The 71860-nt window shown below is 39.7% G+C and overlaps 1 protein-coding gene and 1 pseudogene across 4 annotated transcripts; one reads left to right on the forward strand and one right to left on the reverse strand.

Moving 5' to 3' along the window:
- Positions 1–1919: 1919 nt before the first annotated feature.
- Gpcpd1 (glycerophosphocholine phosphodiesterase 1) lies at positions 1920–58493 on the forward strand. 4 transcript variants are annotated; one of them, XM_070006811.1, is made up of 20 exons: positions 1920–2104; positions 9357–9432; positions 12147–12243; positions 17969–18053; positions 25472–25547; positions 27780–27821; positions 30861–30984; positions 32887–33118; positions 34509–34671; positions 34952–35084; positions 36721–36775; positions 39510–39602; positions 42493–42570; positions 43287–43326; positions 45348–45409; positions 47464–47529; positions 49027–49163; positions 49590–49725; positions 50099–50259; positions 55310–58493. In XM_070006811.1, the coding sequence occupies exons 2-20, from the start codon at positions 9384–9386 to the stop codon at positions 55497–55499; spliced, it is 2019 nt and encodes a 672-aa protein (XP_069862912.1). In that variant the 5' UTR covers positions 1920–2104; positions 9357–9383; the 3' UTR covers positions 55500–58493. The 4 variants fall into 4 exon arrangements, with proteins under 4 accessions (XP_069862912.1, XP_069862914.1, XP_069862913.1 ...); XM_070006813.1 differs by having other exon boundaries at positions 9361–9432; XM_070006812.1 differs by lacking the exon at positions 1920–2104 and adding an exon at positions 2156–2349.
- Positions 43865–44501, reverse strand: LOC138816772 (large ribosomal subunit protein eL30 pseudogene; annotated as a pseudogene).
- Positions 58494–71860: the final 13367 nt, after the last annotated feature.

A 71860-nucleotide genomic window follows, 5' to 3' on the forward strand; every position in this document is an offset into this window, starting at 1 on the left:
CACATCCCCAGCCCTATTTTTCCTTTCATCCTTTAATATGGCATTGTTGCCTCTAGCAGGTCTGGGCCTAGATCTCCAACCTATTCCTCCAGCTCAATTGGAAAAGGCTTCCATGCTCCTCTCCTATCTTTCAATTTTTGATCCATCATTTGTTGACTCTGCAGATACAGAACCATAGAATACATAGAGGTAACCATAATTCTGTTATTTAAAGAATATTTAGGGAAGAAACTTGGGTTAGGGATATCATCTTGAATATTAAGCAATAGACATATAATAGCTTGATTAAATGGTGATTACAGGAAAATAATGATCTACTATTAACATTTCAAAGAAGCAAACTCCTGAAAAACATCACTGAAGTATGACTTACAGCGGAAGAATGAAATGAACTCCAAGCTATTAGCAATATACAACAATAGATTTTAACAGATAATGGTATATAACTAGGAGGAACCTTTAATTTTTAAATAAATTTGGAGCCAAGTGCTGGTGACTTACATTTGTAATACTAGCTACTCAGGAGGCTGAGATGTAAGGATAGAAAGGTCCATTGGGTAAGAAGGTTCATGAGGCTTATCTCCCATTACCATTAAAAAAAAAAAAAGCCAGAAGTGGAGCTGTGGCTCAAGTGGTAGAGCACAGGACTTGAAAAAAGCTAAAGGACAGGGCCCAGTCCCTGAGTCCGTGCCTAACCTAAAGCAGCACTTTTAACTGAATGGATGATATTGTCAGAAATTCCCTGGTTCAAATCCAAGTTCAAATATCCAATGTAGCCACAATCTGATTTGTAGAAGTTCTGTTTAAAACAAGAGTTCATTAAGACAAATCTCTTTATCAAAGGCCCACTCCAAGCAATTCACAGCTCTAGGCTTGCCTCTGTGTGTGTGTGTGTGTGTGTGTGTGTGTGTGTCTGTGTGTGTCTGTGTGTCTGTGTCTGTGCTTGAACTCAGAGCCTCGGTGCTGTCATTGGGCTTTTTTGCTCAAGGCTAGGGCTCTATCACAAGAGCCACTGCTCTCTCTATTTCCGTCTTCTTGATGGTTAACTAGAGTCTGGGCGTTTCAAGGAGTTTCAAGCCCACTGGCTTCAAAGCTCCGCCATAGTCAGATTTAGCCTGCTCAGTAACTAGGATTACAGGTGTGAACACGAGTGAGCGGGAGACTCAGGAGACCTTTTTCAAAATCTGATTAACAGAATTTTGTTGCTGGTTCACCAAGTGGCAAATGCTAAAGGGGACCATAAAAGGAGAGGCAAAGTAAATTAAACCGTGTGTGTGTGTGTGTGTGTGTGTGTGTGTAAATAAAGGCCTGTAACTTGTCTAGAGAGGGGGCAGTTTTGGAATAATTCCTTCAGACCTCCATTTGCATAGGAACAACCTATCTTCAGGCAGATTTGATTAGGCAAATCTAGGATTTGTATTCAGAAAAATTCCTACGAAGTCTCGTTTGCTCTGGGATCCGCTGGAGACTGATTCGGTGAGGCTCGTCTGGGATTAGGGGGTTGGGGTTGGGGATGGCCGAGCGTGACCCGCTGGCAGGTCGTCGGAGGGTACTCTGCACAGCACAAGTATCGACTCTCAGCCTCGGCAGGTTTCCCCTAAGGCTCCTCCCTACGGACCGGTAAAGATCTCAGAAAAGTTCTCGGAAAACATCCGACCAGCTAATCGCTCTCATTTTCCAAAATGCCAACACGAGACACTCCCCAAGGCCCCAGGTCCCAGTTTAAAAGAAAAAGCCCCGCGGCGAGAAACCCGGGGATACCCGGGGCCACTGTCGGCCGCCGTCCGGAGCCCTTTTCAAGAACCTGAAGGCCCGCCCTCCCCGCGCGGCCTCTGATTGGCCCTGGTGGCGCCGGGCGTGACGTCAGGCACTGCCCCGTCTCTCTTCGGCCCCGCCCCACGGGGTGGCCCGGCAGTTTGGTCTAGAGCAGCTGAAACCGGTTTGAGCGGAGGCGCTTTCCCGGGGCTGGGCGCTGCTGCGGGCGGCCTGGAGGAGCGCTGGCGAGGCGCGGGCGGCCGGCGCTCGGCTTGTCGGACCGCAGCCCTCGCTCTCCGGCGCGGCGTGGCACGGAGCGGCCCCACTGACCCGGGGGGGGGTCCGGCAGGTGAGGCGGGCGGGGCCCGGTGCGGGGCGGCCACAGCGGCCACTCACGTGGCAGGCCGAGGTGTCAGGACGCCCCAGGGCCGGGGTGCGGAGAGCGCGGAGGCCGGGGCGGCCGGGGCGGCCGGGGTCCTCCCCCGCCCCGCCGGAGCCCGGCCGTTCGCTCGGGGCGTCGTGTGTGGAGCCGGCTGGTGGTCTCCCGCCTGTATTGTTCTTGTCATCCCCGACTCCCTGGGACTTGGCGGTGAGGTTCGTGTCCTTCGGGGGTGTGTGTGTGTGTGGGGGGGATCGTGTGTGGGTTGGGGACCGGGTGAGGGAGGGCCTAGGACCGTCACGAAATAGTCAATTAGGAACAAAGAGGGGGGGATGCCTCTGAAGTTCTAGGGTCCCCACTCGCGCACAGCATCCCCCCCCCCCCCCCCGTCGTCCGGCGATACTCGGTCCTCAGCAGCTCGCGGGGCTTTGACAACTTGCTTGTTTTCTGTTGTTACCTAAAAAAAAATAGTGGCCAGAAAAGAAAAACAGACAGAAAGGAAAAGGCTGGTGGGGGGGGGTTGGTGGGGGGGAGATGGGGGGTGGGGGGGCAGCTCCAGGGAGCAGCCGGGTGAAATTTCGACCGGGTGCCAGTCGAGAGTTGGGCTTGGGTAAACTCTCCAGTCATCGCCGGGACCCGCCGCGCCCGCCACCCTAGTCATCCCCACCAGTGCCCTGGAGAAGAACTGAAGACGGCTGGCTACCCAGTTCCGTTGGCTCCGCGGAGCCTTCTCCAAGTGTCTGGCCGATTCGGGGCGGATGGGGCGGGAGGAGGGGGGAATGGGGAGGGAAGAAGGTCCCCCCTCCCCCCACCTGCCCCCACCCCCACCTTCTCCTGCTGCATCGCCTGCTTGCAAAGAGAACTGGGTGGCATGATTTTTCTGTCCCGAAAGGGGAGAGGATTCTTACACGTTGAGGCAGTTGTTGAATCTGCTCTGTTAAAAAAAAAAAAAAAAAATTTGCTGAGCTAAACGAGCAAGATGTTAGGGTCTGGGGATCGTTTCTTCTTTCTTTATATCCCCCCCCCCCCTTTCCATCCATTTAGCTCTTACCCATTTGATCTACTGTTTTATACTTTTTCTACATGCTACATTTCCTGGTCTACCCTTCCCATACGTCTTTCTGCTTGCTGCTTTTTTTTTTAAACCCATTTTAAGTAGTTGTACAAAGGGATTTCAGTTCAGATTATGAGTAAAGTGAATGCATCTTGTTCAGTGTCATGTCTTCCATAGTTCTCCCCTCTTGACAGTTGTTATATGACTAAGAAATAAATACAAGCTGTCAGTTCTCACCCGCCCCCCATCTGTATTTTGGGTTCACTGAACAAAATTAAGCAGACATCAAGATGCACATGACTTAGTCCATTCCTGATTCAAGTACTAGGGAAAACCAAGGAGGGCACCAATAATTTAGATAAAATTTAAATCTTCCAAGTTAGATACAGGAAAGTTGGGCTCAGAGACTAGGAGCACACACACACAAAAGATTCAGTGAGGAAATTTTGATATGTAAAAAAGCAGGTTTGATAAATCATTGTGTATAATTTCACTAGGAAAAGTTTGTGAAATATATATGAAATATATCAGAATAAGATGAAGTGGAAAATATTTGGAAAAACATTATTACATTGTTTAGAAAGTTAGTCAAGGAATGAATTTGGCTTAATGAGATCTCCAGAAATGCATAATTAAAAAATCCATTACTGTCTACAGGTCTGATTAAAATAATGGTTTAAAAGTATACAGAGGTGGAGCCAGGTGCTGCTGGCTCACGGCCTGTAATCCTAGCTATTTAGAAAGCTGAGATCTGAGGATCACAGTTCCAAGCAGGAGAGTCTGTGAGACACTTATTCCCACTAAAAACTACCCAGAAAGACAGAAGTAGAGCTCTGGCTCAAATGGTAGAGCACTACCCTTGAGCAAAAAGAAGCTCAGGCACAGTGCCCAGACCCTGAGTTGAAGCCCAGAACTGGTACCAAAAATAAAAAGTATACAGAAGTGAGAAGAATGATCATAATGATCCTCTGCCAAAATGAAGATAAATTAGTGTAAGCATTTCATATGTTTATAGCTAGTTGGGAAGACCAAAGCTGCTGGTCTAGGAAAGAGCAAGAATTGGAAACAGCTTTTTCTCTTGAAAAACTTAGAACAGATTTTTTGTTGTTGTTAGAAATACATATACGTTAGCTAAAAAGACCTTGACTGCAGTTCAGCTTTTTAAATGTTCCTGTATCTTCCTTGCTTAAATCTCCCTTTTGTTTCCCAAGCAGGTAAGGCTTTGTGCTGGAAAAGTGTTGTTTGATAAAAGAATAGATTGAAATTTATTTTATCAGGTATTGGGAGCTCTAAAAATGTGTAAATAAACAAATTACAATATCAATTTGCAAACTTGATCTTTTAAAATATTAAAATGCTAAAAATCTTGGATGAGAGTACTTAGTATTCTTAAAAATCTCATGATGGAGGAGGCTGTACTGAAAAGCGAAAACAAAACGTGTCAGGAAGTGTAGTCTATACTAGATTGGGTAAATTGTACCATCAGCTCTTGTGCATACAACCACTAGCATTTTTCATCTTACCCTTGTTTTTTGTTTATGAGGAAGACCATCCGCATCCAAGTTGGGATGGTTTTGCTTATTTAGAAGTAGAGGAAGTACAGATTTTCAGTTAGTTTCATGATAAAAACAGTTTTTTTACTTCACTGCTGTTTGGGGTTTGGTGGTAGCTAAGTGCCAAACTATGCTTCAGTCCTGCTTGTGTTCACAGGCAAGTGCACTGCCTTCAAGGCAGCTCCCCACACTTTTATTTGGTGTTGTAGTATATATTTTGAAGGGTAGAAATTGAACTAAATTGTTTAACTTTTGGCAAATCAAGTGGAAGATGATGCCTTGTTGAATTTTGGGGGATGATTTTGTGTTTTTGCATATAGCTTTGGATAATACTGCAGCTGTTTACTTCCAGGTTACCATGGCCACTTGATAAACAACTTTAGGGATGAAAAATTCAATAATCAATTTCCTTTTTCTTCAGAATTTTTACATTTCTTGTTTGTAGTAGAAATGAGATATTTGTACCAGCTTGGTCTTTTGTTCTTGTTGGTTTTCATACATAGGAATAATTACATCTGATTTCCCTTAAATTGGTTAGTTATTTAAGATTGATTAACAAAGAGCTGAGTGCCAACTATGTAATCATGTATATGAGACTGCTCCCTTGTTGAGAATTGTGCCAGAAAACACTGGATGAGAAAGTACACATTATGTTTAAGATTGAGCTTGGCTGTTCAGCCATTTTGCTGGGTGGTTGGAGTTTAGGGTCTTTTCCAAGTATTGTTAGCTTAAGGTATCTTTTTTTTGGGGGGGGGTCCGGTTGTGGGGCCTGAACTCTGGGCCTGGGCGCTGTCCCTCAGCTCTTCAGCTCAAGGCTAGCGCTCTACCACTTGAGCCACAGCGCCACTTCCGGCTTTTTTCTTTTTGTTTATGTGGTGCTGAGGAATCGAACCCAGGGCCTCAGGCATGCAAGGCAAGTGCTCTACCACTGAGCCACCTTCCCAGCCTTAAGGTATCTTTTTAATGTGAAGGAAATAGTTAAATATAAGATTGTAGTGTACCAATAAACCACTGTATTTGTTGGAAAGCACTTATACTCTTAGGATTATAGTATACCCAGATAATATCAGGTATCGTTTCAAACAACTATTCACGTATTCAGACAACAGGTTAATGAGGGGGTAACAATCTGGAGCTGTTTTTATATTGAGAACATTGTTTGGTACTTGGAGAACTGGCTGTGTAGATACTTTAAATAGCTCATGTTTACTCTTTGACACAGGAAGCCAAATACAGTATCATGGAAATTGTTTCTACCAAGTTTTTCTTTAGTGTAGACTTAAATCTTTCTTTATCTCCATACCTCATGACGCTGTGGTGGCTATATTGAAATGAGTCAGTGATGTTGCCACAAACATATACCTAATATATTTGACATACATTAATTGATGAAATATACTTTCAGCATTACATTTTATAATTGACGTAAATGTGATGATACATAGCTCATTGCTAATATTGAAATTGGATTCTTGATCTTATTTAAAAGCTCCATGTGGACACTAGATCAGATTTCTGAGCATTGGCTCTATTGATATTTGGAACTGGACATTATTTGTGGAAGGCTGTTCAGTACATTGTATGGTACTTGGCAGCACTGGCTGCTTCCTGCTAGATACTGGGAGCATCCTTCCTTCCCAGTGTGACAACCACAAATGATGTGACATTTACCAAATATCCCCCAGTGGGCAAAATGGCCATCAGTGAGAACTGCTAATACAGATTTACTTGTCTTGACTTAGAAATATGATTGTTGGGTAGCAGTATTTATTTATTTATTTATTTATTGGGTCCGGTCGTGGGGCCTGAACTCTGGGCCTGGGCACTGTCCCTCAGCTCTTCAGCTCAAGGCTAGCGCTCTACCACTTGAGCCACAGCTCCACTTCCGGCTTTTTTCTTTTTGCTTATGTGGTGCTGAGGAATCGAACCCAGGGCCTCAGGCATGCAAGGCAAGCGCTCTACCACTGAGCCACCTCCCTAGCCCCAGTATTTATTTTTTTTATTGGTTGTGGGGCTTGAACTCTGAGCCTGAGCACTGTCCCTGAGCTTCTCAGCCCAAGGCAAGTGCTCCACTACTTGAGCCACAGTGCCACTTCTAGTTTTCTGGTGGTTAATTGGAGATGAGTCTCACAGATTTTCCTTTTCGGGCTGGATTTGAACTACAATCCTCAGATCTCAGCCTCCTGAGTAGCTTGGATTATAGGTGTGAGCCATTGGCGCCTGGCTGGTAGCAGTATTTATTAAATGGCCATTGCAGAGTTAATGAATTTGTTCAAGAAGAGGGAAGAAAACAAAGGAGAAATAGAAAAAGGAATAACCATGAAAAGTACTTGAAGGTTTTATAATGTGTAAATGCAAATTAAATTTTAAGTGAATAAAGACTTGATAGGAACCTTGATGATTAGGACATGTTGGAACTTTCAGGCATATGTGACATCAATGTGGGTGTTATTTTTTTTTTTTTAATTTTTAAAGTGATCTTTAATTGTACGAAGAGGTTCTTTTTTCTTGTAGAGTATATGTTCTTTATTTAAACTATATAAGTATCTTGATCAGTGTATCTGTATTTTAAATCCTCAGTTGCTTATGTGATGTAAACAGATGTGTTAGGCTGAAAAAACAGGAAGAAAGAAAAACATTAGTAGAGAGGAAAATAGATAAAGCAGTAAAGGAGTTAAAGCAGTAAATTCTAAACTAAAACTTAGGAGTTTCAACTTCTGTAAATAACCAAAGTTTTTCCAAGTCACAATGTAAGGAGAAATACTCTCACTGATAAAATATTGGAAAGAGATTTGGAAGCTTAAATTAGGATTATAGTATATCCAGGTTATAGTTATATCCAGGTAGATGATTAAATGAACTTGATAACTGGGAAGAGTGGCAAGCCTGCAAGATCAAGAACCAGTAAAATTTGGTAACATTGTGCTTTGAAATGTGCAGATCTTTAATGATGGCTCTATGAAGAGAAAATCTGAGAGGATTTTTTTTTGCGGGAGTTGGGGGGGGGCTGTTGTGTGTATGCTTTGCTACACTGTGTTAGAATTAGAGCCTTTTTTTTTGGAGGGGGGTGCTGGTCCTTGGTCTTGACCTCAGGACCTGGATGCCGAGGCTCTTTGTGCTCAAAGCTAGTGCTCTACCACTTGAGCTACAGTGCCACTTCTGGCTTTTTTGAATAGTTTATTTTTTAAGTAGTTTACTGGAGTCTCTTGGGGACTTTTCTTAATCCTCAAACCTTAATCCTCAGATCTCAGCTTCCTGAGTAGCTAGGATTACAGGCGTAAACCATCAGTACCTGGCCTAGAAACAGATTCTTAAACTTGAAAAAAATATCTGATTTGTTTCGGTGATTGTTTCCTTGTGTTAAAATACTATACTAATTAAAGCAGAAATCGTCTTTTGAATCAAGCATTTTTTTCTGTTTTTTTGTTGTTGTTGTTTGTCCATCATCATAACATCAGCCTGCCCAGAAAAGATAGGTTGAATTCAGAGCAGCTGCTTATCAGAAGAGAAAAGTATGTGGCTAGAGAATCTTATCTATCCCCTTAAAATTTAAATAAAAAACTGTTGACACTTCACTGTTTTGCACTATTTCTGGTTCATATACTTCTAGTGAACAGGTCTGTAACTTAAAGCCTTAAGTGTTTCTGTATGCCTCTCAGGTATATGGTCAGTTTACATAGAAGGATCTTGAAATGAGTCTTTTCCTCATAGTTGAGGCATTTTCATTTTGTCTGTTTGATTTTGCCCAGAAAAAAATGAGGGAAACTGTGCTAACTCAAGAAGTTGGTGAAATATTTGGCTAATATAACTGTTCACTATCTGTGAATTTTTTTTAAAAATCTCACTGTTTTTTGGGTTATCTTTTGAAGCACTGTGGAATAATTTTAGTGTAATATAACATTAAAACGACTACACCTAGGTTATGTTTTACCTTGTAAAATAAACTCTGGCTATAGTGGACCACATTTGTTTCCCATTCTTTCCTTCTTCTTTTGAGCAGTTTCTCAAATTCTGTGTTCTGCTTTTCAAACAATTTTCCCTCTTCAACATTTTTTTTCTTTTTTAAAATTGTTATTATAAAGGTGATATACAGAAAGATCACAGTTAAGTAATAAGTAATATTTTTAATTAAGTAATAGGTAATAAGCATATTTCTTTTTGGACAATGTCACCCTTTCCTTTGCTTTCACCTAGTTTCCCCCTCCTGTTCCTGCCCACAGGTTTCATAGTTTATTTCCATGTAGTGTCTATTGAGTACCATGCCTGCATTTCACTTGTTTCTTGATTGTAACAATCTAATGTATTTTCTTTTCTTTTGTCTTTTGTCGGCTGTGGGGCTTGAACTCTGGGCCTGGGTGCTGTCTGCTATCCCTGAGCTCTTCAGCTCAAGGCTAGCACTCGAGCCACAGTGCCACTTCTGGTTTTTGTGGTGGTTAATTGGGGATAAGAGTCTCACGGACTTTCCTGAGCTTTCCTGTCCAGGCTAGCTTTGAGCCGTGATCCTCAGATCTCAGCTTCCTGAGTAGCTAGAATTATAGGCGTGAGCCACCGGTGCCCAGCTTACTGTTAGTATTTTCATGTCCTATGAATGACAAATTTTTCTTTTTCTTCCTAGCAAGAATTGTAAAGTAAATCCATCAGAATGACTCCTTCTCAGGTTACCTTTGAAATAAGAGGAACTCTTTTACCAGGTATTGTAAAGCTTTACTTTAAAACAAATTTTAAAATTATATATTTTTCTTATCTGGGCTATTTTAAATATCAAATATTTACATTAGAGTGGGTTTAAATTTTAGATGAGAGGAGTTGGGAATGTGCCTCAGTGGTAGAGAGTGCTTGCCTAGCATGTATGAAGCCCTGGGTTCTATTTCTACACATAAACAGAAAAAGCCAGAAATGAAGCTGTGGCTCAAGTGGTAGAATGCTAGCCTTGAGCAAAAGCAGCTCAGGGTCAGTGCCCAAGCCCTGAGGTCAAGCCTCAGGACTGACAAAGAATAAATAAGTTAATAAATAAATACATAAATTTTAGATAAGAATATCTTTAGGTCTCATCTATCAGGAATATGCTTAAAATATAGTAAACATGAGGGCAAAAAGAATCTCAAATAATATCCTATTGCTTTGTAATAAATCTATTTGATTTTGCCCAGAAAAAAATGAGGGAAACTGAGTTAGTTCAAGATGTTGGTGAAATATTTGACTAATATAACCATTCACTACTTGTGAATTTTTTTTTAGTCTCACTGCTTTTTTTATGTTATCTTTTGAGGCACTGTGAACTAATTTTAGTGTAATATAACATTAAAATGGGTTATATATCACCTTGTGAAATAAACTCTGGCTATAGTGGGGCACATTTAGTTTCCCATTCCTTCCTTCTTTCTTTTGAGCAGTTTCTCCAGTTCTGTTTGCATCTGCTTATATCTGTGCCCACTTTCTCCCCTAACTCCCACATTCTACAAGGTAAGGGGCTCTGAAATGTTCAGGGTTTCTATTTTCTAATATCTTGTAGAGATTTTACAGGATTACTTGAATGATTTAATATGTGGATAGAATTTTATGAAAACAGATCTTGACCACCTGAGTTGCAAGAATTACAGGTAGCTAAGTCAGGGCCTTATCTTTATAATTTATGAGCCTAGCATAGTGATAGACACAGACAAAGAATGGGGTAAACATGTTCAAAGAATAAATGCCTCATTCTATATATAATATTTTTGTTCTAGTGACCATCGCAGAAGTTTTTATTCGTTTTGTTTCAGTTTTTGCAGGAGGAGGGGTTGGTAATGGTGAGATAGTCTTAATTATATAGCACAGGCTGGCCTTGAACTTATAACCACTTGCCTAAGCCTCCATAGTGATATGATTACATGTGTATGCCACCATGCCTAGCTCCCCATTAAAGCAATTGCCAGAGGGGATGAAGGGAGAGTCTGTATATCTGTGTCCCTGTCTGTCCAAGTTCACATTTTTTTTTTTTTTGGCCAAGTTCACATTCTTAACCAAGATAGGTTGGTACACTCTTCTAGATCCTCATTTTTAGGGACAAGAATGTGTTCTTTAGTTAGCCTTCAAGTCCTTATAGTCTTATAAACTAGGGCTAATTAAAGACAGGTCTGTTCTAGTAAAAAGATTCTTTTTTTCAGAAGTCCTGTTCATAGGGAAGCAGTAAGAAAGCCATTTACCAGGATGTTGTTAAGGTGCAGAAAGCATACCTCTGATGCAAGTTTCATACTGTCCATTTGGGATGTTTTTTCAGAGCGAAAAGTAGAAATACATCTTGAGCCAAATTAGAATTTGCACTCAATTTCATTGTCATGGACTTTGTGTATTTTAATTATATTAGTTCAGAATGTGGTGATATGTGTCAAGAGCTTCAGAGTACAGAAAATTTAGCAAGTAAAGGTGGTTTTATTGGTGAAAAATGTTCAGGTGGAATGATAAGCCATTTTAGTAAGGAGTGCTAGGTTTCTCATGAGTTGTTTTAGGGTATAAAAATTGCATTGTTAGCTGGGCTCAAGTGGCTCACACCTGTAAAGATGTAAAGATAGATGTTCAGAGCCATTCCAGGCGAGAGAATCCTTGAGATACTTATCTCCAGTTAACCACCAAAATGCTGAAGAGAAGCTGTGGCTTAAGTAGTAGAGTGCTATCTTTGAGCAAAAAGGCTCAACTCAGAGACAGCACCCAGGCCCTGAGTTCAAACCCTAGGATCAGTACTATTAGTACTATCCTAATGATAATGTTACTTTAGCTTTATAGCTACTATTTGAATTCTTGGAAAATACTGGTTTTTTGTTTTTTTTTGTTCTTGTTGTTTGTTTGTTTTGTGGGGGGGTGGTTCCGGTCGTGGGGCCTGAACTCTGGGCCTGGGCGCTGTCCCTCAGCTCATCAGCTCAAGGCTAGAGCTCTACCACTTGAGCCACAGCGCCACTTCTTGCTTTTTTCTTTTTGCTTATGTGGTGCTGAGGAATCGAACCCAGGGCCTCATTACCTGCCAGGCAAGCACTCTACCACTGAGCCACCTTCCCAGCCCAAAATACTGTTTTTTTGCTTGACTACTTTCATGCATTTAATGAATGGTTGCTGCTTTACACTGAAAACTGCCTTGAAGAGACTGTGGCCTGGTCATTCTGTTTCCTGAGAGCTCAATAGGTAGTTGAAGAAATGAAGAAAAAAAGTTCCTATCTGGCCTTCCTCCTTCTGGCTTTGAGTTTGATGAGGTCAGTCAAGTTACTAGGCAGGTGTTAGTGTGATCCCTTGGTCAGCCCCAGATCACCATCAGTCTCTTCCCCTCTTCAATGAGATTCCAAAGTCAGTTGAACTATTGCAACTGACTGTTGTTTTTTATTGCTTTCTGAAATTGAAGTGTGAGTAGGAAACAACTGATAAGGCTTTTCTTTAGGAGAAGTTTTTGCCATATGTGGAAGCTGTGATGCCTTGGGAAACTGGAATCCTCAAAATGCTGTGACTCTTCTTCCAGAGGATGAGACAGCTGAAAGGTAAGCTGAAAGGTGGCTTAGGAGTGAAGTTTTGGAGTAATTTTTCATATTTTTGTCATGAACTGTCAAAGTGCTGTAATATAAGCATCCTTTTGTTTTGTGCTGCTCCTAGGGCTTGAATTCAGGGCCCCTGGACACTTGAGCTTTTTTTGCTTCAGGCTAGAACTCTACCTCTTGAGCCACAATTCCATTTCCAGCTTTATTTTGGTGCTTAATGAGAGATAAAAGTCACAGATTTTCCTGCCCAGGCTTTGAACTGCAAGCCTCCTGAGTTGCTAGGATTATAGGCATGAGCTACCAGTGGCCAGCTATAGTTATTCTTTTAGTTTAATTTTTAAAAAATTTTATTTTCTTGTTGTTATTATAAAGATGATATACAGAAGGTTTACAGTTATACAAGTCTGATCATGAGTACATTTCTTTTTGGACAATGTTACCCCTTCTCCCAGTTTTTCCCTCCCATTCCCCCACATTTTGTATAGTTCATTTTCAACATTGTGTCTAGTGAATACCACTGCTGCATTTTAGTTTAATTTTTATTTATTTTTCTTTTGTTGTAGTGAAGTACTACAAAACTCAGAATCTTATGCTTTACCATTTGAGCCACATCTCCAACCCTACTTTAATTTTTACCAAAGTTAATGTGTGTGTGAAAAAAACCCCCACAAACTCCTCTGTTTCTTAATCACCATTTCTCAAATACTAAAAACTTTTGCCTTTTTTTTTTTTTGGTACTAAGTAGCAGGTGTAGATCATCTTCATACTGAAAACAAAAGTTACACGTTATCTTTGGGCTTTTAAGAATCATTTTTTTTTTTTTTTTTACTCTGGGATTTTTTATTTTAGGTGTTTCTGGGGATAGAACCAACGGTCTCACACATGTTGAGTAAGCCATCTACTCAACAATATATCCCTGGCCTTCAGTAGATATTTTTGAAAAAAATTATTTTCACCTATGATATTTTCTTGAAATGTATGTTATTAATAAAAAGGGCAGAGAGTAGAATACATACATCCTCAGATATAGCTAACTTCAGGAAAAGCATTCACCATCAGCACTCTAAGTTCAGTAGTAAACTTAGTATAGTTGTGTGGACTACGGAAGGGAAGAGCTAGGTGTAATCTGGGGCAGATCTAATGACTCAGCCAGTTCATCTACAATTGAAAAGGTTAGGATACTATCAGTAGTATCCTAACAGAGGTAGTGCGCACGCACACACACACACACACATCTGGGAGTGATTGTCCTAAATATAGTGATTATCCTACATATGACTACCCTAAACAATGTACCAATTCAGTTACTTAGGTGGCCCTACCAGTTTAGGTGATTTCAAATGCAGTTTTCTTGTAGAGGAATGCTTCTGAACTGTGGCTTATGGGCCAGTGCTGTTCTCCAAAAACCTGTAAGTTAGTGATAAGAGAAATAAAAATTTGGGAGCAAGCATTTAGTAGTGTTGATAGCAATTCGACATTGACAGAGCATCCATATATATATATATCATCGTTGCACTACTTTATTGCATATGTAGACCAGAATTATTGGTTGTCAGATGTCATGGATAAAGCAACTGAGCCATCAACCCAGTCTTTGACAGCAGATAGTTTGAGAAGTACTGATAGCAATGCCAAAGAAAACAACAGAGGAACATGAATCCATGCCATAATGTCAGCTAAGGGAAAGAAAACATACACTTCACTTCTCAGTGATGTGAAACCTTGACAATAGGATGTTATTACTTTGCTAGTCTTCAGCTGTACTGGAGATGAACTCAGAGCCTTATGCTCACAGCTCATGCTCAACTACTTGAGCCATGCCTCCAGTTTTGGCTTTTTACTGAGTCTTAGATTTGTTGCCTAAGCTGGCACTAAACCATTGTTCTCAGCCTCCTGAGTAGGTAGGATTATAAATGTGAATCACCAGTGCCTATTAGTAAAATATATACACATGTATTATATATATATATATATTTCCTAGACTGTCATAGTGAGATAACATCTATAACATTCCTCTCAAACAACTTTTATCCCCTGATTTTCATACAATGCTTTCCTATCTGAAATAAAACCTCATTCTACAGATAAATAGTACTTCTTTTTTTTTTGGGGGGGGGGGGTCCGGTCGTGGGGCCTGAACTCTGGGCCTGGGCGCTGTCCCTCAGCTCTTCAGCTCAAGGCTAGCACTCTACCACTTGAGCCATAGCGCCACTTCCGGCTCTTTTCATTTTGCTTATGTGGTGCTGAGGAATCGAACCCAGGGCGTCAGGTATGCACGGCTAGCGCTCTACCACTGAGCCACCTTCCCAGCCCCAGATAAATAGTACTTCATATGAAGAAAGCAAGCACTCTTCAAGAGAAAGGTTGCTTGTAAACAACATCCTTGTATGTTTTAAAATTGTGATTGAGATTTCATGTATTCTACCTGTACTTGTCTTGTTCAAAGCCTTTCTCAGCCCCCTACCAGCTCTCCTTGTGGTGTAGCTACTGCTCTATTGGAATTTTCTTGCTTACAGATGGAAGAGTTGTATTGTTTCCTAATGAGGCTGAGGATATGGATCATTTGTGGTTTATTTGCTCTCTTTGTATATCTTTTGGTAGTTTGGGTGTAATTCAGTATCAGGCAGCTGCACTCAGGCACCTTACTACCTGTCTTTCCTGTTTTTTCCTTTTGGGGTGGGGAGATTTGATCAGATTATGTTCAGCCCTGAATTCACTGACGTTCTTGTCCATTTCTTTTTTGACAGCTCTTTTTTTTCTTCCCATTCCATTTTTATTAGCTTAAGAACTGTTCATTCTTTGCTATACTTCCTTAGAGAAGTTGCGTATAAATACTTTGCATTTTTCATCTCTTTTGTGATTATTATTGAGGGGAACACATTAGAACTTCGAAAAAATATTGGGAATATGGCTCAAGTGGCAGAGCATTTTTCCCTAGCTAGTGTGAAGCTCTGGTTTCAATCCTCAGTACCATAATAACTAGACAAACAAATGACCAATCCAAATCCCATATGCCTAGATTCTGCTTTAGTGAGTGAAGAGAGAAATTCCCCCTCTCCCCCTCCACCCTAACTAATTTTGCGCACCTTTAGTTCTAGTTTTGCATACTCTGGATGACTTTGTGGATAACATAGTACTGGATTTTTATTGTTAGTTTTTTGTCGGTCATGAGACTTGAACTCTGGGCCTGGGCACTGACCTGTCCCTTAACTCTTCAACTCGAGGTTAGCGCTCTACCATTTGAGCCACATTGCCACATTGGTTTTCTGGTCATTTATTGGAAATAGAGAGTCTCACGGCCTTTCCTACCCGGGCTGACTTTGAACCTCCATCCTCAGATCTCAGCCTCCTGAGTAGCTAGGATTACAGGTGTGAGCCACTGGTGTCCAGCTTGAATTTCCTTCCTTCCTTCCTTCCTTCCTTCCTTCCTTCCTTCCTTCCTTCCTTCCTTCCTTCCTTCCTTTCTTCCTTTCTTTAATTTTTTTTTTGCCCGTCCTGGGGCTTGAACTCATGCCTGGGCACTGTCCCTGAACTTCTTTTGCTGAAGTCTAGCACTACCACTTGAGCCACAGCACCACTTCTGGCCTTTTCTGTGTATGTGGTGCTGAGGAACTGAACATAGAGCTTCATGCATGCTAAGCAAGCACCTTACCAATGAACCACATTCCCAGATTTCTTTTTTTTTTTTTTTTGGGTCCAGTCATGGGGCCGGAACTCTGGGCCTGGGCGCTGTCCCTCAGCTCTTCAGCTCAAGGCTAGCACTCTACCACTTGAGCCACAGTGCCACTTCCGGCTTTTTTCTTATGTGGTGCTGAGGAATCGAACCCAGGGCTTCGAGCATGCAAGGCAAGTGCTCTACCACTGAGCCACCTTCCCAGCCCCCATTCCCAGATTTCTTATTTATTAACTTTTTACTATTTTTTAGCAGAAATGAGTATGAGTCTAGAGTCCTATTTGAAAAATGATTTTGAGGCTTATAAGAGAAAAATAGGAACATGTGGTAGGAATTTGCTGTCCCTGACTTCTGTCAGTGAATTGTAACCAATCATATGCCTGTTAACAAGCTGTGAAGTTCTATCAAACTGTATATGACTAGGTACCACTTGAGGCCATGAAAACCATCTCCAAAAGATAGACCTTGGACCATACATATGTTAATATTGACAGATTCATCTGAAGCTACCATCATGGCTGATATCTGGTTGTAGATATTTTTTAGGACCCAGGATTGAATCAGAGTGAATATGTTTTGGCAGAGTCAAGTAAGAAGTAGTATTAACTATCTGGTATCATAAAAAAGTATTTGGAGCTTCTGGTTATTTGCTGAACTACTCATGCTAAAGTAATGATTAGGTAATGGTCTGTGACTATGACTCTTAAACTTAAGTGCTCATCAGTCCACAAGAGGCTTGTTTAAATTTGTACAACTTGGGCCTATAACCCCTGAGTTTCCTTTCTTTTTTCTTTTCTTTTTTTTTTTTTTTTTTTTTTGTGGTCGTGGGGTTTGAACTCAGGGAATAGGAACTGTCTCTGAGCTTTTGCTCAAGGCTAGTGTTCTACCACTTGAACCACAGTGCCACTTCCGATTTTTTCTGAGAGATAAGAGTCTCACAGACTTTTTTTTTGCCTGGGCTAGCTTTGAACTGTGATCCTCAGATCTCAGCCCTCAGCTAGAATTACAGGTGTGAGCCACCAACACCCAGAAACCTTCAGGGTTTCTAAACAGGTAGGACTAGGTGGATCCTGAGCATCTGCATTTTCTTTCTTTCTTCTAGAAAGAAAGGGGTTACAGTTAGGTAAGTCAAAGAATAAGTACATTTCTTTTTGGACAGTGCCACCATTTTCCTCACTCTCTGCTAGTTCTTTCCTGCTGTCTCCCCCAACAAGTTGTATAGTTCATTTTCAACATAGTATCTGGTGAGGACCACTGCTGTATTTGTGCACCTTTGGAAAACCTGAATTTTCAACATGATACTGGTGATCTCAAGACCATACTTTGAATATCATTGTCCTATCTTTTGAAATTAAAAATCAATTAAAAGCATGATTTTAGTGCATTTTTTTCACCTTGATGCAAGCTGTTGAGCCAAAGCATTCGTTTCTATTAGAATAGCATAGTTACTCTATGTCAGAGAAGACATTGAATTGAAAAAAAGTTACAGATACTGATTGGTTGGCTGGGAGAATAGCCAGCGTCTGAGCAACACTGTTAAAGAATAGAGGCATCAGAGTGTAACTTGCCCTCAGTGTTCACTCTTTACTTGTGACCTAGAGGCCTTGTTCCCCAAAGCCTTTTAGTAACCATGTAACTTCCTAGCAGGGTGGGAAGTCTGGAAGATTCTGATATAGGCCTCTACCTTTGCAGTATTTGGATTACTTTGTGTGGCTCTCTGTATAGCTGGTTCCTCTTCATCATTTAGGTCTCAGCTCAGACAGTTCTTCCTCACTCAGGCCTGGGCTCCAACACCTCTTCCGAAACTTGCAAGGTATCATGCTTGCATATTTGTCTGCCCACATGGAAGAGAGAGTATGTAAACATGGGGCTCATTCCTACTCCTTCCTATCCTCCTTCCTACTGCCTATTGTAGAGTAAGCCTGAAGTAACATTATGATAGGAAAATGTGAGTGGTTGGTCACAGACTTTATTTGGGAAGTTATGAATTGTGAAGTCTTTATACACGTTAGTTTTGTACTGATGCTATTGCTTTTGGCTTTTCCTCCCTAACAGCATGTTATGGAAAGCATCTGTTGAACTCAATAGAGGAGTATCAGTTCAGTATCGCTACTTCAAAGGGTGCTTTTTAGAACCAAAGGTATGTTGTCTTTATCTAGATTCCAGTTTGCTTAGTACTTTCAAAAGCAACCAACTTAAATTTGAAAACATAAAATTAAATGAATATCTTTTGGTCAAGTAAGGAAAAGAACTCTCAAAAATATTTTAGTAACAAAACCAAGTAAGTAGCTACTTCAGAGGCAAAAATATATCTGCCGTGAAGTTTTCTAAAGACTGATAGTAAGTATGTTCTGCAGTATCTTTTAAAACACAAAATTGCTTTTAATCCTATGTGGTGTAAGTACATTTTAAGTCTATATCCAGCTTTAAATGAGTTTTTAAAAATTAATTTTGTAGCAGCCAAGAATTTAGTGACTACTGCTTAATTCCTATCACAAATGAACTAATGAAATGATTTAGAGTTTTTAATACATGGTTTTGATTGGCCAGGATCTTTTCTAAAGGCTTTTGGAAGATCTATTCTCAGTCTCCCTGCTTACAGCAACTTACTATTTTGGGATTTTTTTTCATTTTTGGTAAAGGAAAAAAAAAGTTGATTTTTTCCTCAATCTACAGATAATTTATATGCTGAATGGGTTCTTTTCCTTCAGATTTTTACATTTGGCACACTTGGGCTGCATATGACTAAAGATTTAGGCAGAGCTTTAGGAAATGAAACATGAATTAGATCTTTGTAAAAGATGTATTTCCCTTGGGAGTCCTAGAATACTTTTGTTATTTGTGAAAAATGTAAGCAGCCACTTTTAGTTACCTCCTTCTCTTAGTAACCATTATAAAAGAAAAAAGAACTGACAAACCTACTTCAGCTGTCTTTTGCACCTATTACTTTTTATTTCAAGAATATTTTGTAAAAACTCAATAAATGAACTTAAATTACATTATAGTTGATCATCATGTTGGCTTATCTTGACATTAGTCTTACTTTAACAACCTAAGAAAGTAGCATCTATAATTTTTTTGGCACAGGGGTTATATGTCTTGTTAAAGATCAGTGTCAATGGAAGAATTGTGTGTATATACACACATTGATCATAACACTCGTGGCACTGAAAGATTGAGAATTCTGGTTTATGAAACTTCTGTATTGTTTAAAATCCACCAAATCTTACATAGGAAGGGGAATTTGGGCAAGAAAAATTATGGGTCCTTTCAGCACAGTTAAGTAAGACTATTGTCAACATAGGTCAAATTAAGCCAAACCTGTAGTATTTTTCCTCTTCATTGAAAATGTAACCAAAAGCAGCAAATCAGTCTAAAATGCTTTTTGGAAAAATTGGCAAGAAGTCTGCCTAGTAGTAAACAAGTTTTTCCGCTTGTAATACTTGCAAAAGTTTACAGTATGTGTTGGTGAGTGTGTTTCTTTAAGTAGGTGCTTGCTCTGTATCGTGTACACATGTACCGTGTGATGCAGGGGCTGCTACGGTAAGTATGTTTTTCATGGAATAGAGTAAATAGCTAAAAAGCTCATGCATATGGCTCGAGTTTTCCACATCCCAGCTTAGAATGACACTTATCATCTAAAAGTTGGTGGCCCTTTTTAAAAATGAAACATTTTTATTAGGAACATTATGAAACTTTGTTTCAGTTATGCATTGTTAATTGATAGAAATAATGTACAAATAATCTTAAATCACAAAATGATAGGAATTCATGGAGTATGTTAAAGTGAGAGGGAAGCAAAGTAATGACAGAGGCACTAAAATCCTTAACAGGAGGTAAGAATTTTATTAATTCAAAGGTTTGAGGAGGTAGCCTAAGCAGGATTTTTAGAAATCTATACTAAATATCTTGTGATTATTTTGGGCAAGTTACATTATCATTAAGATTTCAATTTCTTCATCTATAAGGAACTTAAACTATATTAGGGCTCTTTCATTACTAAAATTTTTATCATGAGCAAATGATATTCTACCATTTATATTTTTTCTCCTGCCACTTGGCTTTTTCTGGCATATTCTTTTTAGTTAAATCCTGAAATCCTTTCTCAGTTTTTCCTCATGGTTTTTTGTTTCTTTTGGAGTGGTACAGGAGATTGAATTTAGGCTTATGCTTGGTAGGTAACAACTCTTTTCTCTTTGAGAAATTTAAGTAAAGCATTAGTAATATACTGAGTTTTAAAGTAATTTTAGGCCTGAAGATATAGCTTAAGGGTTGGCAGAGTGCTTGCCTCGTGTGTGCATAGTCCTGGGTTTGATCTTCAATGTTGCTGGAGAAGTTGGGGTTTGGAGGGGCAGGCAGTGGAAGGGAAAGGCAGATGATGCACACTTAAAATCCTAGCACTGAGAAGGCTAAGACAAGACAATCATTAGCTCAGTGATAGTCTGGACTACCTAGCAATACTGTCAGAAAAAAACAACAGCAACAGTAACAATAATAATAACTTTTACAGGAGACAAGACATACTATTAACTTACTTAAACATAGCAAAAAATAAGGTAGTATATATTGCTAGAATAAAAATATTAGAATTAGTGTATAGATAGTCAGAGTTCATTAAAATCACATCAAAGACACTTTAGAATTATTTGAACTTGGGCTGGGAAGGTGGCTCAGTGGTAGAGCGCTGCTTTGCATGCCTGAGGCCCTGGGTTCGATTCCTCAGCACCACATAAGCAAAAAGAAAAAAGCCAGAAGTAGCACTGTGGCTCAAGTGGTAGAGCGCTAGCCTTGAGCTGAAGAGCTGAGGGACAGCGCCCAGGCCCAGAGTTCCGGCCCTACGACCAGATCCCAAAAAAAATTAAAAAAAAAAAAAGAATTATTTGAACTTTTAAAAAATCATTTATGCATTTTCAATAATGTCTACCTTGTGGCTGGAAGTAGAAATGCTTTTTTTAATGAAATGTTACATTTTTTGAAAAATTTCTTGATTTTTGTGAAAATAGACCTTTAATTTTCAGTAATATATCTGATTTATTCGTGGTGCTAACATTCATTCATAATTAGATTCTTAGTTTGTAATCAAATTCTTATTTTGAGCATAATGTTCCTTTGTTTTCCTTTAAAACTTTGAACAAAAGAATAAATCATCTGGTAGAGGCAGATAATTTTCATTTTCATTTTCTTCATTTTGAAGAATGATTTTGGTTTCTTACTATAGCAGAGTTTTCCTGGATGCTAAATGGTTTCAGTTGTTAATTTGAAATTTAAACCTTAGTGATATATATCCACTCAATTTCCTTTATTTTGAATCATGACTAGGTGATTATTTTTCTTGGTCATATAGGAAAAATGATTAACACTGGTGCCAGATGCTGATGATTCACATCTAATCCTAGCTACTCAGGAGGTTGAATTCTGAGGATTGAGGTTTGAAACCAGATAGAGCAGAAGAGATTGAGACTTTTTATGAGGTGGGGGGAGGGGGAGGGTAGGAGGAGGGGGCGGGCACGTGATAGTGTTTGAATTCAGGGCTGGGGCATTATCCATAAGCTCTTTTTGCTCAAGGTTAGAGCTCTACCACTTTGAGTCACAACATCACTTCCAGTTTTCTGGTGGTTAATTGGAGATAAGAGTCTATGGACGTTACTGCCCAGACTGGCAGTACACCATGATTTAAACCATGATTCTCAGATCTCAGCCTCCTCAGTAGTTAGAATTACAGGTTCAGCCACCAGTGCCTGGCTTTGTGAGAGTCTTTACCTCCAGTTAACTACGCCTGTAATCCTAGCTACTCAGGAGGCTGAGATCTGAGGATCGCGGTTCAAAGCCAGCCCGGGCAGGAGAGACCGTGAGACTCCTATCTCCAATAAACCACCAGAAAACCGGAAGTGGCGCTGTAGCTCAAGTGGTAGAGCGCTCGCCTTGAGCTGAAGAGCTGAGGGACAGCGCCCAGGCCCAGAGTTCAAGCTCCACGACCGACAAAAAAAAAAAAAAAAAAAAAAAGCTAGAAGTGGAGGTGTGATTCAAGTGGTGGAGTGCCAAAAGCCAAGCTAGAATGCAAGGCCTTGAATTCAAGCCCTCTTATAGGCAGGCACACACACATACATACATTTGGCTCTGTAGTTTAAAATTTCTTAGTCCCTTTTACATGCAGTTTGTTTTTAGAATTGTTCAAAGTAGACAATGAGTTAAAAAGTCTTAAGTTTGTCTGTGAATACTGATAATACTTGCTGATAATTTTGCTTGCTAGTGTGTTAAAAAGCAAAACCCCGGTCTTCATATTGAATAACCTTTTATTTCCATTAGTGCTTAACATGTAATATCCCTAATTACAGTAATAGTTGTTTTTTTTGCAAAAACAATTTTTTTGTTGGTTTGCATATTTAAAAATAGTTTTAGTCATCTGACTTTCTTTTCCCCCAGTAGTGGAGGGAGACAGGTTTTGCCATAAAATGTATCTCAGGCCAGCCTCAAACTTATAATCCTCTTGTCTCTGCCTCTTGAGTGCTAGGGTTATAGATGTCTACCATCACACCTGCCTCAGTCATCTGATTTTATATATGTTAAATTGTAAAATAATTCCTATCAGTATTGTTAGTTGAATATTCTCTATTCTCTTGAATTGTTATTTCTCCAAAGATTAATATTCCAAAAGGCTTAAAATTGTCACATCCTCTTACAAAATGTAATTATTCTAAGATTGAGGGGAATGAGTTATCATACTAGAAAGCAGTGCATGTATCAGAGTCATCACCAAGATAACTGAATTTCCTTTTTTTGTTGTTGGTTGTGGGCTTGGGCGCTCTCTCTCAGCTCTTCAGCTCAAGGCCAGCACTCTACCACTTGAGCCACAGTACCACTTCTGGTTTTCTGGTGGTTTATTAGAGATAAGAGTCTCACAGACTTTCCTGCCTGGGCTGGCTTTGATCTGTGATCCTCAGATCGCATCCTCCTGAGTAGCTAGGATTACAGGCATGAGCCACTGGTGCCCAGCACTGAATTTGTTTTTAAAAGAACTTCAGTAAAGTAAACTTTAAGGTTGCCCTCTAAAGTTTAATAAAATTATCATAATCATAATTTAGGAATTTCAATGTATTTTACAGCTAGAGTTTTTTTCCTCTCTTTTTTTTGTATTCTGTATACCAACCAACATGGTTTTGTTGTGTGAATGTTAGTGTAGAGTTACAAGTCATCTGTTGACATGTCCTTTGACTGCTCCTCACTCTATTCAAGTCAAGGTGATCTTATGATATAGATAGTGGGTTTGTTACTAAAATATGAGTGGGGATTTGAAATACTTATTATAATGTTTATATCAAATATGACTGTTCTTACATAATAGATGGTACAGTGAATTCTTTATGAAGTTTCCCTGAAACTTGATTTAAAACAAAGCAAAATCCTCTCCTTTCCACCTACTTTTTGAAAAATTTGTCAATATTTTCTGTTCGTGGTCCTTATCAACTCACCTTTGCTTAGTACTTTTTATATATCCTACTAGAGAAGAGGATTGGGTTCAGGGGTGCCTGAGAGGTACGAGAGGGGTACAGAAAAGATGTAGGTTCATTCTGTGTTGCTGAGAAACATTGTACTTTCTGTATACATTGCATCTTTTGAAGATTAGAAAAATTAGCTATTAAAAAAGCATTTAAAAAATAGGTCAAGGAAGAAGTTATAAAAAAATCTAGCAAATCTAAGATTAAATGTACATTCTCTTCTCTTAAGGTAGTGGTAATATATTCCAAGATGAGAAATTTGACATACTTCTTTTTAAAAATTGACTTAATCTGGGGCTGGGAAGGTGGCTCAGTGGTAGAGCACTTGCCTTGCATGCATGAGGCCCTGGGTTCGATTCCTCAGCACCACATAAGCAAAAAGAATAAAGCCGGAAGTGGCGCTGTGGCTCAAGTGGTAGAGTGCTAGCCTTGAGCTGAAGAGCTGAGGGACAGCGCCAGGCCCAGAGTTCAGGCTCTATGACCGGACCCCCCCCCAAAAAAAAAATTTGACTTAATCTAATCAATTTATAAGTGAACCCTAGACAAGGAGGTATTCAGTTATAGGAAAAGGATGTTTCATTTAGTATGGCATAATAAATTATTTGAATGAATATCAATGCTATTGTATTTAAGCCTCAGAAAGCTTTGAAATTTTTTTTTTTGGGGGGTCTGGTCATGGGGCCTGAACTCTGGGCCTGGGCACTGTCCCTCAGCTCTTCAGCTCAAGGCTAGTGCTCTACCACTTGAGCCACAGTGCTACTTCTGGCTTTTTTTCTTTTTGCTTATGTGGTGCTGAGGAATCAAACCCAGGGCTTCATGCATGCAAGGCAAGCACTCTACCACTGAGCCACCTTCCCAGCCCCAGCTTTGAAATTTTGAAGAAATATTTAAGTTGTGATAGAATTGAATTTTGCCTCATGTGGCTGATGTGTTACATACTTGTTAGCATCTAGTATACTTATGAAATTAATATTAAAATTCAGAAATACGTATGAGAGTATTGGATGCCATCTAAAGATGTGCTGTAGTTACACAGAAGCTTACATATTCCAGGATATTTAGGTGTGTATAAATTTTTTCTTTGTGCTTTGCTTTATTAAATTTCTCCAGAGAACATGTAAAGAAATTATAATACCTTAGTTAGCAATTTAAAAATGTATCTTAAATTATGTATTTAAGGACTTTGCTTTGGTCAAATTTCTTTAATCAAAGTAAAAGAATACCTTTAGACTGCAGTCTTTTAAGTATATTTAGAGAATTATGGTAGGTCAGTTAATTCTTGTTTTATAATTATGTTGTCAGCAACACCTACAACTTTTTTTTTTTAGTAAGGAAACTTGGTAACGAAAGATAACATTAGGAAATGTCGCACTGTATGAATTTGTAAACTGAAAGGCCAAATATTCAAACTGGATGGTCTTTTTTTTTTTTTAAATCATACTTGTTCTTCAAGTTTAGCATCCAGGTATCCTTTCTTTTAGGATTTCTTGTGCTCTTCAAAACCTTACTATGATAAAAGAAATCTGATACTATTCTTATTTTCCCTTTAGTATTCTTAAGTAAAAAAAAAACTTTGTAATATCTTTTAATTTCTGAAGTAATTTGTGACATTGATCTTCAAGTACTTGCTTGCTTCTGCTATTCCTAGTACTATAGACTTGTTAGGCTTTTTCTGTGTGGAGAGACTTTCTTAAAAAGAGTGGGTACAACTTTATCTGGTAATACCCCTTTGACTGCTGACTTGCCAAAGTACATTCAGTGCTATCATTTCTCTGAAAAAAAAAACTGAGTATTGTAGGTAGATTTGCAATGGAGTTTAAGAGTTTTTGTGTGCCAGCTCATCTCACTTTTCTTTACTGACTCACATTTTCTTCCAGCAATTCCATCATGTTTTATGACATGGGTACATTTCTGATTTGGGGCCTATAATATCAATAATTAGCAAGTCAAATCTCTTGGTCTATTATTTAGTATAAGACTTAGGCTACAAACATCTATTGGAGTCATGGGTAGAAAATAAGATACAAGAAATTATTGCAGACATTTAACTTTTAAATTGCAGACTATCGGTGGTCCATGTCAAGTCATAGTTCACAAGTGGGAGACTCATCTACAACCACGATCAATAACCCCTTTAGGTATGGGCATTAACTGCATCTGTTTGAGGCATATGCATAAAGTTACTAATGCTGCTCAGTGGCTTAGTGGGATTGAGTAAATTTTTATTCTAAAGTTTAAAGGCAATGCATTGCCAGTACTACAAATTTCACTTGCATTTCATGGATCTGACTTTCAAAACTAAACAGTTCTTAATTGCCTTTCTTTATAAACCTTTTTAGAAATGCTTGCTTATTTTTATTTTGGGGGTTAGATTAATTTACAGTGAAATACTCATTTTCAGTGGATGTAGTTAGAAAGATTATAAGATAACATTCTTTCTTGACTGAGCATTCATGGCTTTGATTTCCTTCTCAAATGTAGAGAACATTTGAGGACATAATTAATCCTAAACTAAAACTCTTACTATTTAGCTTTGGGTAGTAATAGAGTAAATTATCTTACTTTTTTTTTTAATAAGTAGTTCCCTAAGTACTGTTTTTATTTTAAAACTAGTAAACTTAAATTTCCTTGTTCTATTTGACATTCTTCCTAATTCATTTAATTCCTTCCTGGCTAGCTATAATTCACACCTTTTTTTTGATGTTTTGTTTTTGGTGCCTATACTGGGGCTTAAACTCAGGGGCTGGGCACTGTCCCTCAGTTTTTTCACTCAAGATTAGTGCTCTATCTCTTGAGCCACATGTCCACTTCCACATTCAAATTTAAAGAAGTTTTTTTTTTTTGGTTTTTGTGTTTTTTTTTGTTTGTTTTTTAGTTTGCTTGTATCTAAAAATGGCAATTTTCCTTTAATTTCTTTTTTTTCTTTTTTTGTTAGTATGTGTGTGTATGTTGGTCCTGGGGCTTGAATGCAGGGCTTGGGTGCTGTCCTGAGCTTTTTGGCTCAAGATTAGCTCTCTACCTCTTGAGCCATAGCTCCACTTCTGGGTTTTTTGGCGGTTAATTGGAGATATGTCTCAGACTTTCCTGCCTGGGCTGGCTTTGAACCATTACCCTCATATCTCAGCCTCCTGAGTAGCTAGGATTACAGGCATGAGCCACTGGTGCCTGGTGATATTTTTGAATTTCCCCTTCCAGATTGAAAATAGAATTTTTAGTTTATTTATATACATTAAATCCCTACTTGTATTCATCTATAAATTGACTCAGTGCTGAAAAATACATATTTTAGTTCTTAGGTTAAGTTAAAATTTGAAAATAATAGTTGACTTGCCTAGTTACTAGCTTAGATTAGAAACAGTGGAAGTTTCTGCTTTACTCTGTATCAACACATTTTATTGAAATAAATGTCTCATTCCACCTTCTATTGGATTTTCTTTGTATATGTTTTAATGCATTTTTATAGTATACATAGAATTTTGTGGGAGTGTACTTAGAATAAAATAGTCCCATCCTGAGGTTGGAATTTAATAGATGTTAAACATTTTAAAAAAGAAATTATAATGTAAAGCATATTGTAGTTAAATATATTCTTGTATTGTGAGAATTTGAATTATTTTATTTCTGTTCTTTAGAATGAAATTTATATTTTTTAGAAATGTAACTGTTAAACTTAAAGCCTTATATAATCCATCCCAGAGAGTCTTTATTAACAACTATGAAAACATCTTGACATTTCAGTCTTGTTTAAAACTAAGCTGCAAAGAATACTAGAAGGAAAGCTAATTAGTGTATTACTTAGGGATGGGGCTTTGCAGCTTTTCTCACTTAATTGAACTGATAGAAGGGAATATGGTAGCACTTATTCTTTGATTGCTAGCTCCTCACAGCTCTGTGTGTACAGGTAAGTTTATCTTGTTTATAGAGCTTTTATCCAGCTATAAAGAGTAGTTGAGGGTGAGGACAATCACATGTTAGATAAGTTCAGGATTGCACTACAAAAGAATAAGCATTTTAATTGTGCCAAGAGCTTTGCATGGAGTTACCATTGTCCAGCAGCTTGTTAGTCTCCAACATTGGTGGGTGTAAATCATGGTCCCTCCCAGTGCCTCAAGAGTATGTCTCTGAGGAGTTCTTTCTCTTCCTTACACTATGAAAAGTCACCAAAAATTGTAAAACTGTACTAGTAGCTTGCTAGCATCTTCAAATGGGAATTCTTCAGTAAGGGCTACAATAAATATGCTTATTCACTTAAGCTGCTTAAAGTTATAGATTTAATATTTGAACATTCCTTAAAGTGAGTAATTTCTCGATTGTTTATTATTTATGCCTCATGAATTTTAACTAGAGTTCCTATTTTCCTTGAATTCTAGAAAGCGAAATTATTATTGATGATGGACAATTTGGAATTCACAGTAAGTAACACTATGCTTTGAAAATGTAATTCTTAAAGCTTTAAATATTTATTTTTGATGTTTAGATATATGTTTATATAATTCAAAAGAGTTTTCTTCTTTTCTCTTCTTTTTGTGCTGGAGTTTAAACTCAGGGCTCTAGTGCAGCCCCTTAGCTGTGATGCTCAGGGTTAACACTTGACCACTTGAGCTACAGTGTCACTTCTGGTTTTTTGTTGATTAACTGGAGATAAGAGTCTCATTGACTTTCCTGTCCACATTGCCTTTGAACTATGATCTTTAGATCTTTGCCTCTTGAGTAGCTAGGATTAAAGGCATGAGCCATTGGTGCCCAACTCAGTACTGTGCTTTTTTAAGGATGTAGAAATGCTAATTATCTGGACTAAATTATTATACATGTACTGTTCCCATAAATAAGCGCAAATATTAAAAATAATGTGAGAGTTTTTAAAGTTATATACTTGGCTATTTTATAGTTGTCTTTGAAAACAACTTTATTTTATATATTTTATAATAAAGTTGTCTTTATTAATGGTTCTAAACATTTAAAGGGTGAAATATTATCATTAGATTAAATTCCTACATTTTGTATTGTTTATGCACTTATGGTATAGCCAAATGTTCAAATGGTTCTGGCAGAGTCTTTAAAAATTAGCTGTGGCTCATGCCTTTTATCCTAACTTCTTTTAAGGAAGCAGGGAGGTGAGTATTAAGAGTGTGAAGCCAGACTAGGCATACAAATTCTCAGAATTCATATTTTCTTCAGCAATTGAAATTCTTAGTGCCCCAGGGTTACCATGCTAACTTGCATTCTCATTTTAGACACCTTAGGAATCAAAAGGTGAAGGGAGAGTTGGTGGAATATGTGCTTATACTAACTCTGAACCACAGATAAATTGCTGATAACCAATGTGCTCTCTTGTCAAGCTCAGGAAGGAATAAGGCCTGAATGTTTGGTTGTGATTTTACTGTGTACATATGCTTATACATATCAGCAACATACATGGTTTTGCAGTATTTAAGGCACCAAACTTTTCCTTGATTTCATTTTGAACTGTTACATCAAAATAAGGTCTACTTGAATAAATTGAGTGTTTTTAAAAAATTCTTGCTCACTTATTTATGAAAGCAATATTTATGCTTCATGGTTTTGGAGTGCTTTCTGGAAGAATGGTTTTCTTTTTAGCTGTAATGCATGTCATGTCCATTGTTACTTATTGTTTGGGGTTAGTATGTACTTCTTTTTCTCTCTCTGAAATCCTAAATTCACCTTTAGTTACCTTTTAGGATGGAAGCTACTTCTCTGACTTTTCCATTTTTTTTTAAAACAGTTGTTTGAAAATGGACAGTTACTAAGTACTTGCCTAGGAAGGACAGAGTAACGAGTTCTGAGTTCAAACCCCAGTTCTATCAAAAAAAAGGATGAAAGGAATGTAATAATTATTTAAATGTTCAGAACTTACACTTAGGGAGCGAAGTTTCTCAATTTTCTTTTGAAGACCTGTTGATGAAAAAGCATAGGTTCGAAACAGTTGATAGCTTCTCTAGTATTCATGAAAAATGTATTATCTGTGTTGATAGGAAGCTTCAAGTTAAACAGTGCTGATACAGTCATCACTTGTTTCATTTGATTTTGGCAGAATGTTAATGTAAGAATATAGAATTGATTTTTTTTTTTTTTTTTTTTTTTTTTGGGTCCGGTCGTGGGGCCTGAACTCTGGGCCTGGGCGCTGTCCCTCAGCTCTTCAGCTCAAGGCTAGCACTCTACCACTTGAGCCATAGCGCCACTTCCGGCTTTTTTCTTTTTGCTTATGTGGTGCTGAGGAATCGAACCCAGGCCTCAGGCATGCAAGGCAAGCGATCTACCACTGAGCCACTTTCCCAGCCCCAATTCTTTAATTTTTTTACCTTCCCATATTTCTCACCTTCAATCATAATGGCATAACAAATTTCTCAGTTGGCTATCTATCTCATGGGGTTCTTTGAAAATATAATGCGTGGGGGTATTTGTTAGGTTCTAGAATCCATCTTGGAACATAGACTCTTTCTGAAATAGATTTGCATGGATTCAAGAAAGGATTCAAATTTCTTTTTCTTTTTTTTTTTTTTTGGAGGGGGAGTACTGGGGTTTGAATTCAAGGCCTTCTACTTACCACGCGAGCACTTATTACTACATGAGCCATGCTCCCAATCCTTTTGCCTTTAGTTTGTTTACAAATAGGAACTTATATTAATTTTGTGTAGGCTAATTTCCCAAGGGCAACATTCCTGTCTCCATATTTTCAGTTTCAGGGATTATAAGCATGTACCATCATCCTAACTGGCTGCGATACGATATTTTAAGTTGTTCAAGCATAATTGTTAGTATTTATTTAGTTTTTTTTTTTTTTTTTTTTTTTGCTTTTTGCTTATGTGGTGCTGAGGAATCAAACCCAGGGCCTCATGCATGCAAGGCAAGCACTCTACCACTGAGCCACCTTCCCAGCCCTTTAGTTTTTTTTTTTTTTTTTTTTTTTTTTTTTTTTAACAACACTAGAGTTTAAACTCATGGCCTTCTACTTGTTAGGTACAAGCTCTACCACCTGAGCTACATAGCCATTTTTGCTTTGGTTATTTTTGAGGTAGGGTCTGGATCTCTCTTTTATGCCTGGACTGTAGTGGATCGCCATCTTCTATTTATACTTCCTACATAGCTGGGATGACAGGTGTGCCACTGTGCCCAGCTGTTGTTTGAGGTAGATTTTACAAATCTGAACTGGCCTCAAACTGTGATCCTTCTGATGATCTTTACTGCCTGAGTGGCTATGATTACATATGTAAGCCACCATGTCCAGTTGTTACTTAACTTTTTTCCTATTTCTATAAAAGTTTTCTTGTTCAATGTCAAATTTAAGACTGCTGTTATATTTGCTTGAGGGAGGGAGTGTCAAGAGTATATATAATTTGGGTATTAAAATGTGAATAAGCTTGAGTTGTCACTGTGTATTTTTATTTCCAAAACATGCATAATAATTACCATTCTTTATATTTACTTGCCAGATGGTATTGAAACTCTGGATTCTGGATGGCTGACATGTCAGACTGAAATAAGATTACGATTGCATTACTCTGAAAAACCTCCAGTCTCAATAACCAAGAAAATATTTAAAAAATCTAGATTTAGGTATGACAATGTGTGCTTGTTACTTAGGCCATTTATTTTTACTAATGCTGTATATTTCTGACCAATTTGGTTTTTAGATATTATGTATATAAACTAAACATAACACGTGCCTGTCATTTTCTAATAGTTACAGGTTCTGTAATAGTGACTTTTTTTCTGTAATAGTGATCTTTTCCAAAAACTATTAGTATACATATTTGTTTTAGTCTTTTTTTTTTGGTACTGGGATTTGAACTCAGGGCTTTGTACTTACTAGACAGGTGTTTTATCACCTAACGGTACCTCCAGCCTACTTGGTTTAGTTTTAATCTCTCATATAGAAACAAAGTTTTTTCTAATAAAGATGTGTAGTTTTACTTTTATAGTTGCTATCATTTAAACCTCCTAGTTAAGTAGTAAACAGTTTGTTTTAAAACTTATAAGTGGAGGCTGGGGACATAGTTCCAAGTGGTAGAACATCTTCCTGGCAGCTGCAAAGCCCTCAGTTCAAACCCACGATCATACCCTCACCTCTGCCCAGAATTTTGTGTTAAGTGACGAGAAAATGACATATGGAAATACCCTTCAAAATTTCAAAGAATAACCAAGAAAATTGGTTATTGGTGAGTTAAAAAATGAAAAATTTTCCAGATATGTTTTGGTTGTTGTTGGTTAGCCTCTTAGTGTCACAAATAGATGTAAAGCTCTTTAACTTTTTTCATATGTAATATTGTACATACTTTTGAAAGACTAAGGTAGTTTATTAGGTCTGAATATACAACTTGTCTGACCAAATGGCAGGGATGATTTTAGTCATTTTCAATAACTAAAAAGACATGATTATACATTCTTTTTAAGATATTATAGTCTGCAAATCAAACATTTTACTGTAACTGTTTAAATATTATAGTTCATACATATACCAAGAATAGGGAGGGATGGAAAAGGTGTTTGGTAGTTCACAGCATTGGCTATGATATAAGAGTATTTAGGCATGTATATACCTTGCCCTTAGCTTCTGAAAAACTGAGATAATTGGATCTGGGAAGTCTATTTGACTTCAAAAATTCAAGTATTTGAAAGTAAATTGCGTGATAGCTGTAATTTTTTTTTTTTTTTTTTTTTTTTTGGTCAGTCGTGGGGCTTGAACTCTGGGCCTGGGAGCTGTCCCTCAGCTCTTCAGCTCAAGGCGAGCGCTCTACCACTTGAGCTACAGCGCCACTTCCGATAGCTGTAATTTTTTATTATTAGAGTAACATCTTGATTGGCTCAGGATTTTTCTGCTCTGGGTTGATATAGGGAGATGGAGATCTGGAGGACTGTAGTTTGAGGCCTGCCTAGGCAAAAAGTTAGCAAGACCTCTGTTTCGCCCAATAAGCTGGGTTTTTTTGGTGGTAAACTATTAATTAATACCAGCCACTTAGATGTTTAGGTAAGAGGATTGTGGTCTTAAGTTCAGCCCCAAGCAAAAATGTAAGATGCTAGCTAAAAACCAACTAAAGCAAAAAAGGCTTCAGACATGTATCAAGTGATATTGCTCTTGCTTAGAAGGGGCAGGACCCTGAATTCAGACCCCAGTGCTTTCTCACACAACACTCCTTAAAAATATTTCTTATTGTCAAAGACTAAGAAACTGAAGTAGGCAGTTACAGTTGAGATAATAGTAAACACCTCTTTGAAATTTGTTGAAAATAATGATGAACTAAAACAACCTTTAATTTTAGTAGGTATAATAGACATTTATCTCATTTTAATATCTTGCTGAAATTTCTGTATATAGGTAAACCTAAACACGCTAATTGTCTAACCTGTATACCTTGTGTAGTCTTTATTCACGTATTATTTTGTTATTAGGCATATTGGGGGAACACTTAAATTTTTCTCCATGTCACTTTCGCATTATTATTTTCCCTTGTTTTGTAGGGTAAAGCTTACACTAGAGGGTCCAGAGGAAGATGATGATGATAGGGTATCTCCCACTGTTCATCACAAAATGTCCAATAGTCTGGAGATATCCTTAATAAGTGACAATGAGTTCAAGTGCAGGCATTCACAGCCAGAGTGTGGGTATGGTTTACAGCCTGATCGTTGGACAGAATACAGCATACAGACAATGGAACCAGATAACCTGGAACTAATCTTTGATTTCTTTGAGGTGAGTCTTTATTTCAGTGAGGAATTTGACAATGTAGACAGTGTATTTTTATATGTAATTTGCTTTATTTTAGTCTAACTTGTGTAATATGATCCATACAGTTTTTTGGATTTTTGCTACTTAAAAAAGCTTGGAGTTGTTAGTACTATTACGAAAAGTGCTAAGGCAGGCGCTGGTGGCTCACAACTGAGATCTGAGGGTTGCAGTTCAAAGCCAGCCCAGGCAGGAAAGTCCGTGAAAATCTTATCTACAATTAACACCAGAAAACTGGAAGTGGCACTGTGGCTCAAGTGGTAGAGCACTCACCTTGAGCTGAAGAGCTGAGGGGCAATGCCCAGGCTCAGAGTTCAAGCCCACGACAGACCAAAAAATAAAATAAAAAAAGAGCAGAGCTACTGCTGCAAGGAGATGAATGGAGGCTGAGCACCTGGTGCATGCCTGGAATCTCAACTTTTCATTTGATAGAGACAGAAGGGTAATGGTTAAAGGCTAAATATGTCAAAATTAGCAATGAAATCCTACATGAAAAACAAAGCAAAGAATAAAATAGAATGGGGACATGGCTCAAATGGTAGAGTTCCAAGTTTTTTTGTTTATTTGCAGACTCCAAATGGAACTCTGAGTCTGCAAACAAATAAAAACAAAATGAAAGTATATAACCAAGGGAACTTCAGTACAATTGGTGTTTTAAATCAAGATTAAATGTCAGTGTCTGCTAAGCAATCTAAATGCAAGTGAATGGTATTGTAGAATTGAGTATTATTATGTTTTGATTTAAACCACCAGTTATATATTAACTCAAAATTCACCAAATAAGCTTCAGATCCAGGGTTTCATGTGATGTTACCTGGACTACTCCTCTTACATTTCAGCTTTATCTGGTAACATAGTGGCTGCCAGCAGCTCAGGCCTGCGTCTTAACACACATAAGTACCTGCAGCCCTGGCCTTTCCAATACTTGGCTCTGGGTATGTCTTAAGCCTGTGCCTCCTATTCCAGGAGGCTTTAGGGCTCTGACTGGCCAGGCAAAGGCAGAGTACTGTGTTTTATAATAACCCATCAAAGCCAAGCCAATAGTTATGTGAGAGAGATAGCTCCCAAAAGGAAATATCACTCACTTATTTAAAGAACAAAGAAGCAATCTAAACTACCTGAATGTACTAGTGTAATACCAGTTAGGGATTTTTCTTTGGGAGGCTGGAGTAGTAGTAGGATCAGAGTGCAGTGAAGTCCAAGTTGGCCTTGTATTCCCAATTCTCCTCTCTCAGCCTCTAGTTGTATTTCTTTTTCAGTAGTGCTTTTGCGTAGATTCTGAGTTGACTTTAAACACATCCTTGATCCTTACATTGACCATGGTTAAGATTTGAGTCTTGTAAACCTACTTTTTTAGGAAGATCTCAGTGAGCCCGTAGTTCAAGGTGATGCCCTTCCTGGACATGTGGGCACAGCATGCCTTTTATCATCTACCATCGCTGAGAGTGGTAGGAGTGCTGGGATCCTTACTCTTCCCATCATGAGCAGGAATTCCAGGAAAACAATTGGCAAAGTAAGAGGTAAGTTGGGAGAAGCAAATAAGCTAAGATTAAGTTAAAATTTTCATTGGCTTTATATTATTTGAAAATAGTAAAAATTAATAGCATGCCTTTAGATTATTAACTAATACAGTAATGATTAAAGGAGCCTGTCTTGAATTTTCTGGAAGCCTTTGTAGTTTTGATGTGATTTTTCTTTTGTATGATAGAAGATGTAACTGGTTTAAATGTCCAGAATTTTATTGAGTTTATAATGACCTTTAAAATCATTTCTTTCTTTTTCTCTTTTTTTCTATGAAAGTTGATTTTATCATCATTAAGCCATTGCCAGGATACAATTGTGACATGAAATCTTCATTTTCCAAGTATTGGAAGCCAAGAATACCACTGGATGTTGGCCATCGGGGTGCAGGGAATTCAACAACAACTGCCCAGTAGGTTGAGTAGATGGAGTCATCATGTAGTAACTAAGGCTTGATTGGGTTAATTAGCTTGATCTACTTGATACCTTTATTATTACTTTGTAAATCAAATATAATTTGGTGATAAGGATCACCATTTCAAAGTACAGGCCAACTCTGTCTTATGGTTCTGGTCAGTCTTTTTTTAAAATTATGCTGTTTTAGTAAGGTGAAATCATTAAAAGTAGGAAGTCAGAAAGGAAAGTTTGATGCAGAAAGCTTTTGTGGCTTCTTTGTATCTGTGTTCTTGCTTTTGCATCTTGCCCTCACTGAGACTGTTTCCTCATCTATAAAATGGAAGGGTTTGGTTCCTAATGTTTTTCTGTTTTGCACATCTATGATTCTAAGAAACTGTAAATAAGCTTAGGGAATATTAGTTCATCCTAGTCCTCATCAGAAGGATGTCCCACCTGTTGTTTTAGTGAATTATTTTTGTGAAGTTTTAAAAATTGTTGCAACTTATTGACATAGGCTTCTTTTTATTTTAGAGCTGTGTCATGATAGCTTTTGGGGGCAGTGCAAAAAATCCATAAAATAAATTTAGTTACCATTTAAATAAGTTGTTGTTTTTTTTCCTTCCCCTTGTTCTTTTTTTTTCTTTTTTTGGTCAGTCATGGGGCTTGAACTCTGGACCTGGGTGCTGTCCCTCAGCTCTTCAGCGCAAGGCGAGCGTTCTACCACTTGAGCTACAGCACCATTTCTGGTTTTCTGATAGTTAATTGGAGATAAGAGTTTCATGGACTTTCCTGCCTGGGCTCACCTTGAACTGCCATCCTCAGATCTCAGCCTCCTCAGTAGCTAGGCTTATAGGCATGAGCCATTGGTGCCTGACTTTTTCCCTTGTTCTTAATAAGATTTTTATTGTTCTAGTTGGGTGCAGTAGCTCCTGCATGTGTGGCATGTGTTAATTATTCCACAGGGATTCAGGCTGCCTTAGGCAGCAAACAAGACCCTGTTTGAAGACTAACAAGAGCAAAAGGTCTAGTATGTGGCTCATATGGTAAAGGGCCTATCTAGGAAGGGCAAGGCAGTTGTCATATTTCCATCCTATTGGTGTATCCGTCTTTTCCACTTCCCCACAGCGTGCCAGTGTTCAGTTATCTAGAGGCTTCATTTCAAGAATTAAGTTTCTATTTCTCTTGCATGTGTGTATGCACATGCATGTGCACACCTGGCCTTTTCCAGTTCATTGGAGATAAGAGCCTTAGGGACTTTTTTTCCCTGGCTGGCTTCAAACTATGACTCTCAGATTCCTGCCTCCTGAGTAGCTAGGTTTACAGGTGTGATCCACTGGCCCTTGGCTCTATTTCTCTATTCTTCATACTTAAAGATGATTGTTTTTGCTTAATCACTCATCTTGTCTATAAGAAAATAAATCCATATGAGTTGGAATGCATCACATACTTGTTTTCAGCTTAGAAACCCTGAACAGTTGTAGTTTGCTTTTCTGGAATAAAGAAACCAGCCAAGTGTTATGGTCATATTTTGGGAATTACAAATTAGTGTCAAAATAAAGAATAGGTACTATTACTTCCATTGTTAAATATTGTAGTTGGCACTTACACATTTGTTTCTTTTCTTTGGTTATAACTATGTTTTTCAATTTCAGATTGGCTAAAGTACAAGAAAATACAATTGCTTCTTTAAGAAATGCTGCTAGCCATGTAAGTGACCTTTGTTAAAAGAACTGTGGATTGTTAAAGTAGAGAAATGGGGCTCCAGGCAGTCTCTCCCAGTTTGCATTAATAGTTGAAAAGGAGAAATATTTATAATTCTTCTTAACATATTTCCAGGTGAAGACAAAACAGCTCTTGACATTTGTGTTTATAGATTCTTGTTGAACATTAGTTTTTAAACATAAAATTATAACCATCCTTTGTTAAAGAAATTTGTTATTGGAAAAGGTAAACATTGCTACTTATCACTGACTTCTAACTGAATATGCTTACTCATTTATTCACTTTGGCAGTGATGCTTAGAAGAGCAGTGGTGATTTTATATTACACTTAAGATTGGTATCTTCCCCTTCCCCCTTCTGTTTTTGTTGTTCTTGCTTTGTTATGTTTTGTTTTAGTGAAGTAAACTTTACTACCAGGCTCTTCAGTTCCTTTGGTTCTAATCTGTGATTAAAGGTGTGCTCCTATCCTAAAATGGGCACATCTTGTATGACTTAGAGACACTGTAGGGGTCAATTGCACATACCCTTTCTTTCCTTTTTTTTGGGTTGGTTTTGGGGCCTGAACTCTGGGCTGGGCTCTGTCCCTCAGCACTTCATCTCAAGGCAAGCGCCCTACCACTTGAGCCACAGCACCACTTCAGCTTTTTCTGCTTATGTGATGCTGAGGAATTGAACCCAGGGCCTCATGCATGCAAGGCAAGCACTCTACCACTGAGCCACCTTCCCAGCCCAACACATACCCTTTCTTATATTGCCTTTCTGTGGGTTATAGTCAGTGACTATGACCTTCAACCTTCAGGTGGCTTTGTTTTAGTGAAGATAGACATTTATATGTCAGTTTGTGTTCTTGGACCTTAATTCATAGGGCAGAATGGAGCTGCTTTTAAAATTATATTCTTGTCCTCCTCATTTGTTTAGGCCTCACTCTGGGCGTTTGGCATGTATATCATTGTTGTTGCCTGATTGTATCTTTCTGTTTAGCAATTGTAGTTTCTGCTTTAATCTAGTACTGATACTATTTATTAGTATGTATTAGTTGTACAATGGGAGTTTCACTGTGACATTTCCATACATGTATACAATGTGTCCTGTCAACCTCTTCCTCTCTATCATTCTCCTTAACCTCTTTGCCCCCCCTCCTTTTTTTTTTTTCAAATTCTTTATTGTGATTAAGTGATTACATAATTTCCCAAATTTCAGTGTTGTGGGATAGTAATGCTTAGTTAAAGTCACAAACACATTCTAACTTTTCAGGGACAGATTGTCTATTGTGATCTTTAACATTTGTGAGTTGTATGAACTTTGCAATAGAGTTATTTCCTCCATTGGGTGATATGTACATTTCTTTTGTTTTGCATAGCATCAGCTGTCCTTCTTTCCCACTTATTCCCTCCCTCCCATTGCTGCCATTGAGTTGCTTAGTTCATTTTGGTCAATGTCCAGTGCAGTTGATGGGTCCCGCTGTTGTATGTTTTTCCCTGATTCCCTCTAGTTCTGTGTCATCCTCCTGGTTTCCCTCTAGTGTGCACATATATACCATACATGTGATCAGCAGCATGGAGTTATGTAGTAGTGATTTGACCAGATGAGTGGAAGTCCTTTGTTTTTTAAGTCTTGTTAATTTTGTCGTATTACCTAACATTTTGGATTTAACATCCACTTGTCAGGCAGACCATGTGCCATTTGTCTCTTTGCTCTTGGCTTACCTTGCTCTCCATCCATTTCCCTGCAAATGCCATTATTTTGTCCTTTCTAATGGCTGCATAATATTCCATTGTGTATAGAAACCACAATTTTTGGATCCATTCATCTGTGGTGTGACATCTGGGTTGTTTCCATATCCTGGCTGTTGTGAACAGTGCTGCAATAAACATGGAGATGCATGTGTCCATGTATACTGGTTCCTCTTGTTCAGGGTAGATTCTTTGCCCCTTCTTAAAATAATCTCACCAGGTTTGATTATTCTATTTTCATACATGCAAACAAGTATTTCAACCATATTAACCCTCATTCACCCTCTCCATTTATTCATTACTGATATTTTCTAGGAAAACTTTGTTTTTTTGTTTTTTTACTGGTCCTGGGGCTTGAACTCCAGGCCAGGGTGCTGCCCTGGCTTCTTTGTTCAAAGTGAGTTCTCTACTACTTGAGCCACAACACCATTTCTGGGTTTTTTGAGTAGTTTATTGGAGATAAGAGTCTCGTGGATTTTCTTACCCAGGCTGGCTTTGAACTGTGATCCTCAGATCTCAGCCTCCTGAGTAGCTAGAATTACAGGCATGAGCCATCAGCACCCAGCTAAGAAAAGTTTAAAATATACTGTTTAGGTAGACCCAGGAACAGAGCTTTTTCAATGTATTCTTTTCCTCACCTCATCTCTGAGGTGAGCTATTTAACAAAGGTATGTAGTAGTAGCCCTGTATTCCCAGCTCCTATTAGGTCCTGTTTCTACTACAAGCAGTACTCTGGGTGTTTGAAGTAATTCCTTGAGGGGAAGGAAAAAATTGTACTTTGCAAGACAGAAAAATAAATTGCTTTAAGAGAATATATTACCTTTTGGGAAGAAGCTTAAAGTATGATATTAATTAGAACATTTTTACATTTTGTGTACTTATCAGTAATCTTATTCTGACTAATGAAATTGTTAGTTTTATGTTCTTAAAATATATGGTATACTAGATTATGTTTTTCAATTTTTTTTGTTTCCTTTCTTCTGCCAGGGTGCAGCCTTTGTAGAATTTGATGTACACCTTTCAAAGGACTTTGTGCCTGTGGTATATCATGATCTCACCTGTTGTTTGACTATGAAGAAGGTATCTTGAAATTCCTTTATTTTAAACTTACTATATAAAGGTCTAAAACTAGGAAGTCATTTATGAAATAGAAATGGTCAGTTTATTTCCTTGATGTGTTACTGTCAGTTCTCACTTGAGTCCTTGAAATTTTGAGAGTGTAGAGAGGTGTAACTTGATATCCTGGAGTAATGTGTTTTGCTGAATTTGCTTTTTACATTACTAATGAAAGGCTTCCGAAGTGGTGAAGCAGTCTGCCACTTTAACTGTGTGGAGGCAGAAGGGGAGGAATATCAGGGTTTGTATTCTAGGTTCCCCTCTATGTCTGCTTTATTCTATTTTTCAAATTAGTAGGCTACCATAATTTGGCTAATGCAAGGGTCATAGTGAACACTGGAGGTGGTTAGGAGTCAGTATTGGATGGCCTTGGCAGAGAAGGGTACTGCTTTATATGTGAGGATTTTTTTTTTAGTTAGTGACATGTTAACTGAGAAGGGAAATGTTTAGAATCAAACTTCAAGACCAGTGTTTTGGTGCCTGAGGTAAAGAGAATCTCAAGGACAAGGGGGTACAGGTAAGGGGAGCAGTAATTAATGTGTGCTGGGTATAGTAGGAATTGAGAGAATGGACAAGAGGGCCAGGGGAGAATCCACAGTGATATTTGTATGCATGTACATTTTTATCACTGTTGTTGTACAAACATTATTGTTATTATATGCTTTCTAAACTTCAGTATACAAATGATCGAGCGATTCTCAGCAACTTTGGAAGGTTAATTTGGCATTTTCTTTAAAACCGTTAAGTATCAATTTCAAGTGGGTTGTTAACACATAGAACACTGTACCAGTCACTTAATGTTATATAAAATAGAGTGACAAGACATCTGGATCACGTGCAGTGGATTCAAAGTATAGTCCTGGGTTGGGCTTACTATGACAGATAGAAAGGGACCCATCTGTGAAATGGTATCTGGAGAGGGAAGAAAAAGAATCTTATCAATTCAGAGTACTAAAGCAGAATAACAAAAAAGGAATGAGGGCTGGGAAGGTGGCTCAGTGGTAGAGCGCTTGCCTTGCATATATGAGGCCCTGGGTTTGATTCCTCAGCACCACATAAGCAGGGGGAAAAAAAGCCGGAAGTGGTGCTATGGCTCAAGTGGTAGAGTGGTAGCCTTGAGCTGAAGAGCTGAGGGACAGCGCCCAGGCCCAGAGTTCAGGTCCCACGACTAGACCCAAAAAAACCCCCAAAAATAAAAAAGGAATGAAAGAGGTTGATTGTTATTGAAGAATAGTGGAGGGTTTTTTTGTTGTTGTTTTTTTTAATTTAAAAAAAAAATTTTTTTAATTTAGGTTAGCCTTGGGTGTTAGTTGTTCATGTCTATAATCCTATCTTGGGATGCTGAGATCTGAGGATCATGGTTCAAAGCCAGCCCATGCAGAAAAGTCCTTGAGACTCGTTTCTCCAATTCACTGCAAAAAAGCCAGAAGTAGAGCTATGACTCAAGTGATAGAGCTCCAGCCTTGGGCAAATAAAGCTAAAGGACTGTGCCCAGACTCGGAGTTAAAGCCCTAGGACAATCAACAACAACAAATATCCTAGTTTATTGAAGAGTATTGCTGATCCCTCAAATTCATGAGACTGTTAAGCTATAAAATTGGAGCAATCTGAATTAATTTGGGAATGAACATAGTGTATATATGGTCTTTTAGGTCAGGTTTATATATATATATATATATATATATATATATATATATATATATATATATATATATATATATATATATACACTCGAGTAGCACTCTACCACATGAGCCACAGCACCACTTCCAGTTTTTGAGTGGTTAATTGTAGATAAGAATCCCATGGGGACTTTTCTACCCAGGCTGGCTTTGAACTATGATCTTCAGATATCAGCCTCTTGAGTAGCTAAGGATTACAGGTGTTAGTCACTGGCACTTGGCTTCAAGTTTTAATTTTTAAACTGGCATCTTTCATGTAAAAACAAGTTATGTCCACTAGAAAAAACAATACAGGTAGTATAGAAGATATAAATTGAAACTTATAGTTTTCCTTTCCCCCTGTTTCCTTGGTCTCACTTATTTTTAATAGTTTCTTGTGTATCCTTCCAGAAAAAGTTTATGCATACGCAGGTTTGTACCAATGTACATGAGTAACTATATACATGCAATGGCTTTTAATGTAATTGTTGGATTGATGATTTATTGGTACTACTTTAATTCATTTTCTTGAGATGGTAGTACCTGTAGCAGTGTGATATTTGACATAGCATTAAAACCTAGTACAGTAGATTTGCTTGTCGGGGATACTTGGCAGATTAAAGTTCTTATGAAATATTATTGCTTATGGCTATTCAGACAATTTTCATGGCAATTTGTTTGGTGGCTGCTCTTTTAAGTCAAACTTAAATATTTAAAATAAGTCTTAGAAAAGTTTAGAAACTTACTGATTAATATTTCAGTATTTGCATGTTGATTTCTTAGGCATGTAGCATGAATATGTGTCAAACAAAATAAATGTGAAGAGTGCATGAAGGAAGTAGAGGAAATGATGACTGACATCCTGCTGTCTCACAACTTCCTCCCAGCTGCCCTTTACTTCTAGGCACTCACTGCCTGAATTAAAATCAAGCCAGGAAATGCAGCTCTGTGGTAGAATGCTTGCCTCGCATGTGCAAGTCCATGAGGTTGATCAGAGCACTAGAGACAAAAATAGAAAATGCCAAAATAGAAGAGCTGGGAGGTAGTGTTAGATACAAAGGGCTTTTCTGCATGGCAATAATATTGCCTACCTATAGTTATTTTTATCATAAATAATTGAAACTATAGGCCCGTGTAATGTAAATATTTATTAATGAAGAAATGGCGTCCATTTTTTCTCTTTTCTTTAATAGAAATTTGATGCTGATCCAGTCGAATTGTTTGAAATTCCAGTAAAGGAATTAACATTTGACCAACTCCAGTTGCTAAAGGTACTAAGAGTAGCATACCATGAGAATGTTTCCTTTGCTTTAGTACTTCTTATAATTGCCTCTGTGTAATGTTATTATATATACAACATGGCTGAATATATATTCGGCATGCATTGATGAAGGGAAGGATGGGTTTGTGTTGATTTGTCTTTTACCATCCAAGCACTAACCAGGCCTGACCATGTTCATTTAGTTTCTGAGCTCAAAAGAGAACTGGTGTGTTTGGGATGTTATGGCTCTAGAACCTTTGGTCTAGACATCTGATAGTCATGCATCCCATTGATTTTTGCATTCACAAAGGTGAAATTTGCATTAGAGCTAGCCCTTCATATCCACAATCTTAGGTTGCTTCTGGTCTTCAGTAACCCTTTCTTATAAAACTGTCCTTAATTTATAATAAGGCTTTTAATTTCTAGGGTCTTTGTATATTATGTTTTACATAATTCCTATTCCCATCTTATGATGCCTAAATAAATGATTAAGAAGTATGTTTTCTAAATTGAGTTTTTATATAGTCTTTCCTTCTTGCATGTTTGTTTATGAGTTTGTATATATATATATGTACTATATACTGTGGTTAGTGCTTATTTTTATTAAACTGCTAATGCTGCATTTTATAATTCTTTTCTAATGTACTGTTTTCAACTTAGTTTCATTAACCATCTCTTAAACGATGGCCTTTTCTAATGGCATTTTGTGTGTTTGTGTTTTTTTAGCTTTCTCATGTGACAGCACTAAAATCTAAAGATCGGAAAGGTATGTACCAATATGGAATTTCTGTAGGATTTTTTTGTATTCTTTATTGAATTACTCTTTCTTGTCTTTTCTGTATTTCATTCAAATTTGTTATTTATGTATGGCAGGCAGTACAGAAGCTTAGACACTGAGCCTTTTGCATGCTAGGCAACTACTACTGATACCTCCAGCCTCATTCAACTCTTTGGGTAGTTTTCTTAACATTCAGCTTGGTGTTTATTGATGTCCTCTGTGATTTCATTGATCTTTTTTTTTTTTTAAACCAGGTCTGGCAAGTTTTATTAAAGTTTTTGTTTATTTGTTTTTTGTTGGTCATGGGGCTTGAACTCTGAGCCTGGGCACTGTCCCTCATCTCTTCAGCTCAAGGCTAGCGCTCTACCACTTGAGCCACAGCACCACTTCCAGCTTTTTTTCTTTTTGCTTATGTGGTGCTGAGGAATCGAACCCAGGGCCTCAGGCGTGCAAGGGAAGCGCTCTACCACTGGGCCACCTCCCCAGCCCGTGTGGCAAGTTTTATTAAAGAAAAATTGTGCAGTCTTTATTGTTCTGGCATGCTTCTAATGATATCAGAATCACCTGGATCAATGATAGCCAGTGTGCATACTCTGTAGTATTTCCCACATGCTGTGCCCAGTGTAATATTATTGCCGCTGTAGTAATGGACATCAGTTTTTGCCAACATAGCATAGTATTCTATTTCAGATTTCCTCAAGGCTGGGCAGTTGTTAGCAAGGATGATCAATTTCCCTTTGCCCTGTCCAATCATCTTCAGAGTCTGCTTGTCCCCCAGCATATACTTTCCCACTTTTCATAACAAGTTGGAATCTAAAGTTGATCAACTCCAGGGACTTTTCATCTTCTTTTTTTTTTTTTTTTTTAAAACGGTTGTGGGGCCTGAACTCTGGGCCTGAGCACTGTCCCTCAGCTCTTCAGCTCAAGGCTAGCGCTCTACCACTTGAGCCACAGCGCCACTTCCGGCTTTTTTCTTTTTGCTTATGTGGTGCTGAGGAATCGAACCCAGGGCCTCAGGCATGCAAGGCAAGCGCTCTACCACTGAGCCAACTTCCCAGCCCCGGACTTTTCATCTTCTTGGCAACCACCATCTTCTTGCCTAAGGTGGGAGGGCTTCCAACCAAAGCAGCTGACAAGATGGCCAGGTGGAGAGAAATGTTCATTGATCATTCTTGTAATCATTTTTTATTGTATTCTTTGAGCCTTTATCCACTTCTCTATCATTGTTTTGTTCCCCTAACATTCATTTTTTGAGAAATTATGTTTTTTTGGGGGGGCATGAGGAGCCTTTTTTTTTTTTTTTGTGATGGGATTTGCACATATGAAACCAAGCAGTTGGTTGGAAGTTTTAAATACTTGTATTTTAGTTGAAGTGTATCCTCAAGTGTCAGGTATGATTGAGGTGCTGTTTTTCACCATTAAACTGGGTTATAGCTCAGTAGCAAAACATTAACCCAAGTGCTCAGAACACTGGGCTGGAATTACAGCACTGCTTAGACAAAGGAAATCTAACTGGAGTCTTTTGTAGAAAAGAGTCTGCTGTCTGCTTCTGGGCAGACACCTTTCATATTGAAAGTTCACTTTTTGCGATAAGGTCTGCTGGCTGCAGAGACCTTTACATTACTGTGGCCCAACCAAGCAGGGCAGCAAGTGACCAATCCTTAGTGTAACCTCTGAATGCTTGGAAAGTGATATGAGCAAATAGATCACTGAGTTCTGCACTGGCTGGAAAGAACTGTTCGATTGAAGCATTCTGCCTGCTTGTCTCAGTGCTCCAAGACTGTCCAGCAGTTAGTTCACTTTTCTGTGAGGGGAGAAGATGCTAGAGAGATTGTAATGCAGGGCTTAGACTGCAGTTCTCCTCCTTGAGATTCTCCCTGCCACTGTATGGCAGTATGTTCCAGCAACATGGAGACATACAAATGCTCTCAGGATTTCAAAGTTTAGGAAAAGACTCATCTAGGAGCAGTTTATTGAGTCTTTTTTTTTTTTTTTAATTTAAATTTTAGAATCTGTGGTTGAAGAGGAAAGCTCCTTTTCTGAAAACCAGCCATTTCCTTCTCTTAAGATGGTAAGTTCCTTTGGAAAAATCAGGGCAAAGCTGCCTTATTCTCTAATTTCCTGAATATTTTGTTTTCTTATTTGGGCACCAAAAGTATTATGTTGAAAACATGAGTAATGTAAGTTTGTCATTGTGTGTGCTAAGGAAAACCATCATTTTTGCATGGGGTACCTGTGCTCCTTTTTGTTTTTTAATACCATGTACTTGCTCAAAATTCTCATATTTCTATATAAAAGGTTGGAAAGGGCATAGAAAAGTGGGTGGGAGAATGATAATGGTGAGATAAGTATGTTCATCAGATGGAAAGCTATACCCAAGCATGGAGATGTACACATTCAAGTTGGTATAGTACCAGCTATGAGTGAAAAAGCCAAGGAAGAGCACCAGGCTCTGACTTCCTAGTACTGGTACAACAAAACAAAACCAGTATTGAAACCTGTATCTTAGACTTAGAGAGAAATAGCATTCCCATTTCTCCCTCCTACAAACTTCTACTCTCCTCACTTTTTTTCCCCTGATCATATAGGGTACAGTAGATTTCCTAGTTGAAAAGGCTTTATCATGATATTCATAATGATTTGAGGGGGGGCTGGGGATAGAGCATATTAGCTTTAACAGTGTATTGTCTGGTTGCTGAACTGATTACTGTAGTTTGAAAGGAAAGTAAATGGTAAGCAATCTATAACAAAACTGTTTTCTTTAGTTGTGTACATTAGGATTTACGTATGTACTATTCAAGCAGTTAGATCATTAAAGAATATCTCAAGTGGTTAAAATTAAGTATTGAGGGGCTGGGAAGGTGGCTTGGTGGTAGAGTGCTTGCCTTGCATGCATGAGGCCCTAGGTTCGATTCCCCAGCACCATATAAGCAGAAAAAGCTAGAAGTGGGGTTGACCTCAAGTGGTAGAGTGCTAGCCTTCAGCTGAAGAGCTGAGGGACAACACCCAGGCCCAGAGTTCAGGCCCCACAAATGACCAAAAATAAAAATAATAAATAAATGAATGAATTAAGTATTGATAGTCAAGGATATCACAGCTGGATGCAAGTGGCTCATATCTATAATCCCAACTATTTAGGAGGCTAAGATCTGAGAGTCAGAGATTGACACTAGCCTGGCAAAAAAAAGTCTGTGTCGTACTGGTTTATATGCAGCTCACAGTGAACAGACGGGGCTAGATGCCAGGTCACCATACTCCCAGGCTTTCCTTTCCCCCTATGTGTTAGTATACTTGATTTGCTATTATAAAGTTGAATGCCATATGTGTTAGACATGTGAAATGACTTTTTAAAAAATTGAAAGTACTTTGGGGTTTGATCTCAGGGCCTTGCACTTGCTAGGGAGATACTCTGCCATTTGAGGCACACCTAGCCCGGTGAAATTTGAAATAGATTGCAGTAAATACAAATGTCATTCATTTTGCCCTCACATGTTACATATTAGTTTGGTTTTTAAGGCTATATAAGACAGTTTTTTGTAGGTTAATGATTAAGCTTTATATTTCACTTGATTTTTTTTCCCTTATGACTGCCAAACTAATCTGATTGCAAAATCCCCATAATTTTCTTATTAAATAAGTGATAGAAATTTGATTTATGGCCTCAGCATAGTTTTCCAGTTGGGAATACTATATTTCCTAGCTTATTTCCTATCAGGAGTGGTATTTGTTGAGCATTGTCACTATGTATTCAAAACAACCTAAAAAGTATAATTTTTCATAAAATTGTCTTTGTAAAGTATATTAACACTTGAATGTAACACAGAAAACATTGTAGATGTCTTCTTGATTCTTGCTTACAGTTTACCTAGGATGTTTAGAAGGAATAATTAGAAGAGTTTTGGGTTCATTATCTTTGTGGTGATAGTTACCAGTTATGACACTGGAAACCACTGCTTTTGCTGTGATTATACTTCTTAATTGAACACAATCAACCAGATTGTCAGTATGTAAAAAGATGATGGTTTATATCAGAGACAAAAAAAATTGTATTCTTATTAGTAGTAGATCTTTACTGATTACTTTTGTAATCATTTTTTTTCTATCAATCTCATCAAAAACATGTAGGTTTTAGAGTCTTTGCCAGAAGATGTAGGATTTAACATAGAAATAAAATGGATCTGTCAACAAAGGGTAAGTGATTTTGTATATATGACACTGTTCTTTCTTTTCTCACGTTTTTTTAAATCTCTCTTAGCTTCAGTGAGATTAAGTGAAACAATTCTTGTAGCTTCTTCCATCAAAACACAGTTCTTGTTTGATCTTTTAGATAATTTCTGTCTGTGAGTACTCTTAAATTAAAGGTCCATGTATCAGAAATTTCAGTTAACGTGTATCTTATATGCATATTAATATGTTTTCCAGGCTTAATTTAAAATAGACAATCAAAAACCTCATTTTTATTTTTATTTTTATTTTATTTATTTAATTTTTGGTCGTGGGGCTTGAACTCTGGGCCTGAGTGCTATCTCTCAGCTCTTTAGCTCAAGGCTAGCGCTCTAACACTTGAGCCACAGCGCCACTTCCAGCCTTTTCTGCTTTATGTGGTGCTAAGGAAACGACTCCAGGGTCTTATGCATGCAAGGCAAGCACTGTACCACTGAGCCACCTTCCTAGCCCCTCATTTTTATTTTCTAATTCCCCATCTAACCATATTTTAATTAAACAGTTTTGGTTGGGCAGTAGTAAATTCTAATAGTAACTCTGGAAAAAAAATTTCTATAGGTGTGGTTTAAATCATGCCCAGGTTTAGTTATTCATTTTTTAAACAAATATTTATTGGAAAGCTACTGTTACCAAATGGTAGAGCATGAGTGAAAAAAGCTTGGACAGCAACTAGGCCCTGAGTTCAAGCCCTAGAACAGACGCGCACGCGCGCACACACATTCACACATACATACACACAAAGATAACAAATATTGGCCAAGGAGTGGCTATGTGGAATTCCCTACAAAGCTGATGGGAATGTAGATTGTTATAGCCATTATGAAAAAGCAACTTCTAAGGATATGAAAAATACAACTGCCATATGACTCAGCCATATGACCTTTACCTTGTAACGATAACTGCCTTTCAATGTTCATTGCAGCATTGCTTGTAATATCCAAAATACAGAAGCAACCTGAGTGTGCCTATAAGTGGATAAATGGCTAAAGAAATAATACCACACAGATACTCTAGAAAATGAGATCTTGCATTTGATCTTGCATGAATGAGCTTGGAAGATAGTACAGGCTAAATGAAATAAACCTGACATTAAACTTTTTTTTATAATCTCACTTATATGTAGAGTCTAAAAAAAGTTTCAAGTTCAAATACACAGAGATAGAAAACAAAAACTGGCTACCAGGAATTGGGGTGGAGAAAGAAACAGAGAGAAAGATATAGGTCAAAGGCTATAAAGTAACAGGTATAGGATGAATAAGTATAGATCCCCTGTACATGTGAGGACTGTAAGTAATACTTGCACTGTGTGTCCCATAATGTCCTGTTGTATACCTTTAATAAATTCAGTAAGATATATTTTACAGTTTTTAAATAGTGACTTGATGTATGTGTTTTTAGGGTTTTTCCTAGCACTATGATTCTAAAATGTATAATGGCTTTTATTTTCCTTTTTCTTCTTCCTAGGATGGAATATGGGATGGAAACTTGTCAACATATTTTGACATGAATCTGTTTTTGGATATAATTTTAAAAACTGTTTTAGAAAACTCTGGGAAGAGGAGAATAGTATTTTCTTCATTTGACGCAGATATCTGCACAATGTGAGTACTCTTGGAATGTTGCTAGGGCTTGGGTCCAAGGGTGGCTGGAAGATTGGGAAGTGTTCACAGTTAGCCTTTCATCTGTCCTCTCCCTGGTCATGTTGTCCACATTTGTGTGTCCCTTCATTGGGCTTGCAAGTTGCCCTTCACTCTATGGCCCTGTGAGGGATCACAGCCTTTCATATCCTCCTTATTGAATTGTAAGCCACAGTGAGCTGACTCGTTGCCCACTTTTGTGGCTTATTTTAATTCTTATGTAGAAAAGCTTTGCATTTTTATGCTTTGATCAAAAGGCAACACATGCTTAGAGTGGTTATACCTGAGTAATGATTTCTTTTAAATTTTACGTTGTTTTCTCAAATGTAAAAATAAAACATTATGGTTGTCTCTGTTAAAAAGAAGTATTTTATTAATTGTCTTTTTTAGGGTTCGTCAAAAGCAGAACAAATATCCCATATTATTTTTGACTCAGGGAAAATCTGATATTTACCCTGAACTAATGGATCTCAGATGTCGAACAACCCCCATTGCAATGAGCTTTGCACAATTTGAAAATATTCTGGTACGTTTCAGTTTTTATTTTTTCAGTTTCTATTGTTCTGTGTTGTAGAACAGTAAATAAGGCTTCACATTACTCTGTACATCTGTTTAAGGTTTTGACTAACATGTACCAAGTAATTAGCACTACTTAGTCATGAGAATGAATGCACATTTAATGTGTGTTTATAAGTTCTGTGTATATAGTATTAATTTTTGCAAATGTATATGTATATGAAAAATCTATTTCAGAGAATAAACAAGCTGTAATAAGAAATTGTAACATTTCTTTGTAACATTGTTCTGCCTCTAGACTACCATTTATAGTTAATATATTACTTTTTTTGCAGCAACTCTCTTTTTAACAATTTCCTTTTTTTGTAACAATTTCTTTTTAGGGGATAAATGCACATACTGAAGACCTGCTGAGAAACCCATCCTATATCCAAGAGGCAAAAGCCAAGGGACTAGTCATATTCTGTTGGGGTGATGATACCAATGATCCCGAAAACAGGAGGAAATTGAAGGAATTTGGAGTTAATGGTCTAATTTATGATAGGTATTTGTTTTTTGTAAAAAATTTACATGGAATACTAGAAAAAGTGTAGCTTTGGTCTTAGAAAATTACAAATAAAGTTAGTTAAGCTAACTTTGAAGCATATCAGAGTCACAAAAGATGACCAATCTCTAACCCAGATGTTCTAAGTCATATTGGAGTGAGAATAGCTGTCTGCCTGACCTGTTTTCCCTGTCTGTCCTCTTTCTCATTAGTCTCATTACAATTCTGTGGCTTCTCTGTCTCTCTTTGTCTCTCTATCTCTGTCTCTCCCTCTCTCTCCCTCTCTCTCTCATACACACACATACACACACTCTCATACACTATTGTGTATCTCCAACTACGTCTTTCCCCCCTGACTTGAGTTCATGCCAGTCCTGGGGCTCAAACTCAAGGCCTGGTCATATTTAAACTTTTATGTCCTTTTCTACTGCCATCTTGATTTCAACATAAACGGCTCCTGTCCAAGTCTCTGTTGGGACTTTGGACTGTTTTTTATATGACTGTTCTTTATACCCAGAGCCAGTAAGATATATGTAGCCAAAATAACATCTACTCATTGTGTTCACTGTTGTCATTCTCAGCTAGGCCTCCATATCTCCCATGTGCAATATTGATGTAGTTTGGCCCTTGCACCGGTCTTTTAACTGTACTTCCATACAGTTTGTTCTCATAACTGCAGCCAGAGGGAGCTTTTTAAAACTTAAGCCAGATCATGTTGCTATTGAAAATCCTCCCTTGTTTTGCTGTGTCCTCTGGAGGGGTGAAGTCTTTATAAGGGTCTGATCCTCTTCCCTCCAGATCCACGTACTACCTCCCAACCTTTCCCTCTTCCGACCTTTCTTCCAAAAGGTTTTGCCTATCTGCTGTTTCTCTTTTTATCAGAGAAAGACTCCTGGCAGAGCATGGAGTGCTTGTTACCTCAGAGAGGGTTTTCTGAAATAATCCAACATAAATAACAGCCTGTGTTCACAGCATGTTTCCTGACTTTGCTCCATATCATTTATTACCACCTGATACATGCCCTGTGAATAATATGCTGCTTGTCTGTTTTTCTCTCTGCTTCTTTCCCCTGGCTTCATGTACATAAACACTCCCACCTCCTGACCTAATGCACACACACAAATGGGGACATAAGCTGCAAAGGGAAGGCATTTTGCCTGCTTTGAGCACCATCTCCAGAGGCCAGGATACATTAGGAACTCAAAACGTATGTTTGTTTTGCATTTTGTTTTTGTTGTTGTTTTGTGTTTTTGTTTTTAATTATCTTTCTGGGTGTAGATTTCACAACCACCAGGTTCTTTAGTATAAAGAAGGTTTAGGTTGGAATGTTGTTTACTTACTGGTGGAATTATAGGCATGTAGTCTCAGGCAAAGAGGAAATGATGCATCTACAGTCCTCTTAAACACTGTCCTAGGATTTAGTTCATATTATTCTTTGTTCTACAAAGTGATATCACTTGTTAAATAAAGCTTTTCCCTTCACTGTTGTCTGAATTAGTCTGGTTTTTAAATTGTAGTCCAGATACTGCCCGCCTTTTAACATATATGGTTGATTTTGCATAAAATAGCATAACCTGTGTCCTTTTTTTTTTTTTTTTTTTTGGTCGGTTGTGGGGCCTGGGTCCCTCTGCTCTTCAGCTCAAGGTTAGCACTCTATCACTTGAGCCACAGCGCCACTTACAGCTTTTTCTGCTTATGTGGTGCTAAGGAATTGAACCCAGGGCCTCATGCATGCAAGGCAAGCACTATACCACTGAGCCACCTTCCCAGCCCCAACCTGTTTCTTTTTTATAGGTATTTCTAATAATTAAAATTTTAAGTGAATAGTTTATGTGTATGGAGAAAGGAATGACTGCATAGTATTTTTCGCAAGAAAAATGTAACGTGAGATTATATAGTGTGTAGCTTTTTAGTTGAATCCTTCACCTCAGGGACCTTGATTGGTTAGAATCATATGGTGACAGACAGTGGAGAACAGAAAGTTACATGACAGTATAAAAAGTTCTTCCTGGCTGGTTTCTTTAAAGAGAAATAACTTAGTAGGAATTTGACCATGATTAAAATGGCTTTATTAGGGTTTTTGTTTTAGGCTAAAGCAAGACCTTGAACCAGGGCAGGGGTTGAGTTGCAGGAGCATAGTATTTTGCAGAGAACAGCCTGGCATTGAACTCTCTTAGAGTCTGATGTGAGATAAGGTGTATTATATTGCAACAGATTTTTACTTACGAAAATTGTATTTTAAAATATAACAAAAGTACTTCATGTATATATTAAAATTTTCAAACATTTCTCTAAGAAACAAAAGAAAAACCAGCAATATCTGTATCTCTTCTTCCCATTGTTCCTAGCCAAGTCCCCACCTCCTAAATCTTTTAGCTGTTGTATTTACATGCATGTTTCTAAGTTAAGTTTTGAGAGATTAGTGGTTTGGAGCATTTGATGCATTTAGAAAAGGTATGGTGATTATTTTATATGTTCAAATACAATTTTCTCAGCTGGATGGTGGTGGCTCATACCTGCAATCCTAACCTACTAAAGGGACTGAGATCTAAGCATCACAGTTCAAAGCCATCCCCAGCAGCAATGTCTTATTTCCAGTTAACCAAAATTAATCCAAAAAGCTGGAAGTGGAACTATGGTTCAAGTGGTAGAGTGCTATACTTATGCTTGGGGACAGTACCCAGGCCCTGTGTTCAAGGATAGGCACAAACTTTTTTTTTTCCTCTTTAAAAAGACATTAAAACAGTAAATTTTATATTTAAACATGTTATCTTACACGAGCTGTTTTATTTGATTTTCTAGTATTTTGTTTGAGAGTTTTGCATTTAGGATGGCTTTTTTCAAATGGTTGTCTAGTTTTGTTATCAGAGAACTAGCCACACAGTAAGCTGCTCCTGCTTCCCTCCTTTTAATAAAAAATATATATTTTTAGGAGCTGAGATATACAGCTCAGTGGCAGAGTTCTTTCCTAACATGTGGTTGGCCATAAAGAACTGCAGTATTCTGCAGCACAGTAGCCAAGATGCTGGCACTGACTTACTGGGGTATACTCCCCAGTAACAGAGCCTTCTTTGAATAATCACTTCAGCATGCATTCCTTTTAATATGCCCACATTGGTGGGCACAAGTGTCATACTGAGAGACAGGAACTTGGTATATACTGTGTTCCTTCTTTTTCCTGTAGCCTAAGTAGATCTTCTCATTTTTACATAGTTCATTTGTTTATGTACACCCTTACATTGTCCCAAGAAAGATCCTTATAATACTTAACCTCCTTCCTGCGAAAGGAAGGTGTAAACATTTTTAGATCTTTTATGTCTAGAAGTGTGACTTGATTTTGTGCAAGACATGATTTTCCATTAGAATTTGATCAGCATTTCTCTATCATATTTCCACTTTTTTGCATTGACTTTGAGGACTGTGAAGCCCTTAAGTAATCTGGGAGCTAGGAGAATTTGTCAAATTTCCAGAGATGGGTCTCCAGTGAATCTGTTTTCACCCATTTTTCTGGGCACTAGGTAGCTCTTTTAGCCTTATCAGTACATGTGCCTCTTCCGGCTTTTTTCTTTTTTCTTACGGGGTGCTGAGGAATCGAACCCAGGGCCTCATGCATGCAAGGCAAGCGCTCTACCACTGAGCCACCTTCCCAGCCCCTTTCTTTTGGGTTTTGGATTTGGTTTTGTGTTGGTCCTGGGGCTTGAATTTAAAGCCTGGATATGTCCCTGAGCTTTTTTTGCTCAAAGCTAGTGTTCTACCACTTGACCCTAAGTAGCTCAATTTCCAGCATTTTTTTATGGTTAATTGGAGATAAGTATCTCAGGGACTTTCCTGCCTGAGCTGGCTTCCAACCATGCTCCTCATCTGGTAGCCACCCCAGCTCCCATACTTTTGTCACTCTTAATTTTTTTTTTTTTTTGGTGCTCATCTGGGGCTTGGACTCAGGTCCTGTTCCTGAGTTTTTGTGCTCAAGGCTAGCACTCTACCACTTGAGCCACTGTTCCACTTCTGGCTTTTTAGTGGTTAACTAGAGATAAGAATCTCAGAGACTTTCCTGCCTGGGCTTGCTTTTAACAATAATCCTCAGATCCACAGATGTGAGCAACTGGCACCTAGCTTAGAAGTTACTTCCTTAAAAAACAAACAAACAAAACATGTCTGTTTTTTCATTGCTGAGAATCAAAACTGAGGGCTTCACACATGTTGGGCAAGTAAATGCTCTACCACTGAACCACACCCCAAGCCCTGCACTTAACTTTTAATTATCAGAAAGTCTTAGTGCAATCTGATGTTTAATAGGGTCAGTGTGTTTATTATCTTAAGAACTTCATCACTCATATGATGTCATAAAGATTCTCTTGTAGTGCCCTGCATAGTTGTCTTTCACAGTATGGCATACCAGGCCAACTTCTCTGCTTGACAGCAGTGCCAAGGTTCTTTCTGGGATCCCCATTTTGGATTTTGTTCTTTATTGACCTTGAAGTCAGAACTGGGTATGAGTTCTGGCTCTTACAAGCTTTCATCTGTAAAAGGTAGCATTGCTAAATGAGTGACTTGGAGGGCAGATAGTTTCAGAATAACTAATAAACTTTGGTTTTAATTTTCTGGTTCAATTGCTTGTAATCAGGGGTACAAAAGAACAGTGCTGCTATTCTGCATTTTTAGATAGCCCAAGAAGAAGAAAATAATTTGTCAGTCATGAACTTAGGGCCTGGGCACTGGCCCTGAGGTTTTCTCCTCAAGGCTAGAGCTCTACCACTTTAAGCCACTTACTTAATGGGAGATGAAGAGTCTCATGAACTTTCCTGCCCAGGCTGGCTTTGAACTCAGCCTCCTTAGGAGGAGGATTACAGGTGTGAGCCACCAGCACCTAACAAAAAATTATTTTTAAATAAAGCTGATGCTTTCATTTTAAAAAACTAAACAAAAGCTCTGAAATATGGATGTTCCAGGCATCTTGTACTTGAATTCTCTTGAAAAGGTTAAGTCGGGCAGTCTTAAGTAAAGCCAAAAATAGCACTATTTTATGTATTTTGTGTTTGTTTCACCATAGGATATATGATTGGATGCCTGAACAGCCAAATATATTCCAAGTGGAGCAATTGGAACGCCTGAAGCAAGAATTGCCAGAGCTTAAGAGCTGTTTGTGTCCCACTGTTAGCCGCTTTGTCCCTTCTTCTCTGTGTGGGGAGACTGATATTCATGTGGATGCCAACGGCATTGATAACGTGGAGAATGCTTAGTGATTATTGAATAGAGGTCTTTGGGGGCCTGCGCTGCTCTTCTGGGTATTACATTTTCATCACTGAGCATTATTTATGACTTTTGGGTTTTGCAGTCCAACAAAGCAATAATGAAGTATTTTATTCTTTCACTACAGTTCTTGCAAGAATTTCCAGTATGCTATTTAAATCACTTGGCCAGGTATAATTACCAGTCACTCTCGGTACAATGAGAAAATTTATTGGTAACTATTTTAAACTAAATATGTAAAGCCTATAATGTTAAAAACATCTTTACTTTAAAAAAAGCAAAACTTTGAAATTAACTATTTAAATATATCTCATTATTTGCACTTAGAACTTCTCATTTTGATCAGGTCTGTAATCTTTAGCACTTGAGGAAAATGACTATGCATAATTATACCTGACCATGGAAATATAAGTACCTCAAATGCATGCATTTGCACTGGCTATTCCACCTGAGCAAATCCTGTGCCATCTGTGTACATAGCAATTTCTACATGGACTGATACGCACATGTACCATTGTCATTCAGTATGAACTTTAAGGCTGCTGCCATTTTTTTTTTTTTTTTTTTTTTTGCTTAACCAAACCAGCCTGAAGGTGAACTTTGAAACTTTGTTTCATAAATCTTTCAAAAGTTGCTTTGTGTAAATGTTAAAATTCCAAAAATGCTGCAGGGTAATTTAATGTATAAAATATTAGTAAGAAGTAAGTATTGCATACTTAGTAGAGTAGATCACAGTATAAGTTGGACTTGTGCATGCATTAGGTTTTAAGCATGAAATTGTACACGTTTACTGTTAAAAAAAAATCCTTGCATCTGTGGTGCTAGGTGAGTGTAAGAAGATGTCAAGGATTGCAAATATTTTGTTGCCTAAAAATAAAGCCCATTCATAAGCATTTTAAATATGCTTACAGCGCCTCATGACCTATTACACACTGTTGCTAGATGGGGCTTTGTTTTGCATGTGTTGTACAGTAGTTAAATGTTCATTCAGAAAAATAAATGTCCTGAATTCTTACATTGGTATTCTTTATTGGTTAATATATCATGCATGTAATTTATCTAGGAGTATAGAATTTCTTACTATATATCTATGCATGTTTTTAGGATTATACTAAAGTTTATTTCATTAGAAGCAGATTGTAACAACAATAATTGTAACTTAAGAATGAATGTTAAATAAAATGGCAGATTTATTTTATTATAAAATGAAATTTCCAGAAGGTGTCACTTTTGTAGAATGGTTTTGTAATGTTACTCTAAGAAACAAATTTAGTATTGACCTGAAGCAATGGCTTCTTTTGCTTCTACATTTCCCTGTGTATTCTTTGCAAGGCAGTTTATTTATGTATTGACATATTTTGGAAGTAGCTGAGAATATTAAGACATGAAATTAAAAGTTATTCCTATTTATTTTAAGCCAAGAAATGCAGTTTTGATCCAGTCTTAGTTATGTGCTGATAGGATCTGAAATCTCATGGCATTGTATTTGTAACCCTGATGCTTAGAGGAAAATAGTTTAATAATGGAGTCTTCTTTGTGGGCCCTGTATACTTTCTCACATTGAATGAGATTTTTAACATTTGGTATGAATTGGGTCCTTTCAGAAACAGGAAGTTTCATCTGCAGGCGTTTGTATACTACAGTGGCCATTCCGTTATGGTAATGATCAGCTACATACCTGCATTTCTGGCTCTGTCCCAGTGCTCCTAGGTGCCTTTCCATTGCCATCTCCTGAAATCTGGAGGACAGGCTGGAGAATCTACCAGGAATGGCTTATACGGTAACTGCCATGCACACCTGGCTGCTCACTTCCTTTCCTTTCTCTTCCTTAGAAACCAGTGTTAGTAGATGATTGTTTATGTAGGGCTACTTCCAGACCCAACTGTCATTTTCCTCTGCTCCAGCCACTCTGTAACTGTGGCCAGCCCTGCACAGGCCATCTGTGCCCACATTTCCTCTGTCTAGAAGCCATCTCCTCACCACTCCATTCTTTCTCCCCGGGACACTTCTCTTGCCTTTGCCATAACCCCTTCAAAGAGAGGAACCTATTTTTATTAATTATAGGGTCACACATGTCAATCATGCCTATTATTAATAAAGTCACATGGGTCAATCATGCTGCCTCTGAGAACAATCTAGATCATCACAGTCTCTAGTTTGTCACAACTACCAGGCTGTGGTTCTTTCTGGCCAGGGACCTTGTCATTTTTATTTCCATAGTATGATGGACACAGTAGGAAATAAATAGCTATTGAAGTAATGAGATGTCCTTTGGAATGGACTTTACTATGAATGTAAACTTTGAGTTGGTTTACATCTTGACAATTTGAATGGCTTTTTGATGTCATTGTGAAAATGAAGAGGTATAACCTTAAAATACTTTTATCTTTTCTGGAAATAGAGTACAGACTATTTACTAAAGTGTCACATTGTTCTCTGGCCTTTACTAGAAGTGTGCTGTCTCTACTGGCTGTTGTAGCAGATGGCTCTGCCACTCACCTCGCCTCATTATTCCCTGTGACACTTGCCTGCCTTCTCTTTAGCGCCCACACTTTTGCCTACCTCAGTGCTGCCCTCCTTGTATGGAAATGCCCTCTCTGCTTTCTGTCACGTGTCCCACTCCAGTGCCTCCTCTTCTGTAAAACTTGCTTTTGATTGGAACCATGCTGGAAACAAACGCAGGCAGCCTCTAGGACTACTTCCTTTGAAGCTGAGTTAATGTACCCAGAGAAGTGATTTGACTTGCCATGTGGGGGCTAAAATGTCAGATTCCATGACTCCTAACCCTGCATTCTTAAACCATGCTGCCTTCTGAAGTCTTAACACTTCTTAGCATGAGCTTTCCTATAGTTGGCCTGCTTTGTATTTGCTTGGTAAGACTGTACGCCCCATAAGGGCAGGCATTCATTGGATTTCTAACACAACTGTAGTATTCTGTCCTTGCTTATGAACTAGATAAATAAATGGTGGTGGCAACAGCCCTAGTTTCTGTGAACGTGCAGTTTTGTGTGTTTGGCTCTGTTCTCTACAGTGTGTGCGCTTTTTGTCAGATGTGCATAGTTACACTTGGAATTCTCACTACCCTTTTTACTAGGAGTCACATATTTAATTTGGGTGGAAGGTAAAGCACAGTTTCCTGGGGGGGGCAGTCAGTGCTGCTCCTGGCAGATGAGCTATGAAGAAGGGGCTGCTTTGGAGGAGGGCGCCTGTGGTCTCATTCCTGATGGATGGTTGCTCTTTCTGCTTTGACTCCTCTCAACTGTCTGCATTTTGGCACTTTGTCTTTCATAGTGTTGTTTGGCACACTAGGTTGATCAAACAAGTCCTGTTGATTTAGATTTGGGTACAGTTGATTTACTTTTTTTTTTTTTTTTTTGTCGGTCATGGGGCTTGAACTCTGGGCCTGGGCGCTGTGCCTCAGCTCTTCAGCTCAAGGCAAGTGCTCTACCACTTGAGCCACAGCTCCACTTCTGGTTTTCTGAGTAGTTTATTAGAGATGGTTTTCTGAGTGGTTTATTAGAGATAAGAGCCGCACAGACTTTTCCTGCCAGGCTGGCTTTGAACCACAATCCTCAGATCTCAGCCTCCTGAGTAGTTAGGATTACAGGTGTGAGCCACTGGCACCTGGCTGATTTACTTCTTATTTCACATTTGGACCATGCGGTTTTTTTTTTGGGGGGGGGGGAGGTAAACCGGAGGAGGGCAGCGTGGAAAGTTGGATATTCATAGAAATACTGTGTTATATGGGAAAATTTATTCAAATATCTCAGTGAGCGTGTATAGTGTGAGAAATATATTTGAGATGCTCACAATGTAAGCAAGCATAGAATTAAGACTTTGCCATGTGTCTGAGGCATAGAGGAGAGAATATTTGTTGGGACGAAGGTGTCAGGAGCGTTCAAGCCCTTACAGGATGTGGTATTGGCAGTAATAGTGAAAGCATCTAGAGTCACAACCTGTGTGAATCAAAGGCCTAGTAGGGGTCATGTATTCTGGGGTATGTGTTGGAGAGAAAAGTTCAATGGCTTTAAAGAAGGGAAATGACACAAAAGGCACTGTTTAAAAATGAGGAAGAGGGCTGGGAAGGTGGCTCAGTGGTAGAGTGCTTGCCTTGTATGAATGAGGCCTTGGGTTCGATTCCTCAGAACATAAGCAGAAAAAAAAAGCCGGAAGTGGTGCTGTGGCTCAAGTGGTAGAGCACTAGCCTTGAGCTGAAGAGCTGAGGGACAGCGCCCAGGCCCAGAGTTCAGGCCCCATGACCGGACCCCCCCAAAAAAAACCCAAAAAATAAAAAAAAAATGAGGAAGAGCTGGGTGCACCTATAATCTTAGCTACTCAAGAGGCTGAGATCTGAAGATCACAGTTTGAAGCCAACCCCAAACACGAAAGTCTCTAGGGCTCATCTCCAATAAACTAATCAGAAAAAGACAGAAGTGGTGCTATGGTTCAAGTGGTAGATCTCTAGCCTTGAGCACCAACAGGCTCGGGGACAGTGCCTACGCACTGAGTTCAAGATCCAGGACTGAAGGAAAAATGAGGAGGGGTTGGAGGTGTGGCTGAGTTGGGAGAGTGCTAGCCAATGAGTGAAAGAGGCCACAGATACCAAGTTCAAATCCTGGTCTCTGACCAAGGGGAAAAAAAAAAAAAAGCGAGGATTAATAAAAGTTCTACAATTTGTGTAGTCTTCCACTGGATTTATCAAAACACACCTTTTCCTATTTCCTCAGATGGAAAATAGAAATGTGGATAGGAAATTCACTGACAAGCCAAACCACATCAGAAAGAAAGGTTTGACAATAGTTTAGCGGCATCCAGTGGTTTCAGTGGCATTTATGGTTTTTCAGACTAACCTGAGTTCCATATATCTAGCTGTATTACCACCTCCTCTTAGCCACCTAAGGGGAACCTCATCCTTGTAATGTATAGACCTTAACAGTTTACCAGCCTGCTCCCATACTACCCCTCAGCATTCTATGGCACCAGGAATCTTCCAGGATATTCCTCTTACTGGGTCCTCATAATTCCTACGGCTTTATCTTATAATTGGTGTTGGAGCAATTTTTCCATGTATTTTTAATAAGTTGAGAGTCACTTTGTCAAATTCCAGAAAAGTCCCCTCAGAATTTTAATCAATGATGGATTGATTTTCTATATATTATACTTACAGAGAGAAGGGATTGGGGGTGGTGGGAAGGTCATGGGGCTTCAACTGAAGGCTAGCACTCTACCACTTTGAGCCACAGCTCCATTTCTGGGTTTCTAGTGATTTATTAGACTTTCCTGCCCAGGGCTGGCTTTGAGCCAAGATCCTCAGAGCTCAACCTTCTGAGTAGGATTATAGGTATGAAGTACTGGCACCAACTGGGATTATTATTTTTGAAATATAGTCTCTTCAGAATGTTTGGTTTCTAGTAGAATTTAAAAAAAAAACTCTTAAATTGAGTTTTTAGATTCTAGTTACATGTCTTTAGTAACCAACAGTTAATTCTTGATTATTTCTTGTTGTAATTATGTTGCTGAATTTCAGTTAGTCAGCATGGTAGACATTCCAACGCACAACCCTGGAGTGGGGGAATGGTGTTCTTTAGGTCTCTGGGATTTTCTAGGTAATTGGTTACATCTATTCATGCATTTTTCTCTGACTTTAGGTATCTCATTTCATGAGCTAGTAGCAATCCCAAACCTTGCAATCTCCCCCATCATTATGGGATATATTTGTGGCTACTGAACTTTTCTAGTTGATGATTTTTGTCAAATTAGGAAAATTTCTTTACTAAAGAATCTTTCCCCCTAAAAGTGGATCTTAATTTTGTAATATTGACTACCTTTCAGATCATTCCTTTAACACTGATTTATTTGCAAGCTTGTTTTAGGATATATTATCCACATTTAGGAGATGTACTTAAAATTTCTTAAAATTTTCTGGAATTGTATCAAGTGGTAGAAGACCTGTCTAGCAATCACAAGGTCCAAAAGTTAAAGACCACTACTGTCTACATCCTTCCCCTAGTTGTTTTACACTATTTTACCAAGTTTTAGAGACTGCTGTGATGGTCTTCTAAAATGAATAGCTTTCTAGTTTTTTTTTTTTTTCTGTTTTGTGAAAGGTTATATAAAGTGGAATTTTTAAGACTATATGCATACTTTCAAGTATTTGTCACTGCCAAACAATTTCTTCTTTAGTTAGTATATCTTCGTATGCTCCACTTTTTAAAATCATTTTTTCCTTGGGAACATCATGCAGTTTTCTAGATTTAGAAAAAAAAATTTTAAAGCAGTGAGGCCAAATAAGGTCTACTGCCAACACTTGGCGACTGAGGCAGGATGATTTGTGAGCTCATGGCCAGCTTGGGCTATGTAGCAAGTCTGAGGCCAGTCTGGACTGCATAGTGAGACCCTGTTGCAAAAAGAAAAAGAGGCGCTGGTGGCTCACCTATAATACTAGCTACTCAGGAGGGGGAGATCTGAGGATTCAAAGCAAGACTGGGCAGGAGCTTTCATGAGATTCTTATCTCTAATTAACCACCAGAAAACCAGAAGTGGTGCTGTGGCTCAAGTGATAGAGTGCTAGCCTTGAGCACAAAAGCTCAGGCCCTGAGTTCAAGCCCTAGTTTCAGCACACAAAAATGGTGGCTTATCCCCAACCCTTTCAGCAATAGTTTTGGTATTAAAAAGAAAAAGGGGGGGGAGTGGTATGGGGGGGATGGAAAGGGATAATATCAAAGGGGAAACAAAGGAGGAGGCAACAATGCTTGATAAGAAATGTACTCATTATCTTGCCCATGTAATTTTAACTCCTCTGTACGGTATTTTCACCAAAAAAAAAAAAAAACACGTACACATGAACCCAGAAGAGCATAATCCATAAAATACAAGATTGATTAACTAGACTTTAACAAAAATTTAAAATTCGCTTTGTGAAAAACCTGTTAGGATGAAATTTTATAGAGTAGGGGGCAATATTTCCAAAATGAAAATCTAACAATTGATGAGGTATCACAAAACAAAATCATCTGGAGGAAGAGATGTGGCATCAAGAATACAGGGCTGGGGCTGGGAAGGTGGCTCAGTGGTAGAGTGCTTGCCTTGCATGCATGAGGCCCTGGGTTCGATTCCTCAGCATCACATAAGCAAAAAGAAAAAAGCCGGAAGTGGCGCTGTGGCTCAAGTGGTAGAGTGCTAGCCTTGAGCTGAAGAGCTAAGGGACAGCGCCCAGGCCCAGAGTTCAGGCCCCACGACTGGACCCCCCCCCAAAAAAAAAAAAGAATACAGGGCTGGATAGCCGGGTGCCCGTGGCTCACACCTATAATCCTAGCTACTCAGGAGGCTGAGATCTGAGGTTCGAAGTTCAAAGCCAGCCTGGGCAGGAAAGTTTGTGAGACTCTTATCTCCAATAAACCGCTAGAAAACCGGAAGTGGTGCTGAGGCTCAAGCGGTAGAGCGCTTGCCTTGAGCTGAAGAGCACAAGGACAGCACCCAAACCCAGAGTTCGAGCCCCACGACAAAAAAAAAAAAAAAAAAAAAAAAAATACAGGGCTGGTTAGGGGGAATGCAAAGCAGGACTGTGAGAGCATTTTGCTCCACCTTTATAACTACAGCTATATTTAAAAAACAAAGTGGCCATATGGGAGAGATGCTACCGTAATGTAGAGAAAGCACATATTCATCTAATCACGGATGGGAATGTAAGATGGGATTTGCCATTGATGGCCACTGTAGAAAATGGTGTGGCAGTTTCTTTAAAAACTGAACATACACTGAACATATGACCTAGCAATCATACCCCAAGATTTTTTCCTCAGAGAAATGAAGACTTACATCCTCACAAAGGTGCATACATAAGTTTTTCATAGCAACTTTGTAGGATTCCCCAGAGTGAAAACAACCATAATGCATGTCAATGGATGAATGTTTAAGCAAACTGATGATGATGATGGAGGAGGAGGAGGAGGAGGAGGGGGAGGAGGAGGGGGAGGAGGGGGAGGAGGGGGAGGAGGGGGAGGGGGAGGAGGGGGAGGAGGGGGAGGGGGAGGAGGGGGAGGAGGAAAGAAGATTATTATTGTTAGTTAAGAACACAACAATGGGGATAAATGTCTGGACATTATGCTGAGTTTTAAAACAAAGCTCCACCATCAAGTGATCATTAGTGTTTGGTCCATTGTCAAGATAAAATGAGAAAGGTAAAAAAAATGGATTGCTAAATCTATGAGAGATTTCCTTTTTTGGAGAAACTTATTTATCAGCTAGTCTAATGTATGGTGTTTTTACTAAGTCTGATTAGAAACACCTTCACATTTTGTTCATGGTGACAAAATTTCACATTTGTCCGGAAATGTTTGCAAAGCAGTGGGAGCAACGTGTGAGCAGAGCCAGGTAGAGCAGAAGGAAGCAAGCTCTGGATGAGTGGCTGTAGGTCCTCAGAAGGATGAAATGTAGAAACACCGGCCTGGCTTCTGAATCCTTGTACTTTCAGCTGGTGTATAGCCAGAGTGTCCACATTTTTTTTTTTTTGGTAAAATGAATCCAGAAAAATCGCATTGAGCACATACATCTGCAAGAAGATGAAACTTTAAAAGGAACTGGGAGTTCGTACCATGGCTATTCAAAAAAGAGAAGTGTCTGTGAATCAACCAATCTTATGTATCTGCAAGTCTCTGATCTCAGAATTCATGGCTCATGACTTTCAAAGATGTCTATACGCTGAAGAGTCTCAGATCTGCATCTCTAGGGGAGCCTCTTCTCTTCTTCACTGTAGGCCCTGATTGCGCTTGCCTCGAGATGGCTACTTGAAGGTCTATCGGGGACAGCAAACCTCACATTTCCCAGTAGGAGCTCATATCCAACCTTCATACTCCCCACTTTACTTGCAGTCTTCCCTGCATGATTAGAGAGAAAACAAAAACAAAAAACAAACTACCCTTCCTGGTGCTCGGGCCACACCTTAGACTCCCCCTTGCTGTTTCCTTCCATACCCCTCCTCCAGTCCATCAGGAAGTCCAGCTGGCTGCTTCGCCCTGCTTCTCCCTGGCAGAGTGAGGAAGAGTTCCTAGCTAGCACTCAGAGTGTCACCACTAGAATTTGCCTTGAGAAAAATCAGGACTTCCTTCTTTAGGACTTTGGTTCCTGCCTAGCCCAGGCCCCACAGGGAATCCCAGGATTCTCTGCAAAGTCCCTCAGCCCTGACACAGTGCCTCTGTCTTTTGGACTTCTTCCAGCTTCAACTACCCCTGAAGCCTTTTCTTTGTGCCACTTGGTCATTTGTCAATACAATGGCCCTGTGTCCTCGCATTCTCTCCACAGGTTCCTCTATCTATTTTCTCTAGACCAGTAATGTAAAATAAATGTACAATAAAAATGTAATGAAGCCAGACACTGGTGGCTCACACCAGCAATCCTTGCTTGCTTTGCAAGCAGGAAAGGCTGTGAGACTCTTAGTTCAAATTAACCACCTACAAAGTGGAAGTAGAACTGTGGTAGAGTGCTATCTTTGAGCAAAAAAGCGCAGGGACAGTGCCTAGGCCCTGAGTTCAAGCCCCATGACCAACAACAACAATAACAACAAAAGTAATGAGTCACATACATACCAATTTTTTTAGTAGCCACAAAATGTAAAAGTTTAAATAACATATATTATGTAACCCAATATATGCTGACCTAGGGTCCTGGGAGATTGTTGGACACCAGGAGAGAAGAGTTGCTAGGTCATCTCACATTTTACCCAACAGTGTTTCATTATCAAAGTTTCTGCAAAAATTCCTAAGAGTTTTAATCCTCACGTTACCTTTATTTTAAATGAGAATAATTCATATGTAAGGCATTGCCTATAGGCTAAATTTTCAATTAATGAAACATTCAAGTTTTGATTCTAAGCAGGTCATCTGGATTGAACAAATTCATTTATAAAGGATATTTATCTTAGCCTTCAGGAGCAAGGCACACACTATCAAAAGGTGAAGATTAGCAGGGTGCCTGTAATCTACTCAGGAGGCTGAGATCTGAGAATTGCGGTTCAAAGCCAGCCCCAGCAGGAAAGTCCATGAGACTTCAATTATCACCAATTAACCTAATTATCTTCAATTAATCACCAGAAAACCAGAAGTGGCGCTGTGGCTCAAGTGGTAGAGGGCTTGCCTTGAACTGAAGAGCTCCAGGACAGTGCCCAGTCCCAGAGTTCAAGTCCCACGACTGACAAAAAAATAAATAAAGGTGAAGATTTTGAAGTCTTTGAATCTTTCTCAAGAATTGACTGTGTGCTTGCATTATAAGCTTCTAAGTGGAGAGTTTTCCCGAGCATTACCAAGGGACAGCTTGACTCCCATCATTTCTGTTGTGTGCATGAGCTGCCATCTTGTGGTACTTTGGAGATATGTTGTCTGATACAGCCTGGAATCCCAGCATTAACCTGGTTAGTCTTTTGGGTTGCACAGTACACATTACCATAGGGAGGAAGGATGAGAAAATAGTCGTTATAGTCAATGAACATATGTGAAAATGGAGCCGGGTTCGCTTGCGGGGCTGGGTAGGGTTAGGAGAGATGAGGGAGCAGTAGAGAAGGGACCACATTGATCACAATGCACTGCACTCATAGCCCACATGTGGAAACCCCTTTGTACAACATGTTAGAGAGAACAAACTTTAGCAACCTGATGGAAAAAGTGAGCAGGAACTTGTATACACATTTCCTCAAAGATGAAACCTGGGCAATAAACACATGGTAATATGTTCTACTCCTTAACTGTTAGGGCAAGACAAAAGCACAAGAGGAAGATGAGCACTGTTGGCTCAAGATTGTAATCATTTTCTACTCAGGAAGCTGAGATCTGAGGATTGCTGTGTGAAGCCTGCCAGGGCAGACAAATCCAAGAGATTCTTATTTCCAATTGATCAGCAAAAGTTTGAAAGTAGGACTGTGGTTCAAGAGATAAAGTGCTAGCAGTAAGCAAAAAAAGCTAAGAACACTGGCACAAGGTGGGGAAAAATCACATTAGCCTACTGTTTTATGCCCACTAGGATGGCTACAGTAAATTGGAGAGGTAACATGTCTTGATAAGCATGGAGAAAAAGCAGGACTCATATGTTGCTAGAGCAAATGGAAAAGCATACAGATACTTTATCTTTCTTTTTCTCACAGAGAGGGTCTAGCTATGTGGCCCAAGCTAGCCTCAAATTCACAACCCATTTGCTTCAGCCTCTGGAGTGACTTTCTCTGGAATTATATGCACAGTGCTGGTGCTGCGTATGTGTGCAGGCAAACACTGCATGTATGCATGATGGTCCTCAGGCTTGAACTCAGAGTCTGTGCTACTGCTAAGCTTTTTGTTCCCTTAAAGTCTAGCACTGTACCACTTGAGCCACGGCTCCACTATGGGCATTTTGGTGGGTGATTGAAGAGTCTCACAGACTTTTCCTGCCTGGGCTGACTTCAATCAACTGTCCTCAGATCTCAGCCTCCTGAGCAGCTATCACCAGCACAAAGCCATCTTTTCAAACCCAATTACCAGATTCTTCCAAGTTTAACAGAGCATTAGACGTTGACCCAGAAGTTAGACACTAGAAAACACATGTAAATAAAAACCTGTGTCCACACAAATAGTATACACCAATGTCATAATAATAATATCCAGGGCTGGGAAGGTGGCTCAGTGGTAGAGCACTTGCCTTGCATGCCTGAGGCCCTGGGTTCGATTCCTCAGCACCACATAAGCAAAAAGAAAAAAGCTGGAAGTGATGCTGTGGCTCAAGTGGTAGAGCCCTAGCCTTGAGCTGAAGAGCTGAGGGACAGCGCCCAGGCCCAGAGTTCAGGCTCCACGACCAGACCCCCCCAAAAAATAATAATAATATCCATAAGCTGGGTGTTATAATCCTAGTTATTCAGGAGGCTAAAATCAGAGGGTTGTGGTTTGAAGTCTGAAAAGGCAGTAAAGTCTGTGAGACTCTGATCCTCCAATTAGCAAACAAAAGGCTGAACGTGGAGTTATGATTCAAGTGGTACAAGGCTAGCTCTGTACAACAAAGCTAAGAAGGTACAGTACCCAGTCCCTAAATTCAAGCCTCACTATTCACAAACACACACAAAAATTGAACCAATAAACTTGTGGACAAAGGCACTTAATTACCATCTAGCTTCCACATCACTTCCATTACTTTCCTCCTCGCCACTCTTCTTTTTCGCCCCAGGCTACAGGTGTGTTGGTGAGCCAAGCACCTGGCTGGCTACTCAGGTGTTCAGGTGGCCACAAGGCTCAGCCAATCAGAATCATCTGACAGTTGGCTCCTTGGACTCTGAGCCAGTTAAACAGTCAACAGCCCTAACAGTCTTTGTGTCTCAGTGAGACAGGACATGTGGGCCACACTGGGCCAGTCAGGACTCAAAACTGACCTGGAAAGGGACAAGGGAGGAAATAGACATGAAGAAGATGACCAATGGACAGCAGGGTTAGGGCCAACCAAGGACAAAGTGTGAGTCTCCCTGAGCCCTGGACAAGCAACACACGGATGCTGGGAGAGGAACTTCTAGGAATGGGGAAAGCACCATGTCTGGGTCTGGGTAAGGACTGAGTCCCCTTGGGGGGCTGTGGCTGGCTGAGGTCATGTCCCAGGGCTGTACCATTCTGTGCCACCTGCCCCCTGCCCAGCAGCTGAGACAGAAGGGGATAGACAGGACGGGGAGGAGCTGGGGGCACAGGCACAGTGCTCAGCAGCACTTCCTGGAGAGGGGACTATGGCAACCAACGTGAGAAATGAGCTCCTTGTGCAGACAGCCCTCCACACCACAGTGAGATCTAGGGGAGCCAGGAAAATGGCATGAGAACTGGAAGAAGGACCAGGGATCCCAACAGGACACAGAGAAGGAGTCTGGAGGAGGGAGGAGAGGAACCTCTGGGGAAAATGGGCTCACCAATGACCTCCTTCAGAGTGCTCTGCACAAGCAATCAGCAGAGCCACGGGGACAGACAGCAGCCTCCCACAGGCTGCATGCTGAACTCCATCAGCGGCCCTGTCTGCGCTGCAGGACACAGGAATGACTTGTTTGTCCTCTTCCTCCAGCCATCTGCCATGACCACCTTTGCTTCCCCAATGCTGGCACCATGCCCCGCCTCCTCCCCTGCTGCTGCCCTGAGTGGCACCAATGGAGGGCTGACTCATTACCCCCGAGATGAAGACCAGGACCCCGCTCCTTCCCAGCGCTGACAAGAATGGAGGTCCACTCACACATACCGAGAAAGGCTGTGGCCATGAAGGAAAGCCACATGCAGCCACCCCATGTGCCCGGGCTGAGGGCCCAGGGGAGGGGACAGGCCATTTCTGTGCTAAAGGCCAGTGTTTTAATGGAGATATTCTGCATAAGCCGTTCCTGGCTACCAGAGAAAGACACTGCTTCCCTCCGCAGCCCCCCAGCGCCGCCTCTCAGCCAAGGCTCCAGCCATGCATTGCCACACCAGCCAGAGGGGGTTGGAGGTGTGCCTCACTTGGTAGAACACCAGCCAAGGCACAAAAGCATCAGGTGCCGAATTCGAGTTTGAGTCCCAGTCTCAGACAAAACAAACAGACAAGACCCTGGGCAATATGGTCCCCTGCTGCCCTGCTCCCTGCCCCCAGAGAGTCCATCAGGAAAACTGCGAGGCAAGCTCAGGGAGATGGAGAAGAGGAGCTGTGGCAGAGGAGATTCCTGGTGCTAAGAAAACAGCGAAAAGATGGTGAACAGGGCAGCAGGAGACTAGGAACCTGGCTCTTCCTGATGCCCAAATGCTCTGCGTATGTCCCGTGCTCAGGCTCGGGGAACCCACCCGGGACACCCCAGAAGGAGGACCTCAGGTGGTTCCTCCAGGCCCAGCAAGGAGGAGGATGCACATGCAGGGCTGGGCCAGGAAGTTTCTGGCCAGCAGCCCTTTGCTCTGATGATGGGTCTGCCTGCCAGCCAAGAAAGGCCAGACTCCCAAGAAGCTGCAAATGGATGCAGTGCCAGCTTCTGGGCTCTGCTCTCTCAGCCTGAAGCCTTGTGTTCCTGGGGCAGAAGGGAGCTGGGAGGTGGGGGCCTGAGACAGGGCAGTGGGCCAGTGAGAGAAGGAGGGAAGGAGGGAGGAAGGGGGCCTACAAGGGAAGTCAGGAGTCTCCCACAATGCTGAGGCAGCTGCTGAGCCACAACTGGCTGGCTGGCCTGGGGTGGCTTTGCTTGAGTCTCTTGGTTCTTGTTTTGCTCTCTTCAAAAGCGGTGGTGAGAACCCCCTCCACGGCTGTGTTGGGGATGTCTAGTGAGAGCTGTGGGCAAAGACCCAGGGCAGACACTGGGACTCCCTGCCCAGCTTAGTCCTCATGACCCTATGTTGTCAGGAGATTGTTCAGGAGCCTCGGGGGTCCCTGGCCTTCCCAGCCTCTGTCCTGAGGCTCTCCTGGGATGAAAGACAAGCGCTTTCTACAGCAACTACATATTGTGCAAAGATGAAGCCCCTCCAGACTCTGCAGTCAGGGTCCCCTTGATGATGTGTGACCCGTGGGGCCATCCCCAAGAGACAATCCCTTTGTGAAGCCCCTGGGGCTTTCTTCTCAATCACAGAAAACACAAATGTGCAGGGGCTGCTGTAGCCTGAAGTGGAAATCAGTTAGGATCTGGGGGAGAGGCAGGAGAGGAGGGAGCACTCTCCCTGAAAGCCAGCCTGCGGTGAGCCCAGCCCTCTGATCAGAAAGGGCCAGGCATTGCAGGCAGGGCAAGGCTGGCAGTCCAGGCCTGGAGCCAGGCCTGGCACTGGGCCCACGCAGGTGCATTGGGTTTGAAGACCTCTCTCTGGAAGGGTTTCATGACCAGATCATCCTGGAGAAAGGTATCCTAGGCATTGGTGGAAAGGCAGCAAGATCTGCTGGGCCATAGCTTTTATTTCATTTCTTCTCTCTTCTCCACAATTCCAGTTGTTTGCAAGGTTCTTTGTTTGTGTCGTCCCACAGAGCAGCTGCCTTCTAGCTGGTCACTTCCCCTTAGAACTTGTGCTCCTCCTGCCCCGATGTCTTTTCCTGAATCTGTTTTGTTGTATGAGAGTTGCTGGGTTTTCAGTTTTTCTTCTTTGCACCATGTCCTGGTATTTTACTTCCTCTCCCTCCGATTCCAGTTGTCTTTTTGGGCCCAGTTGCAATTTGCTCTTGGGGTGATACAGAACACGGTTCCCTCTTTCCTGTCCCCACCCCTGTCTCTGTTTGCTCATATCTCTTCCTGCCAAGGCTCGGGATTTGGACATTCTAATCTTTTTTATGCGCTCTGACTGCCTGGCCAGCTACTATAGCTCCTCCCAAGAGTGATCTGACTTCCTACCTCCCGATCCTCAACCTACACACAAGGCCTAAGCTTTCCTCAATGAAGTGAATCTCTCCTGCATCCTCTTGCCCTCTTCCTGAATTCTCTGCTACATGATCTGCATTTCAGGGAGTCCTTTGCCTCTCCCTGACCCTTGCTTTGTGACTTGGCCTCAGACATCTCCCCTGATCTATGGGATAACTGTCTAAGTGATGCTCCCCGCCCCAACTCCCCATGGCTCCTCTTAGGTTCCCCCCATTTAGTGGTGAGTGTGCTGGAGTGTAGAGGGGGCGTGGTCTTCTCAGGATAGCAGAGTTGGTAGTGGGATGAGTCAGTGTGGCTGTTTCCCAGGAGTTTTTCTTGTCCAAGAGTCTCAGCAGGTTGAGGCTGCAAAGCCACGCTTAGCCTGCTACTTCCAAACATTTACACCCCCCCCAAACCCCCGGTCCCCCCCAATCCCCATCTCCTGCCGTGCCCTAATCAATGCAAAGGGTCTGAAGTGTCTGTGGTGATGGAAGGACTCCCCTCAGCTGCTGCATCTCCCACTCTCTCACCTCATTCTATATCCAGATGTCACAGAGAAGCTCAAGGAGAAATGGGGCCCTAAGAAGAGAGGAACTTCACTCTGGGACTGGAAGCGTTGGAGACATACAGGAACTGGGACTGGATGGGGGGGGGACGGGGTGGAGGGGCGTTCTCTGAAGCTCAGAGTTCCTGGTCTTCAAACTTTGCTTGCTTGCTAGTAGTGTCAAAGAGAATGAGGGTTAGGGTCCAAGCTTATGTTGGGAAACAATGTCGGCATGCTTTGGGGGAGTCCTGATGTTCATGTGGTCCTAGGAGGCAGAACTATGATTAGCTAGAGGAAAGAAGGGGAATGCTTCAAGTGTGAGAATAAGACAGACACTCAGATAAATGTGAGGTTCTTCAGATGTAGAGGTTAAGTAGTGGCCCGAACACTGTCACAGAGACATTGTTAAGGAGATTCACGTGAAGGGCCAGGGGTAAAGACACTTTGAGAAAAATCATTTGTGTTTCACAATCCATGTTTACATTCACATGCTTTCAAGA

This window comes from Dipodomys merriami, unplaced genomic scaffold (assembly GCF_024711535.1).
Source record: "Dipodomys merriami isolate MVZ:Mamm:240054 unplaced genomic scaffold, mDipMer1.0.p SCAF_7, whole genome shotgun sequence".
In the NCBI taxonomy this organism is placed as follows: domain Eukaryota; kingdom Metazoa; phylum Chordata; class Mammalia; order Rodentia; family Heteromyidae; genus Dipodomys; species Dipodomys merriami.

What these genes read in the sequence shown, in the direction of transcription:
- Gpcpd1 (XM_070006811.1), top strand. Translation starts at nt 9,384, where the DNA reads ATGACTCCTTCTCAGGTTACCTTTGAAATAAGAGGAACTCTTTTACCA. An exon ending in GAGGATGAGACAGCTGAAAG is followed by an intron (nt 12,244 to 17,968) that starts GTAAGCTGAAAG and finishes CCTCCCTAACAG; the next exon opens with CATGTTATGGAAAGCATCTG. An exon ending in AACAATTGGCAAAGTAAGAG is followed by an intron (nt 34,672 to 34,951) that starts GTAAGTTGGGAG and finishes TTTCTATGAAAG; the next exon opens with TTGATTTTATCATCATTAAG.